Source organism: Mangifera indica, chromosome 17 (genome assembly GCF_011075055.1).
Source record: "Mangifera indica cultivar Alphonso chromosome 17, CATAS_Mindica_2.1, whole genome shotgun sequence".
Lineage (NCBI taxonomy): Eukaryota > Viridiplantae > Streptophyta > Magnoliopsida > Sapindales > Anacardiaceae > Mangifera > Mangifera indica.
In genome coordinates this window covers 10,851,007-10,922,195 of record NC_058153.1, presented here as the reverse complement: position 1 = coordinate 10,922,195, position 71,189 = coordinate 10,851,007, and the positions used below count along the sequence as shown (strand labels likewise).

The 71,189-nt window shown below is 32.1% G+C and overlaps 7 protein-coding genes across 9 annotated transcripts; 2 read left to right on the top strand and 5 right to left on the bottom strand.

Moving 5' to 3' along the window:
• Positions 1–12,318: 12,318 nt before the first annotated feature.
• On the bottom strand, positions 12,319–15,586 carry LOC123200365 (disease resistance protein RPM1-like). Its single transcript, XM_044615536.1, has one exon. It carries the CDS (start codon positions 15,305–15,307, stop codon positions 12,575–12,577), a length of 2,733 nt encoding a protein of 910 aa, XP_044471471.1. The 5' UTR covers positions 15,308–15,586; the 3' UTR covers positions 12,319–12,574.
• Positions 15,587–27,557: 11,971 nt separating this feature from the next.
• LOC123200347 (AFG1-like ATPase) lies at positions 27,558–32,047 on the top strand. 3 transcript variants are annotated; one of them, XM_044615513.1, is made up of 14 exons: positions 27,558–28,019; positions 28,562–28,644; positions 28,968–29,068; positions 29,189–29,305; positions 29,496–29,565; positions 29,669–29,755; positions 29,851–29,916; positions 30,038–30,130; positions 30,246–30,302; positions 30,423–30,551; positions 30,642–30,732; positions 31,000–31,088; positions 31,455–31,648; positions 31,737–32,047. In XM_044615513.1, the coding sequence occupies exons 1-14, from the start codon at positions 27,785–27,787 to the stop codon at positions 31,780–31,782; spliced, it is 1,458 nt and encodes a 485-aa protein (XP_044471448.1). In that variant the 5' UTR covers positions 27,558–27,784; the 3' UTR covers positions 31,783–32,047. The 3 variants fall into 3 exon arrangements, with proteins under 3 accessions (XP_044471448.1, XP_044471447.1, XP_044471449.1); XM_044615512.1 differs by having other exon boundaries at positions 29,183–29,305; XM_044615514.1 differs by lacking the exon at positions 30,038–30,130 and having other exon boundaries at positions 29,183–29,305.
• Positions 32,048–33,393: 1,346 nt separating this feature from the next.
• Positions 33,394–37,931, top strand: LOC123200674 (putative clathrin assembly protein At5g57200). The gene is made up of 15 exons (XM_044615996.1): positions 33,394–33,480; positions 33,831–33,930; positions 34,283–34,352; positions 34,546–34,643; positions 35,552–35,690; positions 35,786–35,886; positions 36,078–36,164; positions 36,238–36,288; positions 36,373–36,438; positions 36,530–36,595; positions 36,674–36,751; positions 36,835–36,912; positions 37,200–37,415; positions 37,508–37,565; positions 37,653–37,931. The coding sequence occupies exons 2-15, from the start codon at positions 33,832–33,834 to the stop codon at positions 37,658–37,660; spliced, it is 1,215 nt and encodes a 404-aa protein (XP_044471931.1). The 5' UTR covers positions 33,394–33,480; position 33,831; the 3' UTR covers positions 37,661–37,931.
• A 1,855-nt stretch (positions 37,932–39,786) lies between these two features.
• LOC123200675 (tetratricopeptide repeat protein 1-like) lies at positions 39,787–42,711 on the bottom strand. Its single transcript, XM_044615998.1, has 5 exons — positions 42,460–42,711; positions 42,190–42,378; positions 40,908–41,034; positions 40,657–40,770; positions 39,787–40,172 (listed from the first exon to the last, which is right to left on the bottom strand). The coding sequence occupies exons 1-5, from the start codon at positions 42,634–42,636 to the stop codon at positions 40,057–40,059; spliced, it is 723 nt and encodes a 240-aa protein (XP_044471933.1). The 5' UTR covers positions 42,637–42,711; the 3' UTR covers positions 39,787–40,056.
• A 427-nt stretch (positions 42,712–43,138) lies between these two features.
• On the bottom strand, positions 43,139–45,567 carry LOC123200673 (cinnamoyl-CoA reductase-like SNL6). Its single transcript, XM_044615995.1, has 6 exons — positions 45,406–45,567; positions 45,163–45,320; positions 44,885–45,073; positions 43,911–44,064; positions 43,628–43,820; positions 43,139–43,536 (listed from the first exon to the last, which is right to left on the bottom strand). The coding sequence occupies exons 1-6, from the start codon at positions 45,527–45,529 to the stop codon at positions 43,449–43,451; spliced, it is 906 nt and encodes a 301-aa protein (XP_044471930.1). The 5' UTR covers positions 45,530–45,567; the 3' UTR covers positions 43,139–43,448.
• Positions 45,568–55,013: 9,446 nt separating this feature from the next.
• On the bottom strand, positions 55,014–62,734 carry LOC123200942 (5'-nucleotidase domain-containing protein DDB_G0275467). The gene is made up of 14 exons (XM_044616342.1): positions 62,528–62,734; positions 62,372–62,402; positions 61,798–62,004; positions 61,562–61,698; positions 61,334–61,483; positions 60,614–60,715; positions 59,804–59,968; positions 59,367–59,477; positions 58,082–58,179; positions 57,467–57,590; positions 57,240–57,329; positions 56,662–56,706; positions 55,961–56,281; positions 55,014–55,413 (listed from the first exon to the last, which is right to left on the bottom strand). Exons 1-14 carry the CDS (start codon positions 62,570–62,572, stop codon positions 55,384–55,386), a joined length of 1,656 nt encoding a protein of 551 aa, XP_044472277.1. The 5' UTR covers positions 62,573–62,734; the 3' UTR covers positions 55,014–55,383.
• Positions 62,735–65,369: 2,635 nt separating this feature from the next.
• Positions 65,370–69,178, bottom strand: LOC123200055 (5'-deoxynucleotidase HDDC2-like). Its single transcript, XM_044615149.1, has 9 exons — positions 68,891–69,178; positions 68,155–68,279; positions 68,008–68,045; positions 67,350–67,460; positions 67,153–67,232; positions 66,494–66,530; positions 66,153–66,194; positions 65,621–65,708; positions 65,370–65,510 (listed from the first exon to the last, which is right to left on the bottom strand). Exons 1-8 carry the CDS (start codon positions 69,143–69,145, stop codon positions 65,638–65,640), a joined length of 759 nt encoding a protein of 252 aa, XP_044471084.1. The 5' UTR covers positions 69,146–69,178; the 3' UTR covers positions 65,370–65,510; positions 65,621–65,637.
• Between the last annotated feature and the right edge of the window lie 2,011 nt (positions 69,179–71,189).

Here is a 71,189-nt window from a genome sequence, read left to right as displayed (position 1 = left end):
AAACAATATGTCAATGAAAGTAAATAATAACATCAAAGAGTGAGAAGAATAGTAAGAAAAATAAAGATTCTCGAAGAAGAAGAAAAGGAATTTGTCAACATAGATTATGAGTTGAAATTGTTTCCATTCAAATTCGATTTGTTTGAAGATCAACAATCTAAACTCAGGCAAGTCAAATAGGTTTCATTCGTACTAGGAAGATTTGGCCTAACTAACTTAGAGGCGTTTAGTTTAGGAAATAATTTATTATCAATATTGAAAGATTCTCTACTATATTTGATAAAAATAGGTAGATATAAATCATTATTATATTTGGTTAGAAGTAATAAAAAAAATATTAGTATATTATTTTTCTTAAATACTCTCCAATATAATTATTCTAAAATATTTTTTTATATTATTTGTTATATTAATTGAAAATGTGATTATTTTTTGTTTTAAAAAATTAATAAATAAGAATATAATTATAAAAAAAATAAGATTACTTTAATAATCTTTTAATACTTAAAATGGAGATAGTAATCAGATTACTCTAATAAAAGCTTATTAGAATTTTTATTACTTATAAATCAAATAAAATAATATAAATATTAAAAGATAAATTATCAAAATAATCTTTCAACCCTTTTAATCGACTCTCTTTGGAGTAAAAATTTAACAACATGGTAGCTCTGTCAATAACATTTTGGTCTATGTCTATGAGACAAAAATTTCCTTGAAGGACTAAAGTGTTACAAAATAATAATAATATTACTCAATTAATTCGATTTGAAGGATTAAAAAGGAAATTTCTTCCCATAATAAACTCCATTAATGAAGATTATGGTAAGTCATAATCATAATAATAAGCAAGTGTCAAAATTTAAAAATTCTAATAAGTAAATATAATTAAACAAAGGTACAATTATATGCAATCTATAAAAGATTTTAAATTTAACTATAAAAATATAAAATATAATTATAATTTGAGTAAGAGTTTTAAAAAACACATCTATAATCAGATTAACCAAATCAAATTCTTATTATTTAATAATATGATTAATTATAATTATATAAAGATATAATTATATGTAATTTATTAAAGTAATTATTATCCAAAATATTTATGTCAGTTTGAGTCAGATTAACCCTAAATAAATTTTGTGTCTAAAAACTCAACTCTAACCTGATATTTTTTGTATCGTGTTGTATCAAATTAATGAGTTGTATTGAAAATTGTCAATTCTACATTGAACAACTAAGATTAATTCCTATTGGTCTCATAGATTTAGCTATAGAAAAAAAAAAGGGGTTGACCCTATGCTTTCATGCTTCAAACACTTGTTTCTTTACTTATCTTTGCTAATTTTCTTAGAGCTTTGTCTTCTATAGGTCAATCGAAGCGAAGAATATCTTCACTAGTTAGTAAGATGATAAATTACTCAATTTTGAGTCTTCCATTGTAGATGGTCCGGTGTGTTTTTCATTGCTTTTATGAAAGTGAAAGTTGAGGTATCACAATACAATTTTGTGTATGGTAGAAGAGAGAAGTTTGGAGAATAAGCTCTCACTAGAGGGAGCGGATACAATGGGTAGATGTTCTTGTGGCTTTCTAAATCAGTCGATAATGGTGTATGCTTTCTTAACATTGTAGCAAATAGAATTATGCACTCCATGTGGGTGCAAGGAGGTGTTTCATACCAAAATGGCTTTCCTGATATAGGTGTTCTAGACAACTCTTCTTGGGTTTGTTGCATCCTTAGACAAACTTGATGCTTGAGTCTTGCCTCATCTCACACCTTAAACTCTTGTCAATGAACATTGTTAGATAGTCACTTGTGTCTTTGATGTTGAGGTCAAGATTTAGTTGGAGAGCTTATTTGAAAGAGTTCTTGGGATGTTTCTCGTGGGCTCGACATTTTTATGGAACCTCACTTTTTCCTACGATTAAATTGTTGATGTAAGCTAATGCAGTTTTGAGTTTTTATTTGGTTATCTTTTATAGATGATTTCTAACATGTATTTGTGTTTTCAACTTTTAGATATGTTTTCTCTTTCTCTTTTGAGAGAATTCAATCCATACAAGAGGAATGCAGGGGAGTGTAGCTGTAATTGAAAATTGTAAGGAAGTACTTGTGTGGTCAAAACCATGACAGTTGGGTTGTACCTTAGAAATATGTTATGTCGTTATTAATAGCGTCTTCAATCATGTACATTAAATTTTATAACTTATTACAAGACAACATCTCATATTATGTGGTTGAAAGATTACATTTTTAAATTACTAGTTATTGATTCTATTTCTAGACATCTTATGATCTACTGTGATAATAATACAACTATGTTTTTCACTAAGAATTACAAGACTATTAGTTTATCAAGACACATGAAAAAAAATTATTTTACAGTAAAGAACCTCATAACAAGGAAACATTATAATATAATACATATATACAATTTAAGTCTCTAACTAGAGGATTAAGTTTTTAAACTCTTATTGAAAATATAAGGATGTTTAGGGTTTATTGATAAGGTCAATGCAAGTTTTATAATTTGTTAACTTAGTGACAGTTTTTTTTATGATTAAGTTAACAGTTTTTTTTTTAATCATGATCCTATAGACACACGCATTTATAGATGAACAAATGCACATTTGTATGTTTACAGTACAAAAATGTGATTTAAGACAAATTTTCTTTTTGAGTATAACAGTTATATGTGTATGTTTCGTGATATTTTGAGTAAAGTTAAAATATATACACTTAATTGGAAATACTAGTTTGATTAGAAGCGAATGAATTTTTCCCATTTCTTTTGAAATATAGAGGTTAAGAGAAATAATAAAGAAGATTGAGATCACTTGATTGATTGTTATTCATACAATAGTCTAAGATCGCTTATTCGTGTTGATTTAGTTATTATTAATCATGATAATGGACAATATTATATTGGTAGCTAACATTAGTAATTTCATGATTCGTTATTAATAATCATATTAATTAGATTGAAAATTGTAGTATTATTATTGAACTATATTGTTTTCTATATAAAAATGACCTTTAAAGTTAAAATGTTAGTTGCTCATGAGTTAAAATTGTTTTTTCCTTAAAAACAAAATAAACATAATTAATATTATCCAAGTTAAAGAATTATGTTAATTATAGTTTTAGTTTAATAACATAGTAATTGAATAGTTAAATAACAATTTATAAAAAAACTTAAGTGATTAATAAGCATAAATCTTAAATACTTTACCGATAATGATCTCATCAGATAACATTAATATTTTATTATTTACATTATTTTATAAGTAATAAAAGATTACTTTATTTGAAAGGATTCAGTAATATATCTTTTATTACTTACATTACTTTATTTGGTTTATAAGTAATAAAAGATTTTGATAATAATTTATTATCATTAGTGATATAGCAAGTAAACAAGTGGTAATCTTATTACCATTTCTATCTTAGGTATTAAAAAATTATCAAATAATCTTCATTTTATTATAATTATATTCTTATTTATTTATTTATTTTTTTGAACAGAAATAACCTTATTTTCAATTAATAGAATACATAACATAAAAAATATTTTAAAATAATTATACCAAAAGACATTTAAGTAAAATAATATACTAACATTATTTTATTACATATAACCAAATACAATGATTATTTATATATACGAAAATTCATCAAATTTTATTAAATATAATAATATTTTATCCTTATTAATTTTTTATATAATTTATATACAAGATAATTTTTTAATTTTAATAATAAAATATTATTTAAATCAAACACACGCTTCCAGTATTCTTATAACCCTACACTAATTTCACTCAATATTTTATAGTTCATAACAGGACCCTCTAGATTGATAGGTTTTGTTGTTCATCTAAATTAAATCTTACCTAAACTTCCCATCCCCCGTCTCTCCGGTTGGTTGAATTCACTTTAGGAATGTGTGCAACTCTCCTGTAATCTTCACATCCTTCATCTCGGCGAATCGTCTTCAGCAATTTATGTGGCAAGTCAAAAAAACTCTAGCATTTTCAACTGGTTCAGATGCTCAATTCCCAGCGGCACCTTCTGCAACGACTTACACCCCAGAATTCTAAGCTTTTCAATGCACGACATTGCTCCCTTTTGTATTTCCACAAATCTCAGCCCTTCAAACTTGTACAAACCTAGTTGCTTCAGCTTCTTGAACCCACCAGCCATGAAGCAGAGCATGTCTCCATCGTATACCTGAACCAGTTCGAGATGAACAAGATTTGGAAGATCTTGCAGAAACACCAGCGGATCCTCCTTCAATCTACTCCATCTTAGTTTAACTTTCACCAAGTTATTGACATAAGTTATCCAATGAGGTAAACTCTCCAACCGTCCTGCTAAGTAGATTCTTTGAAGGAGCTGAGGTTGATGGTGAAGGTGCTGAAGATCAATAATCTCGCTCTCTTCTGTTGAAGTTATCGATAATGCGCGAAGGTTTGTCAGATGTTCAATAGACGAAAACAACATTTTCCCGTCTTGTTTTCTCAACTTTATAATTCCGAGTCTTTTAAGTTGAGTTAATTTGCCAAGCTCTTGTAGTGTCCCAACATGGTTTGCCTCGATAAAACTGAGTTTCTGTAAAGATTGAAGAACACCAATCTTAGGTGAGTTTCTGTAAAACTTCACCGTTTTTCACAAGGTCGACCATTCACTTAAGTTACTGGATATCAATTCTTCAAGTTGACATCTGCTTCCAACTTGTTACTCATTTATTTATTTTAACTTTTATGTACGGTTTCTTTCAACTAGGCACCGAGGTTCTTATAAATGTATTTATTTAGGTATTCAAATAATATATTATTATACATGTAAGTATATGGCAAAAATCACAAATAAAAAATGCAACACTTCATTTTATGGATTTTTATAAGGCTTATGGGCAGTGTATATGTTCGTCCTTATTGATAATTAACTATATAAAACTATAATTATTATATATATAAATAATTATAGTGTTATAGGCATAAATAATGACGTTTCATTATGTAATAGGATAGTTAAAAATTAAAAATAAAACAATAGTTAAGCATATAGTAATACATTATTATTTATATATAAAATTATGTATATAATTTTATTGTATAAATACATCTTGGACTTTAATACAATATTTATCTGCTGTTATGTATCAATCAGAATTATTATAAAGAATTTTATAAATACATTTATACTAAATAAAACTTATTGATATAAATATATTGAATATATTTATTAAATCTTTTCACATATTTATTTGAAAAATTATCAATTATGATAGAGACTATTAGACACGCCAGTGGGTCATGTGGAGTTAGGTTGAACTAGCTTTTGTATGATCTATCATGTCTGTAGGTTATGTTGGGCCTAGGCCCACACAATAGTGGGTCTTTAGTGTTGGATGACCCATATAAAAGTAAAGGCTCATGACACAACCTTATATATATAGGGTTGTGTTGTGTTGGATGCTTAATGGACTGACCCGAGGGCCTCGTTACGGTTGGATCTTCTATGGAGCAACATTTTAACAGCTGAATCTCCTCATTTTTCTTTTCTCTTTGCAAAAACCATTCCAAGGTTTAGCATGATAATTACAAACATAAAAGCATGATAGTCACAAGAGGGATCAACGTTGCATAGGCCACCATACTTTTGCACCCAAAGTTTTAAAATACTAAACACCTTTAGGATCCCAAAATCATGCTCTGATACAAAAATTGTAACACCCCATATCTAGATCATACCCTTAAAAGTAATTTATTAGGATGACGTGTCATATATGCCATAAAATTCTCATAAATGCATTTACAACCAAAAAAAAAAAAAAACCTTATAAAAATACCTCAATGATTTTATTAAAATAAGAAACTTTGCCAAAGGTGTCATATAATGTCAAATATCTAACTAACACCTCAAATTGCTAGAAACATAATAATGTGCATGGAACAATGCTAAAATAGAATTAAAATAAATAAAAAAGACATTTACTATGGTGGTCGTGTTGTCAATGAGCTGATCTGCTAGCCTTCCCACCTGCCCCACTATCACATCTACCTGCAATCAACAAGAAATGCATGAGTGACCAGACACCTAGTAAGTACATAATTAATTGAACATTTTTTAAATATCCCTTGACAACCTAGTTGTCTCTATGTATATAATTCAACGTCCCAAACACTTGCCAAGTGGACATCCCAAACACCTCTTACAATCAACAACTCATTACTCATAATGTTCTTGAGTATGACATCCTAGGCGTCTCTTACACCTTAGCGAAGATCGGGATGGACGTCTTGGATGCCTCTTATAACCCATACACCGATGAAACAGACCTCTTGGATGCCTCTTAACTTTAACTCAATAGGAATAGACATCTTAGACGTTTCTTACATCTCTTAACATTGCATGGAGGACAAAACCATCATTTCCAGGCCCTCAGTACAACATGTCTTCCCACTCTGGGGGATGACCATTCTCCATTATAGGACAGATGTTCCTTTCATTTAAAAGGGACAACTATTCTAATATAAGAATGGATGACAATTCTCCTCTAACCTAATCCACACATACCTGAATTACCAAACTACCTATGTACATGTGTGTGAGTTGTCCTTTACCTCACGATGGGATGGTCATCCCTCTCCTAAGGGGACAGGTGTCCCTCGCCTTTGCATCTTTTAAAGCCTTGTCATTTCTGACAATGGCTCAACAATTTGAACCACCAAAAATGTCTTAGCCCTCCATTAATGTTCCCAATTCTATAAACCAACTTTCAATTACTAACATTAACCTATAATCTTGCAAAATCATATAATCACCTAAAGTATGCCACACACACGTATCATAATCTTATCAATTTATACCAATGCGTTAATCAACAACTAATCAAGGCCATAATAACAACCTAAACTACACATAAAATTATGAAATCATGTCCAAAACATGCTATAACTAAATTAACGAATAGGGAAGGGTGCTTGTTGAACTATTATTAAGTTAGAAATGAGTTTGGGTTTTGAAAAGTGTTTTTTAAATGGTTTATGAAATGAAATGGTTAATGGAATGGTTTTATGAATTGGTTTTTCTAAATAGTTAATGAAAAAAGTAAATGAAATTGATTAATTGCAAATGATTTTCTTAAAATTTAAATTCACATGAATCTTAAGTTTAAACTTATTATTACCATTTGATTAATGCCAAAAAAGGGGAGAAATGGTTTGAATATTGCATTTTTCAAGCATGAGCAAAATGTGCAAATTTGTGATAATGTTAGAGAGAGTTTTTTTTTAATTGCATATTTTTATTCAAACTTGGTTTTTATCATCAATAAAAAACGGAAAGATTGTTGAACCGTTAGATGTTTTGATGATGTTAAAAACATAAGTTTGAATATCTAACATTGTCCAAGAAATGTGTGAAAAACATTATCAAGTGGACACAAATTGAAAAATGCAGAAAGAAGACATACGCGCCCATGCATCATGACTACATGCTTGTGTATAAAGTCAACATACAAGAAAAAATGGTTGTGTATCCTTTTCGTGCAGCTTTAGGCAAAAGTCAACATACATACCCGTGTGCCTTAAACCACACGCTTGTGTATCAAGCCAACACACAAGGAATAATGGTCCTATATCCTACCCGTGCAGCTTTGGGCGAAAGTGAACATGGTCAAACAAACTCAAACCCATGTGCCTTAAAACACATGCCCGTGTATCAAGGATGCTCATCACTCTGTCTGCCCTTTTCCCTTTCTTTCATATCAAAAACATTTTGGAATTTTGAAGGCACAAGGTAAGACGTCTGTCCTTGAAATGGCGCAATCAAAAATTCGATCATTGGGAGCTTTGAATGAAGATTGACCAAGCGCAAAAAGGATAAAATTGAAGAACACACACCTATGTGTCTCACATATTTTTTTTTGTAGAAATTATTGGTTTCGATACCCTATAGATCTATTCTCCTAACCAACGATCATATGAGCTATTCAAACCATTAAAGACTATAAATTCAAGACTTTTTGATGGAGAATAGGTTAGAGAATATAATATAAAAATCTTAAACTCATTTTTTCTCTAATTTCTCACATAAGCTCATAATTCAAAATTCTTGAGAGATACATTTATGCTCATTTTCTTGTACTAGCCTTGTAGAGGGATTCATAAATATTATTTTTCTATATTCAAACACTTTATATTAATAAAATAATTATTAAAGTTTACTAATTTATATTTCCTTTACAATCAAGGATTGTAAATGACAAGTCGCTTCTCCAAATCACATTTTGTATATATTTTCAAATGATGCAAAATCATTTTCATTATTTATTGTCGTATGTCAATTAAAGAAAACTCTTTATTTTATTGGTGACATTGCATTGGGACTTGCTTTCTCTAACTATGTTTTATTGGCTTACCCAACATTTGAGCTGGGATAATTGTTGTTCACATGCTCCGCAAAGAACAAGAATGGAGTAACTCATGTACATGGTCGTCATATAGTGTGACCTCTCATATTTTTGCTTTATCTACTATTTTTACATTTCTTTGATGTCTAGTAACTTAATTTCCATTTTTTTTCCAATTTTGTTAATTATTATTTTTCTTTAACATACTTTGGAAATAAAAAAATTGAAACATATTCTAAACCAAAAATGTGTTTAAATGATTGAGATGACTTCACTTTTATAGACTCAATTAACCGTGAATTAGTGTAATGTAAATATTGTAAGAGAGACCTTATAAAACAAATAAAAACTCTTACTTATTCTTATGGCATCTCTCAAACAGTGTTTACACTAAATCCGTTCCTTGTCATTTGAGTCTACAAAAACAAAGTCGTCTCAATCGTTTGCACCCTTTTTCTAATTAGAACATATTAAGTTTTTCCGTTACCAAAATTTCTAAATTGTTACAATATTTTGATAATAAAAAAACTGGTAACAAAATTGGAAAACAAAATAGAAACTAAGTAATTAAACATCGAAAAAATGGTGGAAGTAACAGGTAAAACAAAAAAGCAAGTAATACTGTCTAAAGGCCATGCACATGAGTTTTTTTATTCTTCTTAATGGCGGAGCGTATGAACAACAACTGTCTTGAATCTCAAGTGTTGGGTAAGCTAGGAAGACATAGTTAGAGAAAGTAAATCCCAATATAACGTCACTGATAAAATGAGCAGTTTCCTTTAATTAGAATATGATAATAAATAATGGAAAATGCTTTTATATCATTTGAAAATATATCTAAAATGTGATTTGGAGGATTGACCTATCATTTACGACTCTCGATTTTATTAATTTGAAAAGAAATATAAATTAGTAAAATTTAATAATTATTTAAAAAAACTATTTTATTAATATAAATACTGAAAACAAAAAATAATTGAAAAATACAAAATTTTTAAACAAATGGAAATTTAGTTGCTAGATAGAATTAAAACTTGGTTAAGATTTAATAGACTTTGAGATTGAAATTGAATGACGAAAATGTAGAGAGAGATTGAGGAATTAGGTTTTGGATGTGATTTAGAGAGTAAAGAAGGGGGGCTTACACAAAAAATATAAATAAAATTTAAAAAATTTGAAAACCAACAAGTTCTATAGGTAGATGTCGTTTTGCACCTACAGAATCAATTTAAATTTTTTAAAATTCCCTTATACATTTGCGGGCCATGCTGGGCCGACTCATAGGCCTGAAGTTTAGGTCGTGACCTTTACATGACCCACTACAGTGATAGGCCATGCTAAGGAGAAGAGACCCGGATCCAAGGCCCAGCTCGACCCCTTTTTCTGCCTTTATTTCTCAAACACCCTATGTGTTTGTATGAAAAGCATATTGTGCTTCAATTCCTATTTAAACATGATCCTAGAAGTGTTTGTGGCCTAATGTAATGTGAATTATTTATTTGATTTTTAAATTATAATTTCCACTATACATGCATGTTTTATGTCGCTATAAACACTTTCACCTAGTTCTTGAAGTATATGAAGGATTTCAAGAACTTCTTTTGTTAACCATGCTACGTAAGAGATTACAAAATCTTACTGATAGGGATGTCTTAGCTATATAATTATAACTCTGTAAATTTCGATCCATGTATCAATCTTGTTGATCCATTTTCCCATAAAAGGTAATTGGATATGAATTGCTAATTTATATTACAAGACGGTTGAAACCTATCGAGGGATTACCTTAAATAGCTAAGATTGATTCCTATTGGTCTCTTAGACTTATCTATAAAGAAGAAAGGATAACTCTATGCTTTCATGCTTTAAACACTAGTTTTTGTACTTATCTTTGCTGATTTTCTTAGAGCTTGGTCTTCTGTTGGTCAATTGGAGCGAGGAATATCTTCACTAGTTAGTAAGATGGTAAATTACTCAATTTTGAAAGTCTTCTATTGTAGATGGTTCAGTGTGTTTTTCATTGTTTTTATGAAGGTGAGAGTTGAGGTATCACAATGCAATTTTGTGTAATGTAAAAGAGAGAAGTTTGGAGAATGAGCTCTCATTGGAGGGAATGGATATCATGGATTGACTTTCTTGTGGCCTTCTAGATCAGTCGATAAGGGTGTATACTTTCTTACCGTTGTAGCAAATAGGATTATGCACTCCATATAGGTGCAAGGAGGAGTTTCGTACCAAAATGGCTTTCCTAATGTAGGTGTTCTAGACAATCCTCCTTGGGCTTGTTGCACCCTTGGACAAACTTGATGCTTGAGTCCTGCCTCATCACATGCCTTAATCTCCAATTAATGAACATTGTTAGACAGTCACTTGTGTCTTTGGTGTTGAGGCAGAAGCTTCTTTGAAAGAGTTCTTGGGATATTTCTCATGGGCTCCACATTTTTATGGAACCTCACTTTTTCCTATGATTAAATTGTTGTTGTAAGCTAATGCAGTTTTGAGTTTTTTATTTGGTTATCTCTCACAGATGATTTTTGACATGTATTTGTGTTTATAACTTTCAGATGTGTTTTCTCTTTCTCTCTTGAGAGGATTCAATCCTTACAAGAGGAATGCGTGGAATTATGGTTATAGCTACCAATTGTAAGGAAGTATTTGGGTGATCAAAACCATGACAGTTGGGTTGTATATTAGAAATATGTTAAGTAGTTATTAGTAGCATCTTCAATCATGTACATTAAATTTTGTAACTTATTATAGGACGACATCTTAGATTGTGTGGTTGAAAGATTACATTTTTAAATTACTAGTTGTCGATTCTATTTATAGACACCTTATGATCTACTGTGATAATAGTACAGTTATGTTTTTTACTAAAAATTATAAGACTACTAGTTTATCAAGACATATGAAAAAGAATTATCTTACAGTTAAAAGTCTCATAAAAAGGAAACATTATGGTATAATACATATATACAATTCAAGTCTCTAACCAGAGGATTAAGACTTGTAGCTTTTAAAGTCTTGTTAAAAATATGAAAATGTTTAGGGTTTGTTCATATTTAAGGTTAGTGCGATTTTTATAATTTGTTGACTTAGTGGCAGTTTTTCTATGATTAAATTAACATTTTTTTTAATCATGATCCTATAGATACACTCATTTGTAGGTTAACAAACGCACATTTATATGTTTATAGTTAAAAAATGTGTTTTAAGACAAATTTTCTTTTTGAATATGACAGTTGTATATGTATGTTTCGTGATATTTTGAGTAAAGTTAAAATATATACACTTAATTGGAAGTACTAGTTTGATTAGAAGCAAATGAATTTTTCTCATTTTTTTTAAAATATAAAGGATAAGAAAAAAATATAAAGAAGACTGTGATCACTTGATTGATTGTTATTCATACCACACTCCGAGATTACTTATTCATGTTGATTTAGTTATTATTAATTATGATAATGGACAATATTATATCGGCAACTAACATTGGTAAAATTATGAATTGTTATTAGTAATTATATAAATTAAATTGAAAATTGTAATACTATTATTGAACTATCTTGTTTTCTATGTAAAAATGACCTTTAAAGTTAAAATGTTAGTTGCTAAGGAGTTAAAATTGTTTTTTTCCTTAGAAATAAAATAGAAATAATTAATATTACCCGAGTTAAAGAATGTTGAAATTTTTTGTAATAGTACTGGCTTATGTTAATTATAATTTTAGTTTAATAAAATATAATAATTGAATAGTTTAATGATGATTTATAAATGAACTTAACTGATTAATAAACATAAATCTGAAATATTTTACCGATAATGATTTCATCAGACAACATTAATGTAACTTTTAAGATTTATTCGTTTTATAATAAAGTCTAATAACTTATTATATATTAAACAAGTTCTCTCTTAGAACAATTTTATCATTTGAAAACTAACATTCAAGGAAGCTGAGAAGACCTATCACTCTAATACTAATAATTTTAAAAATTTTACGAATTCAAACAACATGACACTTCAAATATTCCTATAACCCTAAACTAATTTCTCTCATTATTTTATAACTCATAACTAAACCCTCTACGTTGATTGGTTTTAATTGCTCATCTTGATGAAATCTTACGTAAGCTTCCCATCTCCCGTCTCTTCAATAGGTTGAATTCACTTTAGGAATGTGTGCAACTCTCCAATAATCTTCACCTCCTTCATCTCGACGAATCGTCTTCAGCAATTTATGTGGCAAGTCAAAAAACTCTAGCATTTTCAACTGGCTCAGATGCTCAATTCCCAGTGGCACCTTCTGCAACGACTTACACCACTGAATTCTAAGCTTTTCAATGCACGGCATTGCCCCCTTTTGTATTTCCACAAATCTCAGCCCTTCAAACTTTTTCAAACCTAGTTGCTTCAGTTTCTTGAATCCACCAGCAATGAAGCAGAGCATGTCTCCATTGTATGCTTGAAGCAGATCGAGATGAACAAGATTTGGAAGATCTTGCAGAAACACCAGCGGATCCTCCTTCAATCTACTCCATCTTAGATAAACTTTCACCAAGCTGTGAACATAAGTTATCCAATGAGGAAAATTCTCCAACCGTCCTATCAAGTAGATTCTTTGAAGGAGCTGAGGTGGATGGTGAACGTGCTGAAGATCAATAATCTCGCTCTCTTCTGTTGAGGCTATCGCTAATGCGCGAAGGTTTGTCAGATGTTCAATAGACGAACACAGCATTTTCCCATCTTCTTGTCTCAACTTTATAACTCCGAGTCTTTTAAGTTGAGTTAATTTGCCAAGCTCTTGTAGTGTCCCAACATGGTTTGCCTCGATAAAACACAGTTTCTGTAAAGATTGAAGAACACCAATCTTCTCTAAACTTTTGAAGCCATATCCAGAAAGGGTATAAGTCCCATATTCATATCGGTAAACCATGAGATAACGTAGCTTTTTGAGGTTGAGTATCTCCGATGGCAATTCAGTGACATAGGCATGTTTAAGATCTAAAGTCTCCAGGTTCTGAAGCTTCCCTATGTATCTTGGAATCGTTTTCACCTTGGTGTCCCTCAAGCTCAGGTACTTCAAATAATACAAGTTTATAACCTCAATGGGAAATTTTGTGACTGGTGTGCCTCGCATGTCCAGGACGCCAAGAAGCTTGAACCCACTTGGAAAAAGTACGTGCAGGCGTGGCTTTTCATCTATTCCAAACATGAACAGAGAACGCAATTGAGAAGCGTTGACAAACCTGTTTTGCTGAACATTTTGCAGTGTATTGTGAACTGATAATCGTCGAACTTTGTCTGGCCATAGTGCGTTTTGATTCATGTGTTTAGCTATGGCTGCAATGTTGTGCTCTCTGGACTTTGTTTTAATGATTTCCCTCAGAAAGTCGTGGATTCTACAGGCCTTGACTCTTCCATCGCTCGTTGTTCCAGCCACTTGCATCAGGCTTCTGTTCAAGAGCTCGCTGAGGTACCCCTGCGCAACTTCTTCCACTGTCTTTCCTTCTTTCGCTTCAACAAATCCTTCCGCCGTCCACAACCGAACCAGTCTCATTGGTTCGATTAAATGATTCTCCGGAAAGATGCTCAAGTAAAGAAAACATGCTTTCAAATGGCATGGCAAATCACTGAGGCTGAGTGAAAGCACTTTCTTCAAATTCTGGAGTTTGTCATTGCCTTCAATCTCAGCACCAAGACTCCGATAAACTATTTCCCATTCATCAATCCTCCGCCTGTCTTTCGCAGCCAAAACCCCACCAATAGCCACTATTGCAAGAGGAAGTCCTTCACATTTCTTCAAAATACACCTACAAATTTCCTCCAGGTGTGGAGGACAAGCTTTTCCATGAAAGGTTTTGGTGCAAAAAAGAATCCAGGACTCTTCAAGAGGCAATGGCTGCAAATTATAGACCCAACCTTCGGATTCTAACCGAGAAGTGAAGGCTAAATCAACTTTACGCGTAGTGAGCATCACTCGGCTGCCACAATTGTTGGTGGGCAAAGCATATTTCACCGCATCCCAATCATTCATATGCCACACATCATCAAGAACAATCAAATACCTCCTTTCCTGAAGAAAATCCTTCATTATTTTCTTCAACCCATCACTACTCATCGTCTCCACAGCCTTCGGAACCGATTTCCTAATTGCTTGAAAAAGCTGCTTAAGCATATCTTTCAGAAGCTCCTCCATCTTGAAGCTTCTTGAAACAGTGATCCAAGCACGGATGGTGAAGTGTTTCTTAACTTGTCTATCATCGTAGACTTGTTTCGCCAGAGTTGTCTTTCCCATTCCTCCCATCCCCGCCAGAGAAACCACTTGACGGCCTAAGCTACCGCCCACTAGCAACTCAGCCACTTTATCTTTCGGCCCATCAATGCCAACCAAGTCAGTCTCGTCCAAAAGAAGAGCGTCCCCACGACGGTCATTCCATGAATTCGCCAAACTCGAACCAGCCTGTTCGGCTGCTCGGAATTTTTTACGGAGACTGAGGTGTCCCTCGTCAATACTTTTGATTCTTGAGTTGATGCCTTGGATTTCATACGCTATTCGATAACGAGCCTTCATGTTCTTGACACAACACGAAAGCTTGTGAAGAAAGCCGTAGAAACCATCGCCGTGGTTGTGCGTAAGAAGGAGAGTAAACTCGTCTAAAACATCTTCGATATCGTGAGCTACATCTCTGGTTTGCTTCACCCAAAGTTTGACTTCTTCGTCAGTTTCTTCTAAACAATCGGCGGTTCTCAAGAACACCTTCATGCGCTCCAGTTCTGTTCTCACGTAAACAACTTCTTCACGACCACCGTTCATCATATGCACTTCGTTTGAGAAGAATGGTGTAAGCTTATCGAGTACAAACTTCACGGCAGTTTCTGCCATGAGAAGTGGCAGTAAAAGTATCTGTAAATTGTTGTTTCAAAGAAGAAATACAAGACAAGTGGATGCAAATTAAGGTTTGCAAGAAGAAATACAACTAAAAGTAGCTGCAGTTTGTGGTTTCAAAGAAGAAAGAAATTGAACTAATCAAGGGGGGAGTTCTGGAGTTCTTTCAAGGATTTATATAATCGCTCATCCTGGCTTCTGAGGCTACTTTCGTGTCAATTCCGCCAGTAATGTCATGGTGATGTTACAACCAAGCGAAATTTAAACTAAATTATATAAGTCAAGAAAATAATTAAAGATTTTAATTGGCCAAAAGACTTATTCTCACTCAAGTTTTGGTCATTTTATGTAGGCCAAAGGACTTATACCCATATAAGGTATAATGAAATTTCAAACTCTTGATCTTGATGATATTCTTCATTGTGAAAGAAAATAAACTGGTTATTATAATGAAGATAGCAAAATATTCTTGATAAGCTTCCAACCAATATTATAATTTTATTTTCTTCTAAGACGTATTCTAATGGATGTCAGACTTTTCCATTATTAATACTTTTAATGGAAGAAACTTTAACAATAAATGACAACAACGAGACTTTTTTTGTTGATAAAACACTTTAATGATAGAAACCTATTTTTAAAAAAGTATGTTTTCTATACTTAACAAATACTGAAAATCTATTTTAAACTTATATCAACCAATTATATACTAAGATAGATAAGTCAAAAGTTTGATTTTAATATATTATTAAAAGACGCTTGAACCCAAACTCATAAAACCTCTCCGTTTGTCATTCAAACTATCATAGGGTGTTGTGATATATGTTTCCTGACATTTACTTTAGCATGGAGACGGAAATTTAATCAGAAGAGTATGATCAAATTAATCCTCTAATTAAATATGAGATGGGAAAATGACTTGAGAGGCTAATTAAAATGTAAAGAAATCGTCTTATATTGGCATCAAGTGTGTTGTTTTATTGGTTAAAGGCTCTGAACAAAGAATGAATCATACGTTAGCATCGTTGGCAAACAGCATGATTCCAGTTCTTGGAAAATGATACGCGTACTGACTTCTTAGCTTCTTGGTCGGGAAGAAACCAAATGCAGTGTTGTAGTGGATAGAACACGTAGATGACAAGGAAAAACTTCATCTTATAACCCGGCCCCCCGAAGAAGAGGGAAATTATGAAGATGGCGTTGCTCTGATTTCACTCAAGACACGGAAGGTGGTAGATAGACTTGGGAAAGTTCAACACAGTCAGCTAATCTGATATGATACAATACCGAAAAAAAAAAAGGTAAAATTAATTTTTTTTAACTAAATTTATTTTAGATGAACTTTACATAATTTAAAATTAAATTGGGTAGTGTTAAAATTTATACCGAATCAATTCGAATGTTTTTTATAAATGTTCTTTTAATAGAATTTATTATAGATAAATTATAAAAATGTTAAGACACAATATCAACAGTAATATATACAAAACTCAAATTTAAAAAATTTGAGTTATATCGAATCAATTCGACCATTAAAGAGTTAGGTTAAAATTTAAAAAATTTGATATGATTCTAATTTAAACCAGATCAAAGTTTAAAGTCTTTTATATAAAACTCAAATTAATACAATATTAATACGATATGATTATGATTTGGTGATATGAACTATCAATTGCAGTGACAGACACGGTGAGAAAATATCATATTTAACAATAATGTAGCGTAAACGTCGAGTCAGTCATCTTGGTGTCGTGTTTAGCCATGGATGACCGCAAGCGACAAAGATGCTTTTGGAAAATGTCAAGTTGCAGAACTTAAACATCAATAAGTTAACCTCACCGTTTTTCACAAGGTCGACCATTCAATTAAGTTACTGAATATCAATTCTTCAAGTTGGCATCTGCTTCCAACTTGTTACTTATTCAGTTATTCATTTATCGATTTTAACTTTTATGTACGGTTTCTTTTAACCAGACACGTAGGTTATTGTAAATGTATTTATTTAAGTATTCAAATAACGTATGTTTATACTTTTGTGGGTATATGGCAACACTCAGAAATAAAAAATGCAGCACTTCATTTTATGGATGTTTATAAGGCTTATGGGCAGTGTATATGTTTGTCCCTACTGATAATTAACCATATAAAACTATAATTATTATATATGTAAATAATAGTAGTGTTGTATGTTTAACTTTTATGTAAAAATAATGACGTATTATTATGTGAAATGATAATTAAAAATTAAATATAAAATAACATTCAATTATATAATAATATATTATTATTTATATATATAATTATACACATAGTTTTATTATACAAATATATCTTGGACTTCAATACAATATTTTTTTGTTATACAATATTAGATGTTATATATTAACGGTACAAATTATTATAGATAATTTTATAAATAAATTTCTACTAGATAAAACTTATTGATATAAATATATTGAATATATTTATTAAATTTTTTTACATATTTATTTGAAAAATTATCAATTAGGATAGAGACTATTAGACACGACAATGGGTTATGTCAAGTCAGGCTAAACCAGCTTTTGCATGATTTATCATGCCTACAGGTTATGTTAGGTCTAGGCCCGCACAATAATGGGTCTTTAGTATTGAACGACCCACATAAAAGTAAAGGCCCATGACATGAGTTTATTTATATAGGATTGTGTTGTGTTGAACACTTAACGGATCGACTCAAGAGCCTTGTCCCAATTAGATCTCCTCTTAAACAACATTTTAATGGTTGAATGTCCTCATTTTTGTTTTTTCTCTGCAAAAACCATTCCAAGGCTCAACATGATAATTATAAACATAAAAGCAGACATAATACTTATTATAGTCAGATCGCAGGAGGGATCAACATTACATAGGCCACCATACTTATGCACCCAAAGTTCTAAAATATTAAACACTTTTAAGGTCCCAAAATCATGTTCTAATATCAAAAATGTAATACCTCATCTCCAAATCATACATTTTAGAGTAATTTACTAAGATGACATGTTATGTACGTCATAAAATTCTCATAAATGCATTCGCCAAAAAAAAACTTTATGAAAGTACTTCAATGATTTTATTAAAATAAGAAACATCCAACTAACATCTCAAATCATTAAGAAACATAATAATATGTGTGGAATAACCTCAAAATAGAATTAAAATAAATAAAAAGACATTTACTATGGTGGTCATGTTGCCAGTGAGTTGATCCGCTAGCCTCCTCACTTGCCCCGCTATCATGTCTACCTACAATCAACAAGAAACACTTGAGTGACCAGGCACCCAGTAAGCACATAATTAATTAAGCGTTTTTGGAATATCCCTTTACAACCCAACTGTCTTTATGTATATAATTCAACGTCCTAGACACTTGCCAAGTGAACATCCTCTCGCCTCTTGCAATCAATAGCTCATCGTTCACAATATTCTCAAGCAAGATATCCCAAACGCCTCTTATACCTTATCGACGATCAGAAGATACCTCTTATAACCTGTACACCAATGAAATAGACGTCTTAGATGCTTCTTATCTTTAACTCAATAGGAATGGATGTCCTAGACATCTCTTACATCTTTTAACATCACAAAGAGCAAAGCCATCATTTCCAAGCCTTCAATATGACATGTCTTCCCACTCTAGGGGATAGTTGTTCTCCACTATGGGATGGTCGCTCCTTTCATTTAAGAGGGGCAACCATTCTAGTATAAGGAGGGACGTTAGTTTTTCTCTGACCTAATCCACACATACCCAAATTACCAACCTACCCCTATAACATGTCTACGAGTCATCTTCTAACTCATGATGGGACAGTCATCCCTCTCCTAAAGGGATGAGCATCCCTCGCCTCTACAATTTTTAAAGCCTTGTTGTTTTTTATGGCGGCTCAACAATCCAAACCACTAGAAACATCCTAGCCCTCCACTAGAGTTCCCAATTCTACAAACCAACTTTCAATTACCAATATTACCCTATAACCCCCCACACAAACTTATCATAATCTTATCAATTCATACCAATGTTTTAATCAACAACTAATCACGACAATAACAATAACCAAAACTACACATAAATTTATGAAATCGCACCCAAAACATGCTATAACTTAATTAATGAATAAGGAAGGGAGCCTACCTCTCCTCCGACATCGCGCAAGTCTTCACGTGGCAAGATTACGATCGTGATCCTCTCCTTCGGCAACTCCCAACGCTCTCAAGTCCTTGCCACGCTCTTTGATTAAATGGAAATTTGGGTTAATATGCATAACCCTAATCAAGGCACAAAAAAGGAGTTTTATAGTTGCTGGAAAACACGCCTGGGACAATTGTCCCTTCTAGTGGGATGAGCGTCCCTAGGATACGTATTGCAAAAATTACGTGAGCACAATTTGAATTTGTTAGCTCATATGGACAAGTGTCCTAGAGATAAGGGCAAACATCCCACAATTTGACTTTTTCTTTGACTTTGAAAATTAAATATAATAAAACCTCTTGAAAGACTCAGATTATACCAAAATGACTAAATTACCCTTGAGCATATATAAGGTTACTACAAGAATCATCAGAGTAGAAAAAAAGAATTGCAATGAGATGAGCTCCAATGCCAACACTAATCGGCAACTAAGCTATTTGTTTTAATTTGAATTTAACTCATTTGAGTCCAATAATACTCCAAACTTGAATGATTCATATTGAAACTACCCCTATTCCTTCAGTTGTACCTAATAAACTTGTTAAAATTTTTAGTAATATGTGTACCATTTAATTTGTCTTTGAGACAAAAATACCCTAAAAGGACTAAAATGTTTAAATGGTTCTGCTTAACAATGAATATCAATTTTCAGGAAAACTCTCCATAATGAACTCCATTAATGAAGATTAAGGTGAGCAGTTTTGGGCTTGTCTTCGGGAGAGATACCAAGTTGCCAAAATCCAGCTTTAAGATCAAATTTGGAGAGGACTGTAGCTTGGGCTAATCTTGCAAAGAAATGTTGCTTATTGGGTATTGGAAATTTGTCATCTTGTAGAAAACTGTTGAAAGGCTTATAATTGATAACAAGCCTTAGTTTTTCTCTGATCTGTTCTGCACGTTTGTTGACATAGAATGCTGCACAAGCCCAAGGAGATTGAGTAGGCTCAATAAGGCCTTCTTGTTTGAGTTGGGCTAATTCTTGTTCTGCTTGTTGAGCCAGGTCAAGATTGAGTCCATGATGACTTGCTTTAGTGAGGTTGATATCTTCATTCTTTTTGAAAGGGAGAGTAATAAAGTGCTCAGGATTTTTCCACAGAGGATGATTGCACTTAGTGAGAAAATCTGTATGAGAAGTTGCACATGATTCCAAAATGATTTGCTACTTCAGAGCTTCAAAAAGGGTAATAGTGAAGTAATTTGGAATTTTACTCCACGGAAGGAATTATTGAGTGTGCTGTAACCCATCAGAACGCAGGTGGACTCGTTTGTCTAGGAATTTTTGAATGAGGTCAAAGCCAATAATTACATCTTTGCCAGGAAGGTCAGAGGCAAGAAACTTGTGGCTGATATTGATGGAAGGAAAGGGTTGTATTGTGACAGTTTTGCTAATAGCCTCAGTAGCAAAGACTTCATTGTTTGCAGCACGAAAGTATTGTCTATGAGGTCGCCAATAACTGAGAGGGATGACAGAGGGCTTGAGAATTGAAGAAACTGCTCATGTGTCAATCAAGGCGATGATTTTTATGGGGCACTCATACTTATTTAACAAAAGCTTGAGTTCAGCCAGAGGTTGCTGATGTTGTGGATGATGAGCTTGTAACATGACTCATAAGAGGGAGGAACTTCTTCTTCTTCAGATGAGTTGTTAGAAGAATCATCAGTCTGGGAGTCATAAAGAATGAAATCCAGTTCTGAGTGTTCTGATTCTGTTTCAGAGTAAAGAGATTCCACATCATGATTGGCTAAATCTGTAATTTGAGAGATCTGTTGGATCATCTTCTTCTTTTTGGCAAGAGGGCATTCTTTAGAGAAATGTCCTTTCTTTTTGCAAATGAAACAACGATCGTTTTTTTTTTGAAAGATTTCTTTCTACGAAAGAAACGTCGTCTAGATCTTTGAGGCTTAAAGAATTGAGTCTTTCTTCTGTGCTTGGGATTGTATCTTCGATGATGTCGTTTCTTGGTGGTATGACAATCACAAGTTTTATCACTATAGGAGCATTTGATCTTGAGGTCAGGACGGTCACAGGTTCGTCCTAATGATTTTCCAAACTTATCCACATTGACAAGAAATTTGGATTTGTTGCAGAGCATTTGTAATTGGTTGAGCACCAATTGATAGAGATCACCAAGTGTGGTTTGGGCCAAGGTGGGGCCAAGGTGCGGCCTTGGAACTCAAGAAACCGAAGGGTTTCGTTGCCAAGAGGTTCGGGCAATTGGTTGAGGTAAGTCTGTTTCAAGTTTGGGTCATCAACACCTTTGAGAATATAAAAACGAGCACGGGTTTTCTTGAAATGCTTTTTCAGATCTTTGGGGTTGAAGGAATAACATTTGAGCTTAAAAAATTCTTCACGGGCCTGGTCTGCAATATGGGTCAGACTGCCTAAAAACTCTATATAAATATTGTACATGAATTGATCAATATCAGGAATTTGTAACAGTTGAGTCTGTCTATACTAAGCAAGAGCAATCCACCATTCTTTCAAGTCACCAGTAAAGTGAGAGGCAAAAGAGGTTAAAACCTGTACAAGATTGGCACCAGGTTTCAACATCTCAGTATTAAGCCAACCAGTCATTTCATGGATACGATTTCGATACTGAGACACTGGAATATCATCAAATGTAAAAGTCTGGAACTTGGAAGTAGTATTAGGCACATATTGGGATGTCCGAGAAGGTTGGTCTGAAGGTAGAGGTTCTTCCATGGTAGACTCAATTTCATCTTAGGGCTGTGAAGTTTGACCATATTCATAGGCCAAAACGGGTTGAGTATCAGAGAAAACAGAGGAAGTTTCTGAAATTGTGACTGAGGATGTAGTACTTGTTGCTGAGGATCCGGAGGTGGAGTTTTGAGTATGAGCCATGAGATAATCACTGATAGGATTAGGAAAGATAGCCTGTTGAGAGGGTAATGGATCAGTATGGCTAGTATCAATGGGTTCAGATATGACTATAGCTTTTCCATGAGAAGGGGGAGGGGGAGGAGCAGGTGTAGGAATATGTCTGGATGAGAAAAAAGTATGGCGAGGTTCAGGAGGTTTAGGTTTTGGATGGAGAATAGAGGAGTCTCCAAAAAGACTTTTATAATTTGCAAATCCTTGAAGGTAACGATCAGTGTAAATTTGTTATGGTTCTTTAGGTAAAAGGCTAGGCGAAGGTGCATCATAAGGGTGGAAAAGGAAAACAGGAGGAATAACAATGCGAGGGCCTTGTTAGACCATGGCTTCCAAATGGGCTAATTGGGCTTTAAGAGAATTCATCTCCTGTTGTTGGTAATGGAAAGGAATTTGTTGATCAATACAAGACATAATGTCAGTATGGACTTGTTGGATTTTGAGGCGAAGAGCATCAATGGGTTTCATCACCAAATGGGTCTAGAAGTCTATTTTCTTTTCAATTCATTGGGCCGTATGGTGTAAGTCTTATAGGACTTGGTTTTGGGCCAGAGCATTTTGAGACTGCCAGTTGAGAACGGTTTCGATTGGGCTGACTCGTTTTGGAGTGCCATCAGGTTTAATAGTCTAAGGGTCTTTGATTTTCCAGGCCTGAGTTGTTCTATGGACTGGATCAGAAACTAGTTCCAAAGAAGGAAATTCTGCAGGTTGAAACATCATACAAGGAAAAGGAGAGGAAACCAAAGATTGTACTTTTGGAATCCATTTCCATTGGGACTTAGATGTTTGGTGTAAGGGAAAATTTTGAGTAGGTGGGTTTTGGGGCTCATCGGAATCATCAGAATCATCTTTTGACTCATGCCAGCCAGTAGGAGGAATATAATCAATGGTATCAGCAAGTGGATTTCCACGACCATAATACACAACATAATCAAATTTGCCAAAAAGGTCCCCAAGGAGATCATATCCAAGTACACCAGCTTTATACCTTTGCCAAAAAAGGCGTTGAGTATCAAACTTTGGAGGTTTGGAGGAAGGTTGAGACCGAGCCAATCGACGACGATTAGAGGCAGAAAAAGGGTTTGCTTGTTCCGTGCAGGAAACACATTGACACTGAGGATTCTCAGGGTCATGAGGTTGAAGCAGGTAAATAGTTTCACCTCGAGGGGTGAATCCATAAATTTCTGCTTGGGGAGTATCATCAAGTGGTGCATAGGAAAACTGGGTAGGAAAACATTGAGGTTGTTTTGCTGATGAAGAAGGTCCATCATAAGAGATGGAGAGTCTGCCACTGGTAAATCTAGTTAACTGAGGATCTGTGTTTTGAAGTGGAGGAACTTCAGTTGTCTAGATCTGTTCATATGCAGTGTACCACTTTTTTGGAATTAGAGCTTCCAATTGATCCTTTGGCATCTGTTTTGGGACAAGGGTACAATAGGGCTTTCGATCTGTGTCAACTGTGAGGAAAATAGCATCATGCGTCTGATCTGGTGTAGCTATATCCAGTGAATGATTTTGGACTCTGTAAGCAATCTGGTAGTGGATGGTTGCCATTAACGTTTGACCTTGTGGAACAGCTCTTGTAACTTGAACTTGAAACTTTAAAGCTTGACAGACCAAGGGGTCTTGGAGTGACATACAAAAATTTGGAAAAAGAGTCACCATGACAGTACCATCATTCAAAGTTGTTTGGACAGTTCCAAGATTAGCATGTTCAAAATTGGGAAATCTGGTATCCAGGAGGGTGATCCTTGAAGTGGTTGGAAGACCTTTATGGCCATGAAAGGTGAGTGCAAATCGGATAGCACCGAAGTGCAAGTGAGTGTATCCTTTAGCAAGCCATTCATGAGTAAAATGAGCAGGATACTCAAGAGTAATGTATTGTTCAGCAGTTGTAACAGGAAGTTGATAACTACTGAAAGAAGTACTTTGAACGTACTCTTTGATTTTTACAGCTGAAGGGTGAATGATAGTGTTTAAGGTTCGACAAAGAGATTTGAGGGGTTTTAAGTAATTATGGTAAGGATTTAAGAAGGTAAGGTTTGTAGTAGGAAGACGAGATTCATTGTCGAGATACTTGATTTCATACAGACTATCCATCTTGTATGAAAAATGTCGGGTTAAGGTTGCAGTAGTGGGGGCAGGAATAATATGAGTATCACTTTGAGGAGTAGGAGTTTGACAAGCCATGGGAGAGAAATTAAGTCTGGGCAAAAATAATTAATACTCAAAGAGTAAAACTAACAGAGGATGGCTCTGATTCAAAACGACAAAAGCTGACGCGTACAGGTACAGCATTCTCCAAATACATTCGAGTCCCGAAAATCTCGAAGGCTTTCTCAGTTTATTTCTCAGATTCTCCTCCATTTCAATCCAATTCCGCCCCCATTTCTTCTTCTCCCAATTCAGGACCGTATCCCCTTTTCATAATTCTGAAACTTGCTGCGGGACTGTCGTTTGAATCTTGATTGATACGACGAGTTTCTGTGCCGTTTTGGAGGAAAGATGAGGAGGATAGTAGGATCTGTTCGCCACTGTCGTTCAGCTCTACAAATGCTTGATCAAGAAAAATCATAATGATTTTCAAAAAATTAATGGAAGTGTACGGTACTGGATTTGTTTTCTTTTAAGCTTTGATGTTTGGGATGCTTTTTCTATGAAGTGCCTCTACAGTGGAGGTTTCTTTTTTTTTTTTTTGGTTAAGAAGTGCTTTTGTAGAAAAATTCCTTATTTAATATTATTAAATATATATTTAATAAATTTATTTTGAATTTTATTTATTTATACTGACATCATCTAAGATAATTAATTATTTTAATATTTTGATTTGATTTATACAAATTAAACTACTTTTTTTGCTTAAAATATTATAGGCAAGTTTCTAAATTTTTAAGTGATTGGTCAAGTGATATATTAGTTAACCAATCACATTCTATATTTTTAAGTGGTTGATCAAATGTTATATCAGCCGACTAACCATTTTATTATAATTGTATAATAAAAAAAAAAAAGTTGTTTGATTTATATAAACAAGATAAAAATAACTAAACTAATTAATTATCTCATCATCTACATTCCAGACCGAGGTTAAGGTTTTGGTTAGGGATGACAATTTGGGTTTGACTTTAGGGGTCTCAACCCTCCCAAACTTTAATCGGAAGGGGATTCTCCAATAGAAACGGAGAAAAGGACAAGGACGAGGATGAAAAAAATGGCCGTAATCGGGGACGGGTCAGGGATGGGGATACATGTGTCCCCTCCCCGCCCCGCCCCGCCCCGCCCCTTCCCCTCTCTCTGCCCTCATCCTTATCCTTTTATATTAATATATTTATTTAAAATACTAATATATTTTTTATAGTTTTAAATTATTCATGTTTTTCAAATTTATTTATGTTTTTGTTGTATATATTAAAATAGTTAATATATTATATTTGTGATATTTGAAAGTGTGTTAATTTTAATTTTACTTAATTATGTTATTTAATATATTTATATTGTGTTTAGAAGGTAAAAAAAAGATTTTTTTTTTTACAGATACGGGGAGGGGATTTTTCCCCGTAGGGATGGAAAGAGGATAGGAAGAAGATTTTTCTTTACAAGAAGGAGACAAAGAATCATTTTCATCCCTGTAACAAAGACAGGCCGGGGACGAGATTGATATCCTCTACAAGGATGGGGATAGGGACTGAGATCCCCTCCCCGCCCCTCCTCATTGTCATTCCTAGTTTTGGTCCGTTTGTTAAAAAATGACCAAATAACTAATCCTCATCTAAGGTTTGATGAGGTCACAAATTTTCATCTTTAAAATTTGAAAAAATCAAATTCTCATTTATGATTTATTTTTATTAGTGAATTATGTTTAATTTTTTAAAAAATGATTGTTTTTTAATTAAAATTATAAAATTATTATTAACAATTAATATAAATGTTAATTTTTCAATCCTATTACACACACCTCTAAATTTTCAGACATATCATATATACTAAAAATTTGTGATTACTAACAAGAAGAAGGTAGATTGAAGCTGGGTTGAAAAGAGACAAGTGACAAGAAGTGATAATGAGAAGGGATGATGATGGGAAAAAAAGAGAAAATAGAAACCAAAGGGGCAAAAGGAAAAAAAAAAAGAATAACTATATAAAAAAGAAAATAAAAAATCTAATAAAAATGAATTATGATAAATAAATGAACGATAAGTGGGAAATTGCCTTTTAATAATCTAAAAAAGTGACCATTTTTATGTCTGTAAAACTTGAGTGGGAAATACTAGTTCTTGGGCCTCAAAATACTGTTGAAATTTAAGTAGCCAAGAGGTGTTGAAATGGATATGGAGTATGCGATCTGCAACTGTCATACTTATTCAACACCAAACGTCACCGTTCTCACACGCAACCACGTTGCACCTTGTGGACCCCATATTTTGTGGAAACGGAATCCTCACAGTAGCACGCTTCTTCTTTTTTGTTTATGTGATTTCACCTTAATCGAACTCTTGGGTACCCTTCAGATACACTATCTGATAAAATATTAAAATTAAATAATATATAAATAATTTTTATTATATTTGATAAATAAAATTATTTAATATAAATTATTATTATATTTAATAAAATTTAATAAAAATATATAAATACAAAATTATTATAAAATATTTTTTATATTATTTATTATATTAATTAAAAATAAAATTATTTTTATTTTTAAAAATTAATAAATAAAAATATAATTATAAAAAAATTAATTTGATAATTTTTTAATATATAAAATAAAGATGATAATATTATAAAAAATATATAATAAATTTTTTTTATTATTTATAAATTAAATTAAATAATATAAATATTAAAAGATAAATTCCCATAATAATTTCATCCCTTTTAAACCACCTAGATACGGAGTAATAGATTTAACAACATTGTAGGTTCTGTCCGTAACATTTTGGTCTATGTCTATGAGACGGAAATACCCTTGAAGGACTAAAATGTTAAACAAAAAATTCTGTTAATCAATTCTATTTGAAGGATTAAAAAGGAAATTTATTCCGATAATAAACTCCATTAATGACGAATAAGATGAGTCATAATCATAATAATAAGCAACTGTCAAAGTTTAAAAACTATTTTCAAAGCCAAAACGACAAAAGCTGACAGGTACGGCATCCTCCAGTCCAAATATATTTGAGACTTGAAAAGCCTACGCCTCTCTGTTTTATTTCTCAAATTCTCCTCCACTTCAATCCGATTCCTCCCGCATTTCTTCTTTCTCCCAATTCAGGATTGTATCCCCTTTTCATAATTCTGAAGCTTGTTGCGGGACTGTTGTTTGAATCGTGATTGAAACGACCAGTCTCTGTGCCGTTTTCGAGGAAAGATGGGGAGGATAGTGGGATCAGTTCGCCACTTTCGATCAGCTCTAAGAGGTCAAAATGGTGTTCTTAGGAGACCCAAATGCTTGATTGAGAACAATCATAATAATTTTCATGGTGGTTTTGTGGATAGAGTTATTAGTACTAATGTGGAAAAAATTAATGGAAGTGTACGGCAAAACGCATTTATGGTTTCCAGAGCTGTGTCTACTGAAACTGCTGCTAAAGAAACTGTTTCAGGTTGGTTTTTCATTCTCGGTATTGGTTTTTTTTTTTTTAAAGTTTTGATGTTTTGGATGCTTTTTTTATGAAGTGCTTATGTCGGAAGAGTGTTTTTTTTTTTTTTAAGAAGTGCTTTTTCTATGCTTATTGCTTGACTAGGTTCTGCGCAGTTATTTTTTAGAAGTGCTTTTTTAGGACGTGTTTCTACATTCTGACAGCTTGATCAGGATCTGGGAAGTGCTTTCGCATGGTGTCTGGTTACATAGGATCTGGGTTATTGTTTTTTAGCGGGCGTATTCTAGGGAGAAGTGCTTTTTCTTTTAAATTATTTTTTAACCCCAGAAAGTATTTTAATGGAATCTTACAAAGGTAGTTAGAGAAAATAGTTTACGGACTGCCCAGAGTACTTGCATGGGAACCCTGATGTTGTAGATATAGAAAAATTGAATTTAAAGATTGAACATTTAGGGTGGCAAAAACATTTTTAACTGCATCTTGTAATTTTAGATGTAGAAAGTGCATTAAGTTTTGTTGCTTTTTGGGTTTTTCTGTTTTGGAAGCAGAGTTGAATAAAGCAGGGCCTCTTGTGGAGTATGAACGAAGAATAGCTGCGAGTGAGCTTGCTGATGGTGATACTTGCCAGGTATAAAAATATTCAAAATCAACTTCACTGTGTTTACAATTGAGGGATAATGATAAGAGTGGGTCGTTTGCGTGAACATATCTGTATTTTTCTTTTATGTAATATTTTCCATTAGTTGATCTTGTAAAATTCTTGACCATCTGGTAATTGGGGTCTCAGTTGCTAGATGCTCTGTTTTTAAAGTTGTTCTCTTCAGCATTACAAACGGAATTGTAATTGATGTTAGGTGATCTGTGTTCGAGGGGTTGGACTGTGTACTAGTTGTGTACAGAAATTGCCTGGTTAGTCTTGTGGGAAGATGTCCTGATAATGTATTTTTGCAGCTAGGAACCTTAAGAGAACTTCAGAGACTATATGATCAGCTTGGTGAATCAGCTGATGCTGGCAAGTTAAATCTCTATTCATATTCTGAGAAGACGGGAAGGTGAATACTCTGTTTTCCACTCAGATTCAGCTTTTTTCTATTTCATCTTGATAAGCTTGTTTTTTCAGTTTACATAACACTTTTCCTTTCTGTCACCAATCTGTTTGTCTTCAGGAGTAGGTGGCTGTGGGCTCGCTTTATTCCACAATCTTCCTACTCATCTGTCAAAGGATTATATCTTTATGGGGGAGTTGGCACTGGGAAAACAATGTTGATGGACTTGTTCTATGATCAATTGTAGGTTTAATACTCTATTTTACTGAGTAGTTTATGCGTTACTATGCCATTAGGATTAATTGTGGAAAGAACTCAATTTATTTATAAGCGAAATGTGGAAATCAGATATAGGATTTATAGAAGTTTGTGATAGTTTAGGTCTATCAATATCAACATTGGTCCAGCTGATAACCAATGTTTATTTCCTCAGGCCTTGCAATTGGAGGAAGAAGAGAATTCATTTTCATGATTTCATGTTGAATGTCCATAGCCACTTGCAAGTAAAGAGACTAGAATAACAATTATTTTAATTCAGATTTATATTAATTTATTGAATCATGGTGTTTATTAACTAGTAAGAACTTGATTTTGGAATTATTTCAGAAGCACAAGGGTGTGGCAGATCCACTTGAAGTTGTTGCAGGAGAGATATCAGATGAGGCAATTTTATTATGTCTGGACGAGTTTATGGTATATTACTTATAACTCATTATTATACCTGAAAAGGGAAAAAATAGTGGCACAAGTATTTGTGTTGATTTTTGTTTTTTTGTGGTCTTTCATAGGTTACTGATGTTGCTGATGCATTGATATTGAATCGTCTTTTCGGACATCTGTTTAGCAATGGTCTTGTAAGTGATATGTAATCTATGAACTTCTTCTTATGTTCTTACCTTTATAGAATGATGTTATTGATTTTAGATGCAAACTGACGTGGATTATATTTGCACCCATGTTGGGAGGCAAGTGTAGATATTAGTAGCGACTTCAAACCGTGCTCCAGAAAATCTTTACGAAAATGGATTGCAGAGGGATCTTTTTTTACCCTTCATTGCCATCTTGAAGGTATTTTTGTAAATTGAGTTTTCTGTATACATGGTTGATCCCCATGAGCCTTAGAATACTTGTACAATTCTTTTATATTGTATGACAGTAATTAAATTGGAAAGTTGTGTTGTAGGAAAGATGTGTTGCCTATGAAATTGCCTCATCAGTAGATTATAGGAAACTGACATCGGTATGATTACAATTCTCTCTTTCATGATTCTGGAGAACTTCATTTCTGACTTTAAAATCTGATATATTTCATTTTATTGTGTTGGAGTTTATAATTGCTGTGTTTGTCATTGAACTGCAGGCTCAGCAAGGTTTTTACTTCATTGGCAAAGATTCTTTGGAGCTTCTTAAGCAAAAATTTCGGGAATTGATTGGTGAACATGAAGCTAGACCACGAGAGGTTGAGGTTGTAATGGGGAGGACACTGCAGGTGTGTTCTAAGAAATGCTTGGGCACAGAATGTGAACTGCAGAATACTTTAGACTGTATTTAAGCGCTTTCTTGGTTCCAATGCTGTTAGGTTCCATTGGGTGCTAAGGGATGTGCATATTTTGAATTTGATGAACTCTGCAATAGACCTCTGGGAGCTGCAGATTACCTCGGATTGTTCAGTGAGTGATGTCTCTGGCTGGATCATGTTTTCTGTAATAGGATCTGTTTATATACATATTCATGATGGGATGAAAGATATCTTTCCTCCTGCAAAGACACAATGACATTGAAATTTCTTCATACCTAAACTTTAAGTTGTTCATGGCACTTAACAAAAAACCTGCAAGTTGCTTCTCCTAGAAATGTTGCCAGCTTAAAATTAGTCACATTAATTTTTCATCTTAGTGATATATTCTTATACAGATTTGTTGCTTTTCTTCTTGCAGAGAATTTTCATACTCTAGCTTTGGAAGGTGTCCCAATATTTGGACTGCACAATAGAGCAGCTGCATATCGGTTTGTCACTTTAGTTGATGTATGTTCCCATTTCTTCTTATTAGTCTTTTTGGTTGTATTTAGATCTTATGACACTTAATTTTGATGCAGCCTGTCCGAATCCGCAAAAAAAAAAAAAAAAAAAAAAACCTTTATATGGATGAGCGAGTTGGTTTTTTTATATAAGAGCTGTTGAAATCTGAATGATTGCTTTCCTAGATGTCTTATACCTGTAATTTTTCTGCCACTGAAAGATCACAGGCCATAGCTTTGGAATATGATAAATATATCCTCCGATCCAACCTCTCTATCGAGTTCATCCAATGCCAAATTAGTTGTATAGTTCTCTTTTCATTTCTTGTCATGGCTATGAAGTGCCTTTTATAGTTTATTCTGGTGGTCTCAGGTAATGTATGAGAACAAGGCCCGATTGATGTGCACAGCCGAGGTTAGTCCTCTGCAACTTTTCAGCAAGGTAGTGACAATCGCAGATGCCCAGCATATTGCACCGAGAACTGCTTCAAGATCAAAGGGAGCCGATGAGTCTGATCTTTGTGTTGACAATGAACTGGGATTTGCAAAAGACCGCATCATTAGCAGGTACATTTCTGCTCATCTTACCTGTGACTTTCTGGTGTAGGAGCCTTTCAATTGTTATTGTTGATCATGAAATCAATGGCTAACACAGATTAACGGAGATGAACAGCAGAGAATACTTGGAGCATCATGCATGATACAAAAGGATCCCATATGTTAAAAACCCAGAAAGCCATTTTTTCTGAAGAATGTTAAACCTTAATCCCTGAACATTTCATGGCGTTTGGCTCAGCTGGTAGTTAGATCAGTGCCAAGAAAGATAATACACACAGGTTTCTGTAAGTCTGACTTTCAGTAAGATAAAATGTAATGTAACTTTTGTAAAGTTGATTATGTTCTAATTATTTTGACTGTAACCAAAATTATCATCAATAATGTTCAGCAGTTGAATACTTAATGCCAGAGTTTTTTTTTCCCTTTTAATAAGAAACATCAAATTTACCCGAAGTTGGTATTATACGGTAAAACTCTTCTCTGATTAAACTTATGTAACAGACATTCATGAAAAGATAAGTTACATAAACGAAGACTAGACACATTCGCAATGCACCTCCGTATGTAAATAAAATTCCTTTACCTAGAGACAATACCCTATTCGAGGGTTGATCATATAGTTCTAATAAAATTATTGCATTTATATATAATTCTTTTATTTTAGTTTATTTTCCTTAAAATGTTCTTATTATCACTGTAACCTTGGAAATGTTATTTTTTTTAAATATATTTATGGTTAAAATTTTAAAATTAGATGTTCAACTTAACATATTTTTATCAGGGTGAAGTACTCAATCAAAGAAATATAAATGTTAAATATTGATGAAAAATTATTATTCAAAATTGCATTAATGTTTTAGAAAATAGGTATATATAATATAAGTTTTACGGATAAAATTATCTAGAACTTATAATAAAATTATACGTCATATCTTTTAGTATAAAAATAGGTACACATATTATATAATTAAGTCATTTTGAATTAATGATAAAATAATATTCATTCATATAATGACAAATCATACCTCTACCCATTTATATGTATATATAATATAACTCATTTTATTAATCCTTAAAAAGGTAATCTTGGACCGCAAATATCAGTAGCTTTAGAAGGAAATACGCACTTGAATATATTCCTTTTGTACATTCAATTTTGAGTATTTAGAGAATATATTATTATATGATTTGATGTTATTTTATTTTAAATTTTAAATTATTTAATTAAATTATAACATATAATTTGAATATCCAATTAAGTATTTACGACTGAGTGCATATAATTTTATTATTTTAATCTCTATGTTTTAGTCTAAACAATTTCAGGTACAAATTCGGTTTTTGACTTTAGGGGTTAGTTTGAGTGGTTAGAGTTCAACTAGTATGATCTCCGTCTCATATGAAAAATTTAGACTGAACAATGAGATACTACAACAAAATAAAATATTAAATTATCTTATATAATAGTTATAAATTTAGTTACTATATCTTAAAATTTACCTATTCAACGAAACCAGGTGGTTCCAGGTCAAACTATCATCGTTTGAACTGCAGATGGGGTGGTAAATTTTCCAAATGAGTGGTATAATAATTTACAATGACTTTTGGATCTTGGTGATATTTTCCTTATTCCGAAACAAAATAGGATTAAAAAAAATGAAGAAATGATAAAACGACAGAGCGGTGATAATGACTTGCATGTCACCTGCAAACACGCAAATAAAACATCCCTAAAGACACGTGCAATTCAGATTAAATCTTACAGAGCTCGTCAACAAAACTTTCACATTCTCCTTCTCCGATCATCTCCTTCCTCCGCTACCTCTCGCCGGAAATAACATGTATGTATGTACGTATAAATATATATATATATATACACACGTATATATACCTTCATTTACAAACGTATATATAAATATATATGTATGCATGCATGTTCTTGTTGTCGTCGTCATTATTACTATTATTATTATTATTAATTATTGTTATTTCATTTTTATGTATAGCACTGTATCGTTTTTATTCTGATAATAATATTTCTTTTAGCACTTGATGTGAATAATTTTTAGGTTTCCATGTGAAAAAAAGAAATTTAATTTCTTTTAGCTCGATGAATATTGCTGTAATTGTAAAGGAATTAAGATGATTGCCTAGTTTGAGAATCTTGTTTTTTTCTTGTTTTTATGAATAGAATGGCTGCTAGCAGTCATCAAAGCCTGAGAAAAGCCATTGGGGCTATAAAAGATTCCACAAAAGTTGGACTGGTCAGCTGCTTAAACAGTGAAAACAAGGTATAAATTTTTTTAGGCTTCAAGAAATTAGATTATACATTATATTTTTCAAGAATTTGCCAGGTGTGGAAGTCAATATTTTGGTAAAATTTCAAACAATCAAACAGTATTAATTCATTTTAAATATATAAATGAAGATACACTTATATATGTTATAATTTTGAATTAAAGACTTTGATCACATTATGAGTATACTTATTTATGTATTTAAAGTGGGTATGAAAAATATTGCTTAATTTCAAATATAAGAGATATTGATAGAATTTTTCACATGAGAGATTAATTTTTATATTTAATGGATGCTTATTTTTGTTCAGTTTTGCTTAAAAGTGATGTTCATGTTGGTTTCCAGGATGTGGATGTTGCAATTGTCAAGGCCACAACCCATGATGAAGCATTGCCAAAAGAGAAACATATCAAGAGTAAGAGTTGATTTCTAACTGTTTTGCAACATTAACAGCTTAAAATTCTTTTATTTTTCTGGGTTTTAATCCGAATTCAGTTTGGTTCTAAGTTTGCATACAATTTTAAGGGAATTTTGATTAAAACTTTTTCCATCATTTTTTTGTGCTTTACTTTGGATACTGAGTATGCTAATTTTTTCATTTTTGTCAGCTATTCTTGATGCAGTTTCAGCTTCACGACCTCGCGCTGATGTTGCTTACTGCATTCAAGGTCTTTCCAAACGTCTTACTAAAACTCATAGTTGGATGGTATGTTCTTGATTGCCTTTCTATTTGTACTGTTTACTCTTGGTTGCATTGCTTTGAAAATATCATTTTTATCGCTTGTGTGGGAAAAGATGGGGCTTCAAGAAACAGTGAATGGTATTAACAATACCCAATGTATAACCCTTTAGAAACTTTAATGATTATTAAATTAATCGCTATAAGAACTGGGTTTAACCTTAACTTTGCCCTCTTCATTTGTTTCCGAATTGGTTTTCATGTGATTGAGTGTATTAAGTGGATTGAAGTTTTGGGCTTTGGCATGACAATGATTTAGCTGAATCTTATCTTGCAGTCCCTCCTTAACTCATATGCCTACTTTATCATAAACTATATATCAATAGCAAGGATAAGTCCTTCCTTGAGCTCCTGAACATGCTCAGGATTGCGGAACAGGACATTAATGATGCTAGTTGACGCAGTCTCTTGCAGGGGCCATTGAAACTGAATGTGTTTTCATATTTACACTTATATGCAAGACCTAAGACAAAGTAGGAAGCTCGCTAGAGGATGAGACATAAAGCTGAATTAGCAGTAGTATCTTATTGTTTGTCTTTGCCCTGGTGTTAACTTTACAATTTGAAAACTCAATGTCTATGAGAAAGGAGAAATGATATCCCACCCAGACCAAGATATAACTTTTACTTCTTCAAATATAACATTAAGGTGAAGCATAGTAAGGCTGAACAAATCTCTTTATCATTAACAATATATTTTTTTTTTGTAATTCAATTGCTTAAATGTTGTTTTTAAGTAGTAAATCATTCCTTTTAATTTTTTTAACTGTTAATGGTAGTTCATGTTCCTGTTTGAAATTCGGATTTTCATTTCTACTATATGGTTCCTTATGGTTAGTTAAATTTCAACTAGTTTCATAATTTTTATATGCTCAGGTTGCATTAAAGACTTTGATAGTTGTGCACCGTGCTTTGAGGGAAGTTGATACTTCATTTTGTCAAGAAGTGATAAATTTTAGCAGGAGAGGTCTTATGTTGAACCTCTCTCATTTCAGGGACGAATCAAGTCCAACTGGTACTCCATTTTCTCTCTTAATTACCTTGTCTTATTTTTTATTTTAAGGTTTCTGATATTGTGCCCTGACTGTATACAATCTTCTTAATCTGAAGCATGGGATTATTCAGCCTGGGTTCGTAAGTATGCCTTGTATCTTGAAGAGCGAGTTGAATGTTTTCGCTTATTGAAATATGATGTCGAGAAAAGCCAATTGGTATGCAGTTTGCAATTCAACTCTTTAATCTCTTTGTTGTATTTCTGTATATATTTGGGAATTTCTCTTTAATTCTGTGTATAGGAGTTTATACATTGAGAGTTTACATACTTGATAGCGTTGTGCATTTAGTTCTTCATATTAGCAACTTGGAAAGATCATTTTCTTTCTTTATGTGATGCTTTGCTCAGCAGAAAACTAAGGGACTGCAGACTGCGGACTTGCTGGAACAGTTACCTTTCCTGCAACAGCTTCTCTTTCGCCTTCTTGGTTGCAAGGTATGCCACTTTCCTCTTCTTTCCTGATTAAACATTCAAACATAATTTCTTATTCTTTCAATTATTTTTGCAGCCGGAAGGAGTGGCTATGCACAATGGTTTGATTCATTATGCCCTTTCAATTGTAAGGACAGTCTATAGCTCAATAATCTTACTGGATGCCATTTGGTTATATTCAATCCATTCCCTTATACTCTGCCTCTTTCAGGTATTAAGAGAGAGTATTAAAATTTATGTTACAATTACTGATGGGATTCTCAGTTTAGTTGACAAGGTGAGCTTTGGTTGTACTCTAGGAAGAGTTTTGAGTTCTTCCAATCTGCCAAAATGGAAAACGAGGGCAAATGACTTTTCATTTGTTGCAGTTTTTTGAGATGCAGTGCCATGATGCTGTTAGAGCACTGGAAATTTATCGAAAGTCAGGGTCTCAGGTACATTAAATCATGTTGCACATGCATTTCCAGTTAAAAGCTCCATATTTTATACATAAAACTTGTAGGTTGATGCAGGCAGAGAGCTTGAATGAGTTGTATGAGATCTGCAGGGGGCTTGGTTTCGTGAAGGAGGAGTACAAAAAAATTGAACAGGTATATGCTGTATTATCTTTGATTGTGCTTGAAAATTGATCTTTTAGCGGCTTGTATTAACTTGTTTGACATTTTTGCTGCAGCCCCCTCCATCTTTTTTGGCTTCCATGGAAGAGTATGTGCAGCAGGCTCCACATTCTATAGCGTTAGAAAGTGCAGAAGTATGATGTGTCAATTGGCTTTACTGCTAGAATATGTATTGTACTATGAACATAGCTATGAACATAGAAGTAAGGTTCTAGGTGACTACTGTCAAGTTTAGAATCATTGCTCAAGTTTCAAACCGGGATACAATGAATTCTGAATCACAGACTAGCAAAATCTGATTGTGTTATTACTACAAAATAGTGAAATTCTTCTACTTCTACAAACTGAAGAAAGTCCAATTTATGCTTGTTCTCTTGGCTTTGTTTATGTCTAAAACTACAGTCTGATTAGTGTTTATCAGGGTGTTCCTGTTATAGAAGCTCGGAAAGTAGTTGCTGATGCTCCTGAAAGTGATACAAATATTACAGAAGCCGACCAATCTGTGTCTCCTGAACCAAGGAGTGACCAAGGTGGAGCTAATCTACTAGATCTTGATGTTGGAAAATCTACGACAACCCCTGAACTGAGGAGCAACCACATTGAGCTTGCAGCCAAGCATCAGATTTTTGACCTTCTGGTGAGTAATGGCTTGAGCTAAATCACAATTTATCAATAGGGTATTGTTTTCTGTTCTGCCTTCTTGACTTGCCAATACTATTGTTCTTTAAGGGCTTGGATGAACAAAACCCGGAAGCATCTCAATTGGAGGAGAGGAAGACATCACCAGGTGGATTAATTTACCCCTGATCAGCTCTTTATCACTTCTCTAAAGTAATCATTTTAGTGATGGTTCTTCTTCTATGTATGCTGGAAGGGGACTGAGGCGTACCTGGGTATTTTGTCAACTGGAAACTTCCCTCAGACTATTCTGCACTTCACAATTCCCTTCAGAACAAGGTATTCGGCAGCGTACAGACAGCATGCAATTGCTCCAGCCAACAGTCACCACAACAAGAAACAAGCAATCAATTTCCCAATGATAAATTGTATATAAATGGGAATATTTCCAGTGAATGTATTTCCTGTATTAAATATCCTGTAATGCAACACAAATTCTCAAGTGTAGTTCAATACAAATCTCAAGTTCACAATACACTGTTCAATACAAATTACGCCTGTGTTCCCTAAGACTCAAACTAAATCAGATTACAAAGTCTGAATGATAGATGCAAGGCATTGGAGAGGCCTTCTACTCTCCCTTAGGCTTGATTCTTCTCCGCCCATCCCTGCTCTTCCTCTGCCTCCCCTTTATATTCTGCCACTCTTTCCTCTTCCCTTGGTCTGCCACGTGTGGACTTTTGTTATTGGTGGATCAAACACTTGAGGCACTGCCACCTCTCCAACTACCTGACTGTCAGTTGTCTTGAAATTGCTTCTCTTTCTTCGAGTCTTTTTCCTGCGGGCCACATAAATATGAGTCCTAACAGGGACACATCAAATTCTGGAAATGACCCCAATGGAACTTTGATTCATGGAGGGTCCAGTCCCAGAGCTTCCGTCGAGTGGCCTTGCGTTGCAGAGAGTAAATTGGTTAGTTTTCATGTCATATGGATGCATTGTTTCATAGTCATTCTGTTCATTTCTTCTCTTCTCATCATTATGCAAAAATCTCAATGTGCATATATCACCTAAATTCACTGCAAGATCATATTTAACATATAAAATCTACATTTATACATATCTAGGCTAAGTGCTAGTGTCATAGTAACTGATATGCGCTTCTCAGAAACAAGCATACAATGTAGATTTCACCAAATGAATCTCTAATCTTGATTCTGTATAAGTTTCATTATTTATTTTGTTTCGAATGGCTTCTGTCGTCTGAAATTTTGTTTGAACCGGATGGAAATCGATATTCATATGTTTATTAGACGTATAATGAACATGGAAATCCAAATGATTGCAAACAAAAGTGGTCGATTTTCTAATGCGTTTGATATGTTTAGGAGGGTTCTATAGGCTTAGGCACAATAACAGGGGGATCATGGCTAATCACATAACTTCAAATGCAGGCTATACAATTAGAGTGAATCCAGACGCAACATTGAATCCTTTTGAGTCTGCTAGCTACAATTAACTGGACTGAATGAAACAAACCTTATCGGTAATCTGTTTCTTGATCAGAGTTTGCCATTCCAGATTCCTGAGAATCCACACTCTGATCAGATGCCATCCCAGATTCCTGAGAACCAAAACTGACTGATGCCATCCCAGACAACACAGAATCTCTTCTCTGGTTAGACTTAGAAGTCTCAGTACAGGAAATTTAATTATTATTTTAAGTTCCAGGGAGTTTTAAGTGAATATTGCCAAAGTTGTATTTGTCGAATTGTTCCTTCTCCCAGGTTGTCTTTCTTTCTTCTAAGCCACTTGCTGGCCAGTAGATATTGTTAAAAACTAAAAACTAGCAATACTCATTTCTTCAGCCTGCTTTTGCCCAAAGCTGATTTATGGGTGTTTGTTAAATACATGTAATCTGATAGATGTAAATGTGTAACCCACAGCATTTGCTTGAAAGTTTATATCTTCAAATAGTATAATTTAAATTAGCCAAAATAGACCAAATTTGAACCAAACCAACTACGCTTAATGTTCGACTTAATTCAAACCAAATTTAAATTAGAGTTTCAACTCAACAACGTAGAATTCAACTTAAATCTCCTTTCGATAACATTATTTGTCTTATTGATAATATTATTTATTTCATCAATGATACTAATCATCCAGCCAGGGATCCTTTGACATCTTTAGCCAAATCAAATAAGCTTAAACTCAAACTGACCATTATAGTTTTAAACTAAACTTGAGCCGACCCATATTTGAGTTTGCTCTGTATAAATCCAGCCAATCCATGAGTATCACCCTCCCTTTTTCACCACAACAAAGAAGCCATTTTTACAATCAAAATCTAAATTTTCCGGAATCCTATTATTATATAGGCAATAAACTTGTCAAATAAAGTTGTATATATATAAGAATGGAACACAAACATGAATTATATAGATCTTCGATTTACAACATAAGTTCGGGAAAAAAGGTTTTAAAAAAAGAGCAAAAAAACAGTTAGAATCTTTAAGATGAATGGAGATTGTTTAACACCTCGTGATCATCCAATCCTGTACGAAAAGGTCCAAGATGGTATCTCTTACCATTCTGTAGAATGGTAGCATTCTTCTCACTCTTATTCTCCAATAAAGTTATATTCGGAACCAAACCAGCTAACGTTGGAATTGTATAGAATAGGAACCAGTTTTTGGATCTTGAACGGCCTTAAAGTTGTCTGTGCTCATTCCAAATCGGCCAAGGATAGAGTTGCCCATTTCCTTCAGTTTTCCTGCTCACAAAGATGCAATTCCACATTACAAATACCAGGATTAATGAAGTATACCAACAGAAGCATGAGAAAAAACTGTCCACACTTAGCCTAAAATTCAGTCAATTAAAAGTCTGGTATTCAAGTACTCATGATGACAGTAACTAATCCTCCCTGAAGACAATGTAACCTGTTAGTTCACCTAAATGCGTACTTATGGTAGCACTACAGCTGAAGCCTATGCAGTAGAAATGACCTCTTAGATTCATCTAAAGAGCTGATAATGGCCGAAGGTTTTCTGTTTTAACCCCAAAAATTATTCATTCATGCATACGTCACAGTCACCGATAAAAGGAAACAAAATTTGATTACCAACATTGTTGGCTTTTTACTCATAAAGCATGACTAGATTTAAGTTTAAACTCATCTATCCAACAAGATCTCCATTGACATGAAAAGATCACAATGTATAAAACAAGAAAATCACTCATTCAGTACAGCTTACCAATCATCTCCTCCTTCATCTTTTCTCGTTTTTCTGCCGCCAGTGGCTCTAAGCGGATAATGGTTTTCCTGGCTTGGTTGTTGGCTGGATCCAGTTCCAAGATCTTTTTCAAATCTGATTTGGCAAAAATGAAGAAAAAATCGAGAAGGAAGTAAACATCAATTATGAAAGCAGTTACATAAACTCCAATCCTACTAGATCCAGTAAAGAGAGAAAAGGAAATTGAACACAGATTATCAGCCCTAGCTTACCAGTAATGGCCTCTTCAAAGTGTTCAAGCTTTTCATGAGTCTCTGCTCTTCTTGCAAGAGCTTTCATGTATGTAGGATTTAGCTCCAATGCCTTCGTGCACTCCTTAATAGTGTTCTCATATTTTTCCTGACAATATATTAGTGCCAATGTAGAGTCAGGGAATCCACAGGATTTTTTTTTTACATAATGAGACAAAATGAGAGAAAGAAAATGAAAAAAGTTGTAAATTTCAAACTTAGGAGAAATAATATCCATAAAACTCCCATAACTCAACATATTTATATCTTCAAATTAGAGCTAAAACACATGTCCAAGTACTTGATCACTATAAACATACAGAACAGCTGGACTAAAGGAACAGATCAAAGTAACAGAATAATCCAAGCATAATTTGAAAAGGACAGGCCACTATAGCAAAATTGTAGTACATTAAAAGAAAATAAGAAACCAGACAGATCGAATCATGCAAGGCAGGCATACAGAAAAGGCCACAAGCACAGCTATATGGAATGCATACAAAAACAGATATATTGGAAAAAGATATCAAACTCCTCATGCTTTAAGTAATTTTTCCATCTGATTTCTCTTTAAAAGTACAAAACTATTAAGAATGAAGAAGCTGTCTCAACAACAGAAAGCATATTCTAACCATTAAAAATCCCTTGTAACTCCCACCAGCTCTAATAATCATGGAAATTTTAAATACAGTAGCTTTAATGTCGTAGGCACTGCATTCGAATATTAAAATCCTTTTCTACTTTAGCAGTCCCTAACAGCAGCAAGCTTATACTTTGTTACTTTCCCAACCATATTGGAAAACAGATTGCTTCACATTGTGAAAACCGTACAAAAAGATAATTCTCCCTAGATCCTATAGTCTCAAGGTTTGCATTCGGATGTTAATCTAGAGATTTGATCTGATATACCACTATACATAAAAAAAATTCAGTAAAACAAAATAACCACAAAATCCATTAAGACTGAAAGCTCCTTTAGCCTCATTCAATAAGAAAATGAAAAAGAAACAAATAGAAGACAACCCACCTAGGGTTTACTCCCTAGGCTCATCTCAACATGCTCACCAACCAAGATTTCAACTTGTACGATAGATTTTAATGCCACCCATTAACAAATTATTAACATTTAGAAAAAGTAAACATATTAACAATGAATAAAAATTTGATGAACCCATAACAAGTCTGTTACTCTATTAAAAAAAAATGCACATTGTTCTACTAATATCTTTACTTGCAGCACTAAAAGTTTCTATGAATCACTTACAAGTTTCAAAAAACAAACGGCACGATTTGAGTGGCAAATTGAACGCAATTCATTCAACTCTTCAGGCACTGGTGCCGATTCAGCCGCATTTAAAGCGAATTCGTATTGCAATAACGCCTCTTCATACTTGGCTTCTCCGAAAAGCTTGTTCCCTTCTAATTTCGTCTCATTTGCCTCAGTCACCGCTTTCTAAATCATCCATCCATTCATTTAATTAACCAAAATAAAGAAAAAATAAAATCGAAAATGAAATTCACAAACCAAAATCACCCGCTGTTTCAATGCCTGGTCCTTTAGACGACCTTGAGCGTCGTTCGTTTCGTTGTCACCAACATCACGTTCGCTAGCAGTTTCGAATCCGTCAGAGGCATCGGCGGTGGCGGCGGTGCCGCGATCTTTGGTAGTTGAAACGGACGACGGTCGTGGTTCTTGTTCAATCAACACCATTTTGAACTAAAACCAAAGCTGGACTTAGGGGGTATTCTCTGGCTCTTTTTGCCTCAGCTTTAAACGTGGAAATCTTTTAATTTCCAGAAACCCCTTTTAATTTTTATAATATTTTATAATATTTATTGGGCCTCGAAGCCCAATAATCACAACATTGAAGGCCCATCAAGTCTCTAGTTTATAATGACCATCCAAAAAATTTTATGTTCAATTTTAATTATTTAATTAATATTAATATTAATATTTTATTTTTATATATTTTCTAAATATTTTCATTAGTAAATTCTTAAAGATGGCTTGTTAATTGATAGATCCTTTGAATTTAGAAAATTTGTTGAATCGAATGGGAGTAAAACTATAATTAAAAAAATAAGGAGCATCAATTCATTTCTTCGAAAACCCTATTTTCATTTCAAAAAACTCGAGATCAACAAGTTAAGAGTTAAATTCAATTCGCAAAACAATATTACTTGGGATTAATATGAAAAACACAACACAACAGTGAAAAATATTTCACAAATTTATCATTGATTTTATTTTTTTCAAATTACATCCTCAACATGACGTAAATCAACTCAAACTTAAATGTTTGGATCAGCACATTTTACAAAAACGAGTTCAATTTTTTGTTCGAACTCGATTCGTTCAATCCAAATCTAAATTTGAGCTTGAACAACTCGGATGGAATCCAATCATAGCCTCGAGACTTACACTATGTTTATGGGAATTACTTCTCAAATTAAACCAAATAATTAAAAACAAAATATACACAAGATAATATTTTTTAAAAAGAGAAATTAATAAAATTCTGTTTAGCAGCAGGCAGCATCCTCAACCAGTTTGTTCAGTTTTTTGGTTTTCAGTCTCTCAGGATACACTTCACTTCCTTTACATTCATACCTGCAAAATTTAAGAACCCTAAAATTCAGTCAAATAAATAGCATTTTATTTATTTTTTTCCCATTTTACTTGTGGAAAATTTTAATTTTACCTTGGAGGTAAAGGAATCAAAGGACTCAAGCTTTGTGCAAGCTTAAAAGCTTGTTCCTCAGTGCTCACAATCTGATTGAAGCAGAAATATCGCCCACACGTTGATCGATCCTCGAAGACACGAATATGTACATCCGCTAAGAAGTTTACATTGACAAATGCTAGGACTCCGTTCTCGTACATTTCAGCAGCACCTAATGAAATATAAAATAAACAATTAGATTATTCAATCACAATATGATACGTTAATTTTGTATGCATGAATTAGTAAGACTATACGCTACCTTTGAGGTAGAACATTGTTGAGCCCGGGTTTTGTTGGGTGACACTTGGTCCTACAACTAGCCCGGCGTTTATGGAAACCATGCAGAGCATTCTATCCATGGCTAGAGCCCAGGCAGCCTGTTCAGAGAGGGTCTTTGCTAGAGCATACCATAACTGTAAAATTGAAGAAGAAAATCAAGAACATTGATAATCATAACATGAACCAAGTCAATAGGAAGAAATTTTTGTGGACAAACAAATAATCAACAATGTTGTTGTATTTAACAGCCGTTCGAATCTAAAAACCTTAGCACAAATATTGTCAGGTCATCACAAAAACAAAGTAGAATACCCACTTTTTTCTTTTTTTAATGGGGTCATCTGCCCCACTAATCTCATAATAAGTTTATCTTGATTTATACTATATGTCAATAATGTATTCAAATCGACTTAAACTTGAATAAGAGTTAGTTCAAATATAATTTAAATTCCAAACGATTGGTTTGAACTTAAACTTGACTCATTTGAGTTAGTGAATAACGAGACTGTAAAAAAAAAAACCAAAAACAAAATTGAAAGAAGAAAAGAATTACAAACAAGATGAGCTCCACCCTTGATGTCAATTGTGGGTTGAGCTCAAGTTCAATAAACTAAAATTACAATTTATTCTAATTGAACAATAAATTGAGCCTAAACGATTTTGTACAAAGTTTACTACCAAAAATAAAGAAATAGTGACGAACTGAATTTGACTAGCAAAAAAATTAAAGAGATAGTCATTTTCATGCCACACAGCTAATAAATAATGGCTCATCCAAGATAAGGATTTCTTGCTAGGAAAGTTTTTGACTATCATAAATTATAGTTCATAGAATAGAAAGCTTTTCCTACAAGTAAAAAAGAGAGATTAAGAGCTTAATTTTAGTTTTCTGAATTTACTTTCATCCTATTTTTCATCAGAATGAAGAAGACTGAGTCCAGATTCAATTCAAACCTTCATTTTTCTGCAGAATTCATGGTCACTCCAAGACCTTTCATCAACATCTGTCTCTGAACCAATATCTTCTTTCCAAATTGCAGCTGTTAAAGAAGAAGTGAACACAATCTTCTCTATGGTTTCAGTTTGAGCACAAGCTTCAACTACATTTATCACCCCTCTCACTTCCATATCCACCATTAAATCCTGCAACTCAATTCAAACCTCCATTAATGAGCATCACTTTTCAGGAGAACATTTCTGTAAAAAAATGAAATTTTTTTCAATGAACTTACATCATATCCTTCTGGGCTATCTAAACAGCAAAACAAAGCACTGCAATCCTTCAAAGAAACAAGAATACTTTGGTAATCAAAAACATCAACTTCAAACACACACAATTTCTCATTCACTTTCTCCATCTCCTTTATCTCCTTCTGTATCTCCTTCTCTCCTGGAAAGAAAAATAGAAAACTCCATTAATGGAGCTTTTCGCAACAAAGATGAACAAATAAATTTTCATATAATTTTAAACTTGCCATTTGGTTGGATAGCCGCATGAACTGTGTACCCTTTATTCAGGAGACCTTTAAGAATCCAAAAACCAACGTAGTTGGAGGCATCAAGCACACAAACGGGAGGCTTTTCATGGTGATCTTCCATGGCTAAAAGTGTTTTTATTTTATTTTATTTTATTTTTCTCTTCTTTATGTGTATATATATATATATATATATAGCGAGAGGAAGATGTTGGTGGGGAAGAAGAAGATTTGGTAAACTATTATTGGCTACACGTTCTCACCTACTCAAATTGAAAGGTCAATTTTGCTTCTGTTCACTAAAATTTTAGCGTTATGTTTTTTAAGTAGAAGCCCCAGAAATCAGCAAGCCTGCGTCAAGAGTGTGTTCATTTGGAAATCAATTTTCAAAAGAAAACACTCTTTGTCCTGTTGAAGCCAGCAGCCCGTAAATTATACTATAAAATTACACGTACATATTTTAGTATATAAATAATATATTATTATATAATTAAATAATTTTAAATTAAAGATAAAATAACACTCAATTATAAGATGACAAATAATTTATATATCTAAATTATATATATATATATATATATATATATATATATATAGAGTATTGCCCTAAATAATGACCCTTTCTTTCGCATCATAAATTATTGGAAGGAATATAGAGAACGAGTCAATGAAATGCCTTTTTTTATTTGGGTTAAGAATTTATCAAACACGGCGAGGGTTGAATGGGTGGTATTATATGCCATTATTGACTACAAATTTTTTTTTTTTGGGTATATGTGATATAAAGATTATTGTATAATCGTGATCCAAATTTTTATTTTGGATCGGTGTTATCTGAATTCAAAAAGTGGAGATTCGAGAAATAGATTTTTAAGACGATGATTCAATATATAAACTTCTAATTACATTTGAGTAAATGCGGCAAAGAGAATAGCAATGATTTACGGTAAGGATAGAATATGTGCTACTTGTTATGGATATGTGACCTGTGGGTACACTTTTCAAATATCAATCCCTTTGCATTATCATTTTTTTCTAAAAAGAATGCATCGATTTATATCAATAATATTTATAGTATCGTAAGATATGTATTATATTTTTATTTGATTTGAGACTTCGAGTATAATACCAAGAGGATTTAAGATCATACCTACCAAGCAATAAATAAATGTAGACTTTATAGTATACAAATCTCTAACAACCATATTGGGATACATTAAACTTTAAATAATTATATAACAACCAAGGTTTATAAATTAAGAATTTTTATGTTCTAAGGTGAACGTTTCTCTCAATAAGGGGCTAAAAGAATCTAAAACCAATGATTTTGAGTTCACATTGTGCCTTGACCCAGTGAAAAGGCTAGTTTGGACATTTTTCAGTCTGACCAATTAGATTGAATTTATATAGGGAAATTGAAATTTTTACCCTTATTGTAATTCGTATATACATAAATATCACTCATTATAAAGCTTAAACAAATATACTTCAACAATAATCTACTTTCTTAAAATGCCCCTCTTTTTACTTTTATGTAGAGATTCTTTTTTTTCTTTGTAACTTTTTCTCTCTTCTTCTTCATCTTTCAAGTGATAAAAGAATCATGCAGAAAATAAAATAAGTGCTTCAAAAACAAAAGAAAAAAAAGAAAAAACTGAAAAAGGAAATGGATTTCAGATTAAGAATTTTTCAAAGTAAAGATATAAAAAAAAAAAAACAATCCACTAAAACTCAATCACATTCACTTTATACCCTGAAAGAAATGACAATCAAAGAAGATCATTTAGTAGGATTTAACTGAAAAAAATAAAAGGTTAGCATTTAATTGAAAAAAAAAACTAAGACACCCACCCTTGACGTTAACATGCCAACCCTCAAAATAACTAAAAAGGCTAAGGGTTACGCTAACCCTTAGCATTTAATGACGCCAACCTTTTTTTATATAAATATAATTATATTTTAATTATAATATAATTATATTATATAATATAATATATTGATTATATATTATATTTTAATTATACTATATAATATAATTAATATATTATATTATAATAAAAATATAATATAATAAAAATGATTGGCGTCAACGCCAACCATTTTTATTCGACCAACCTTTTTAACTTTTTTTTTTTCAGTTAAGAATTTTTAATCTGGAATCTATTTCCTTTTTCAGTTTTTTCTTTCTTCTTTTATTTTTGAAGCATTTATTCTATTTTCTACATGATTCTTTTATCACTTGAAAGATGAAGAAGAAGAGAGAAAAAGTTACAAAGAAAAAGAGAGAATCTCTGCATAAAAGTAGAAGGATGGGTATTTTGGAAAAGTAGATTACTGTTGTGATATATTTGTTTAAGCTTTAGAATTTGGGCATTTATGTATAAACGGATTACAATAAGGATAAAAATTTCAATTTCTCATATATATAAACACACACTCATGTGGTACTGTGATCTTGTAGTGCATTGTAAGTCTTAGCAGCATTGTCAATTGTTGCAATTGTTTAAAAAAAAAAAAAATCAACGAACCTATTGATGTTGACCTTGAAGATTAGTGAAATTAGTAGAGTTTTAAATTTTTTAAAAAGAAGGTTTGAATTCAAGTTTCTATTATGTTTGTAAAACTTTGACTTAGCTAGTGTCCATTTAACTAATATGAGCGGGTTTTCGATTATAGAAAAAAAAAAAGACCTATTGTTGTCAACATAACATGAACAAGCCTGTAAAAATGAGATTAAACCAATTGTTAAATCGCGATGCAATACATTTTACTTAGTTCAATATTGGTTGAACAATCTAATGACTACACTTTTAAAACTTCACTTCGACTGAATTGTTTATCAAATTCTGGACTTCACTTCGACGGAACTGTTTATCAAATTCCGGTCAAACTAGCCAATCCAGTGGAGGTTTCTAACCTTTGCTAAATATTTGATAGTAATTAGGTGGAGAAAGTGGAAAAAGTGGTAGGCAAATGAAGGAGAATTGTGGGGACAATACAAAGACTAGTTTGATGAATTGATTCAATTCACGCAACGACAAATCAATTGACGTTGGTATGATAATGCCTCCGTAATTAAAGATAATGACATGTTCGCCATCGTGTTTTAGGTTACACACCAAAACATCTATAGACTTTTGAAAGAGATAAATACGGTACCCAATAAATAAAAATACTATTTTGTTCTTCTTATTAAAGTTAATCCAAAAAAAGGACTCAGAATTTTAATTTATTGATTTTTTTATCATTAGTAAATAAAAGGTGTGGGTAAAAGAGTTTATAAGTGAACATTCTATATCCAGAGTTAATTTTCGTAGACATTTGTTATAATATCTAGATATGAATTCAAACTAAATCAATTCTAAATAAAAAATAGTTTGAATCTAACTTAAATATGAAATGATTAGTTTGAGTTTAAATTTAAATCAAATAGAATAATAAACAATAACATAAAAAAAAAATTATCAATGAAAAAAAAAAAATAATAGTTAGAAAAGAAATGTCTCAGTGCAATGACATCGATAAACCCCCAAGTCAAGCTGTAGTGCTAGAGCATCAATTCGAGTTTGAATTATTCAAATTGAATATGAATTCGAATCCAAGTTAACTCAACTTGAATGCACTCTTATTGGGTGTATTTGTCACTTTTAAAAACTTTGGAGGCAATGTTAACCGAGTAATAATGGATGAAAATTACGTTTTCTTTACTACTGTAGATGCATCAAAAGCCAGCAGAAAGAGCTGAATTGAAATGGTCCACATAGAATTCTATTTTATATATATTTAAAATGGTCGATTACAATAATGGCCCTATATATAATTAAACGTCAAAATTTCTCTACTACTAGGATTTGTGCAATAAAAAACAAGTCCAAACATTTCTTATTAACTTATTCATATAAACTAACATGAGAAAATACGAATAATAATTTTGAAATAAAAAAATAATTAAATTACTTAATCACATATTATTACATTAGTTTGTATAAATAGAAAAAATATAAACTAATATTAATTTTTTTTCTATCAAATAACCTTACTCGGTAGAATTTGACCACCAAATTAATAAACTTTGAAGAGATTAGCCTAATGCCCTACCACCAAAGTTTTAAAATTAGACTTATTGTCTTAATGGTTCATAGTTCAATCGAGGAATCTGTTGGTTCAATTTATTATCAAATTATAATAAATTTTTTAAATAATATCATATTAACCAACAAATTTTAATTAAAAATTTGTAAAAAAAAAAAAATCAATCAGGATATTCAAACTTATAATGATTAGAACATATAGTTTCTAAGCAATGACAATTATTCACTTAATTTCAATGAAACAATTAAATAAAAAAATATCTTTATCTCATGATACAAAAAAAAAGTATAATTTTGTAAAGTATTGTCTATAAAAAACATTTCAATTGATATAAGATATCTTTTTTTCTTCTTTTTTATTTTATTTTTAATATTATGTTTTCTTTACAAACCTTTAAAAATTCATCTATTCTAATTTAAAATAATTAAAATATTCAAAAATAATTAATTTTTTTAGAAATATTCTAAATTTTGATTAAATCCGATTCTGTTGGTTTTAACTAGTTTTATTAGTTTTGATCAGTTCATTCGGTTTATCGGTTTTAACTTGGTTTAATCGAGTTAACAAATAAATTGATTTTAATATTAATCAGATCGAATTAAAAGATAATTTTTTATTCAATCGGTCAAACCAATCGATCTACTTTGACATTTACAATAATGGAACATATCAAAAGATATTTATATGTAAATTTAAGATATATTTATGAGAACTCTATGGACAAAAGAGATCGTGAAAATGAATACATAGCTTCATGAAACTAATAACAACTTTCGTAAAGAAAAATTATTTGACAATAATGTGTTTATCAATAGTATTGCAAAATGAAGAAAAGTAGATGTTGATAAGCATTTTAAGATTTGGTACCAACATTGCACGAGGCTGGTAGATTTGTTCTGACTACTAATATTTTTAATAAAGGTTTTGGCGTCTTGACTACATTACCCAAATTTTATAATAATAATTTAATGGATTGCCAAAAACTTGATTTCCTTCATGATTAAAGTAAGTTTATAGTCAATAATCAATCTCCAAGTCAAACTTAAATCTGAAAAAATTGTCCATTCATGACATTTGGTATGATATCAGAAGCCAAAAAGTTCTCTCTTTGTGTAACGTAAACGAGTTAAACTCGAATCAAATGATCTAATTTGAATTCAAAAGTTTGCCAATGATTATTCAATAATGTTTCTTTTTTTTTAATTTTTTTCTTTTTTTCTTTTTCAAATAGCTCATCTTATTTTTTAATGTTACTATTTATCATTCGAGTCAAGTTCAAATTGTCTATTCTTTGAACTTAACTCGATTCAGACTTATCCCTAATCAAATATCTATAGTTAATTTTTTCTCTTATCTATTTTTAAAATTCATAAAAATAATTAAAATGAGACACAAAATTTAAAAAAAGAAACAAAGGAAGCTGGCTAATATAAAACTATTTCACTCCAAAAAATTGCTATGAAAATAAATTTATATGATTAAACTATAAAAAAAAAATTATTTATTTTTTGTAAAACTAAACATTATACGTCTCTCATCGTTGTTTTTAAAAAATTTATGTTTTTTCAGATAACAAAGAAACCATTTAGCATAACATGATCACTTATCTGGGCAAAGTCCAACCACCAGTCGGGTTAACCTGCAGAAGATTATTAGTTTAGAAACCTTTCACTTAAATGTAGGTATTTCAGAAGGCAGTAACATGTGTACGCAAATTCATTTGCAAGAGTGTAAATTCATGGCAAATGTAAAGGAGGTAGGTGAGAAGAGGGTCAAGGAAGAGTAGCCAACAATGTTTGAGCATGTAGGAGCAACTTGGGAGGAGATTTCAAATTAGCCTTTAATAAAAAAAAAATACAGAAGAAGAATAAATGACCGGGGAAATGTATACACATATAAGGTAGAAAATATAATAGAATAATATTATGTATTCAGAGTTTTAAGTATTTGATTAAGTATTTAAATAATGTATTATTATATAAATTATATAATCGCATGATGTTACACCGTATAAATACTCAATTAAAAACTTAAAACGGTGATATAGATAGTTTTATTGAATATGAGTGTCATTGCGATTACCAACAAGGGAGCTTTATATTATTTGACATGAGTAGATAGGCAATCTATTATTGATTTATTTTAAGGCTTTCGACTTCATCCATTTTGTCATCCCATGATTGGATTTAGGATTAGATTCGAATCGAATTGGTTTAGGTTTAAAAATCGATTCAGCTTAGTTTGAATTCGTTTATTTCGAATATGAACCGAATTCAAATTTAGAGTTTCGACTCATTTTAAAACGACATTAGAGAGAGTTCGACTCAATTTAACTTGTAAGTTAGATAGATAGTTCAATTCAATTGGAACTTGGCTTGTGACTCGATTCGAATTATGTTAAATGTTATTGTTTTGTCAATAAGTTATAAATTTAAATTACAAATCTAAATTACATATTCAAACCATAAATTTTAACTGTAAATTCGAGTCAAACTTGAATTAAACCATTTTCATTTAAATCATCTTTAATGTTGATTTAATAAATCCAAATCGAATTATTTTTATTCGAATTAAACTCGAATAAAAAGGAATTGGAGATCAACTCAAATAGTATCCACCTCTAATTGGATTTCATCCAAAGTATCAAATGACAAATGTTTGTTAGACTCATATAATAATAGTTTAACAATCTTGAACACAAAGAATAAGATTCTCAAAACTTGGAAACCGTAAAAATCCTTTCATACTATATTCTTACAACATCTTTTTCATATTTGGTGTGCTCTCAAGTTGCAAAGCTATATAATTTATCTTTTTTTAATAAATAAATAAAAAGACTAAAATGAATGAATGACCAAGTAATACACATATTTCAAGACAAAACAAAGAATAAAAAAGAAAAGGGTAGGTAAAGATTTGAATATTATTATAAAATAATTAGTTATATTTTATGAAAAAGATATTTATCATTTATACTCAACAACATTATTTAAAATGTATACATTATTATTTTGCCCTTGATCCAACTCAAGTTTAGTTTGGCGTTTAACTTGCATGAACTAAACTCTAATTGGGAATTTCAAATCAAGCCAACTAAAATATGGAAAATAGTGAATAATTTAAATTCTCTAATTATTTTTTTCATTATCTTCGATAACCCTTATTCTACTTTTTTAACATTTTTTAAAACTTCTTTAACAATTTTATCATCAGTTCAAACTTAAATTAAACTTTCTGAATTAGAGTTGAGTTTAAATTTACCTCTATCTGGGTTTAGTTTGATTCGAATCCACTCGACCCTAAATCTTACCAAGTCATAAAAAGGCATTCTTGATGGTCAAATAATGAATTCAATGGTGACTTTTGAGAGCCAATGACATAAGATTATAAATAATCCGATGCCGAATGAACACATACTATGACTAATTTTGTTGTTGAAAAGTATCTCAAATGAGATGAGCTTTAACATTTTATAAATAATAATATGTTGAAAATTCTCAAGGTATGTTATAGTTTCTAAATGAAAGTCAGTTTCAGATTCTAACTAACATAATATAAGCTTTTAAAATATTGAAAATGGAATTAAATATCATCTGGAAATTGACAGGAGAAGAAGAGCAGAAAAAGACCAACGGCCGGAAAGAGTGAAAAAAAATTGCAGTTGAAAAAACCTGGAAAATTCGTGAATTGGACAAAAAACTAACGCTGATTATGACAAAGGCAACCAAAGGCAGACAAGTTCATTGAATATACATATACATATGAATACAAAGGAGAAAAGTCAATGAGTAGGGTTAGATGAGAAGCTTTGATTTTAATTTAATAATTTGAATTTTGTTGATCTTTATGTTTGTGGGTGTTTCACTATCATTTATCATTGATTCGATGGGTTGCTTTTGAGATTGAGAGGAGAGAAATTAGATTAAGTCTCGTCTTTATTATTCATTATGAAGTAAAATTATAAAACATTTATGTTTAATGTAATCTTATAAAGATATAAAAGATTATTAAATAGAAATACACTCCTCATATCATAGAGATTGTAACATAAGCTTTAGGAATTTTTTTTTTTGTTGACAAATTCAAAGGATTCATTTAATTTCCTAGAATATGCAACCTACACTACGTTTAGGCTATGGTACACGTGCCTTACTAACCCAAAACCAGGGCTACGGAAGAGCCTGACTCAGGTCGTTTTGAGCAAACTCAGCTCTACTATGATTTACTTAACGATCTCGTGAAATCACAACTCAGTTAGAATAAAATACCAATAACCATTAAAAGTTAAAATCTTATACTTACCCTTAAAACCTTATTTCTCATCTTTGAATATAAAATTGTAATTAATAAAATATATGTTATGACAGTTTAAATGTAATTTTACAAAAACAAAGGTTAAAACATTATTTTTTCAAACCGAGCTTGGGCCAACCAAATTTGCATCAAACTCGAGCTCTATATACATATATACAATAAAGTCAAACTCAAGTCAAACATTATTCAAACACAATTTTACTTGCTTGTAACCCCAACCAAAACCATCATTTATGTTAGAAGTAGTATGGTCTAAATTTGTTTGTGTTTTAATTCGATTTATTAGTTAGAAAATTTCATTCCTCATTTTTTAGAGGTTTAACTTCATAAGTCAATTATATAAATGTAATATTATATATACCTACTTTGAATAAACAGATATACATAAACTTATATATGTCATAACATAATTAAATAATATTTTATCGTTAATTCAAAATTACTCAATCATGCAATGACACATATAAAAACGTACATATTTATGTATTTAAAATGGGTACACATAATTTTATTGATTACATTATTCCAATAATTGGGTCGATTAATCTCTATGAGATCGATATTTGAACTTTTGTTCACTGCATGATTAATATATCCAAATCTGTCCTTGATGGCAACATGTAAGAAAGTTTCAGAAATAAACATATGAAAACAGATATAAATTCAGTGGGATGAAAAGGGGAGTAATACTAGGTAGATAAATGCGTATGAAAAATCAGCTCAATAAATGTCTAACAAATTTAGATGAATAATGTGTAAGTGAAAATTAGTATCATTATTCATATCAGTTTGCACATGTCGCACCACAAAAAAATATTCTCTTGTGCACACATAATATGCAAATAATGGAGGAAAACTGAAGTCCATTAAGACAAGGGCAACATGAAGGAAGTTTAAGAATAAACATCTAGGGGCTAACCTTTAAAGGATTTCAGTTGACAGTGCCACAGCTGGGATGGATTTCGCCAGGTATTGGTTTGGCTAATACATGTTGTAGTCCGGAGAATGTGACTGCAAAAAGTAAAGCTTACCTATGGTTCATACGTAATTGATACAAGATCAAAGAGATCAGATTTAGAGAAAAAGCACTTTGGAATATCAATGAACTTGAATTTTCCATTCTGTATCCACAGTCAGCCCAAACCACAAAGGCAGTCAACTCACAGACATGACAATTATCAACTGATAGTTCAGAACCTAAATGAAGTAAAATAGCAGAACCGAGTGCGGATTTCATATAATAATATAATTGAGTTTAAACTCGACAGCAGGTTGAGGCCTTAAATAGAAGTTTAAAGAATGATAAATACACATTTAGTTTTACTTACAAAGTGAGCAATATGCCAACCTTGTTGTCTGTTCTCAAAATTTTTTCCCAGCTGCCCAGCCTGTTTCCACCGAAATGATGAAACAGGAGCATACTACCATTGTCCTCCTTATCATTAAATAATAAATGAACGAGCAGTATCAATTGTCGCATTTAACAATGAATACATTGCGGAACAAAGGCACAATTACCCCATTGATGGGACAAGCTTGATATGTTAAGGATTTCAGGACAAGCTTGATATGTTAAGGATTTCGGAACAAGCTTGATGGGACCTGAAAGTAGAATCATGTCATTAGAAAAGCTGTAAAGATAAAATGTCACCAATAAAACACTGATTAAACGTGCAGTTGACTATCTAATGAAGGTCTGAGAAGAAAATTTAAAACAGAAGAACGAAAAAAGGACACTTTATTCCTATATGTTGTCCTATTTGGTTAACATTTCTTGTTTTTCTTTTCTCTTTAATTTCAAACTTCCAGGGACACAGATATGACCACGATTTAAGAGGTTTTAGAACCTGAATTCATAAAACATAGAAGCTCAAAAAGAATTCAGGTTTCAAATAACTGCCTCCAAACATAAGTGAACGTCCTGGCTGATCTAAACAGAAAACAAATTGGCTTCATTCATTGTTCAGAATAGGAAACCCAGCAAATAATGCATCAAAAATTGTAGGATAAATGAAGTTCCAGAAGGATACTGCAAGCAATTTAGAATTTGAGGCAGCCAACAAGCTGGAAGATGGAACATGAATATTCACAAAATTTTACTATTTAAAGGATCTATTTTTTTTTTTTTAAAATATAAAAGTTTGCCCACCTTAACATGATGCGGCATGATCTTTATATCGTATGGAACATGAAGCCATGCCTCTGACGGATATAACAAAAAGTTCTCCGGCTTACTAGTGTACACATCTGCATATTGATAAATATGATAGGCAAAAGCAGATTCTTGGCCAGTGTCAGTCATGAAAGTGGCTCCAAAAGATCTATTGAACATTTCCTTCATCACATGGCGTACCCTCTTCCTCTCATCATTAAGCTCATCCAAAAGAGATTGGCATGCTTCAGTTTTCTGACTATTAGCCACAGTTGCATGCAATTTGCCAAGCAATTCTTGTATTATATGAAATTTTGCCTGCACCAACAAGAACAAAGAATTAAAAAGATGAGTCCAAATTCATCTTCAATAAAAACAGAGAATTTGTTGATAAGATATTTGAAAAAAAACTATTCTCATCGCTTTCCAGGTCTCCCTGGTGGAAAACCAAGAATCAATTAAACTTGAAATCTTTGCATCTCCAACTAATAAATCACGTTGTCTATGAGATACTATACTTATAACCAATAAATCTTGGAACATTCTTTTAATGATAATGAAATTTTATCATTGGACTGAAGAAAGAAATTGACATTTGACTTTTGATTTGTTCAGCAAACCATCTTATCATACTAAATTTATAATATGAGACAATGCCACAAATTCTCAAGAAGGTGAATAGAAGGGCTGAACCATACCTGCTCAAATCGATAGTTGTCCTCATTTTGTATATGTATTTCATTCTGCATCCATTAAATCAACCACAAAGATCTTAATTTATAAAAGTATGGATGGTCATAAAATTACGTAACAAAAAGGCAGACATCTGACAGGGAATTTACCATAGTAAAGCATTTCACAGGCTTTTTTATAAAAACATCATTATTCACACAGTCACCAAGTCAAGAAGCTTTTAATATAATTTATCTAAATAAATAAATAACCTTTTGCCAAGAAAAAGGATTTCAAAATTGCTAATTTGAAGTTTTTTTTGTTAAATCTTCCTCTCTTCTGACATGAATTCACTGCAAGTACTAGGGACTTAACAATGGTCACAGCTGAAAGACAATTTTCTATCTATCAAGATGCAGACAGCAATTAATTTTTGATGCAAAATGCAAAAGACCGTTAAAATTCAGATATGACTTACACCAGGTAACATGCACCAAGATCAAATACATATAGGTAGTTGCTTAATAGTGCTAACAATCAAAAATAAAATTCAAGACACAACTGATAAGCTAACAAATTAGAAAAAATCTGAGAAGAGACATACTTCAAGCTCATGGATGATTGCAGCTGTGCGCCAACCAGCCTTTGAAGGCCCTCTTAGGTCACTAAATAGGTGATCACCAAAGTATATTACCTAACAGGGAAAAAGAAGATTAACAAAAGAAAGAAGCGACTATGTGCTAGATTAAAGCCATTCAAATTTCAACTTTTTCAACAAGTAAAAAAAAATGTGTCATTTAAATTGTTTATTGAAACTAATATATGGCATACCTCAGGGCCCTTCCACTTGGTAATTTCAAGAAATTGCTTAAGGCATCCATGGTAATAGATTTTATCAGGGAGAAACACATCCACCTTTGAAAAGGCTAAGTTGTCCTTCTCTGTATCATAGCAGCTACATGGAAGTTCCGGACCAAAGATCAAACAACATTTTAGCAAACAATGCAGTGAGATAACTCATAACACAAAACATAGAAAACATAAAAAATATGACAACTTAGAAGTTTTTTATTCAAATTAAACTAAAGTGATAGAACTTTAATTTTTGCAATATGAAGACAGCATTATTACTAATTTTGGGAAGCAATTAATGTGTCCTCTTTAGCAGCAATAAGTGAATCCTGACTTATGAGGTATCAAATTCCATTATCTTTCTCAAATAGCATTCTCTTTTGTTCTCCTTCCTATGTGCACAGTTTTTCTCCCTGATTTAACTGTGAAGTATACCCAGATTTTTTCCTGTCAATCACACACCCTGCCATATATCCTTCTAAACACTTCAAAGAAAGTCAAAAAATAAAATACTAAACACAATCCAATATCAGTGGTAAAGCAAAAGACCTGCAAGAAAAATAAGAAACTAACTAACAAGTTGAAGATACAAACCGGAATGGATGATCAGATGTGTAAAAATCTGGCTTATTAGCTTTGGCAATAACGACATCAAAAAGCTCCCTCCATGAATCTCTATGACCCATAGAATCCTGATGATAATGCAAGATCAGTGAGTCTACTATCAACCAGTACAGAAAAGATGACAACAAACAAGACTATTATAAAAATATATGCAAGAGAGAGAACGATCTCTGATTTGGCCTTCATATCTGGTTTATTTTATCTTCATCCAAATATACATTAGTTGGTAGGAATGAGATTATATTATTTATTAGATTCTAAATAGCAGACCTATGAAATCAATACACACTGAAGATCTGACAAAAGTCCTCCAAAGAGGATCAGAAATATCAAACAACAGGGAAGTTGTTCTGAGAATTAAAATAACTTAACATATAATTTACAGTCACAACCACAATTTTGAAAGTTTGAAATGGAAACCCAATAACCACACTGACAATAAAACATGCCTGTTTGTTTTTTCACATGCAAGTAACCATCAAACCAATAAATTCAAGCCAACAAATAAGAACTAAACATTATAATTGATGTTCATATTGCCTCTTACGCGTAAGATGCATAAATCAACACAATTATGAACACAACTACATCCTATTGTAACTCAATTTCTGCTAGTACAGGGATTGAACACAAGACAACCACACCAACTTAGCTCTAATACCATGTTAATTTATAGCTTAACCCCAAAAAAATTAACAGATAGGTAATAAGTCAATAGAAGAATTTAAGACCAAACATCATAAAAAGTGAATAAATAAAATTTATGATACGAATCTTAGAAAACCACACCTCAAAAACTAACTATTGAGATGGGAGAAGCCAAGGTCATATAAACCCCACACTAGTTGCTCATACTTTCCAATGTAGGATCCAAGTCTCATACCTTGCACTTGGAATCCTAACATACTACCATACTCCGCAGCCTCGGCGCCCACGCGGGCTGGCTGTGCGCTAGCTCCCTACTAGCCCCGGGCGAATACTGCAATGTCGGCGTCACCACCCGCGCCGCACGATTGCAACTGGGAGACATGATGATAGCTCTGATACCAAATAATACGAACCTTAGGAAAACCACACCTCAAAAACTAGCTATTGAGATAGGAGAGTCCAAGGTCATATAAACCCTACACTAGTTGCCCATACTTTCCAATGTGGGATCCAAGTCTCATACCTTACACTTGAGATCCTAACAATTTACCAAATCAACTTCTTCAATGTCCTTTTCAAGGTTTTTAATGGAATTAAATGTAAGTACCTCCAACATAAAATGCATCCCTCCATCCACAAAATAGTAAGGAGAGTTTGTCAGCAAGAAGAGTTTCTTTCCCTTCTCCCTCAGCATCTTGAGAAAATGAAGCACCTTACCCTAAAACACGGACCATAAAAGCATGAATACAAATTCCAATTGTAGAAAATGCAACATTTAATAGCATAATAGATTCTAGAGTAGTGTTTCCTTCAAGTCATAGAACAGCCAATCCTATTATAAAAAGAGATTTGAAATTTTAAGACTAAATATAATCAGTATAATATTTTGTTGCAGCAAAAAAATATAGCACGCATGAAATGTGGTGATATAATTTACTGAATCTATTGAAGTTGAAAATGGTGGCAAAATAACCCATTTGACATCTCTAATTATAAGTTAGACTATCACATAACAGACAAAATACGTAAATAATTATGACTTACATTTTTTACAAGATATCTATGAGGGTCAGAAAGTATTCCTCTATGAACCAAGCCACTCCGATGGACATGCTGAATTGCACGGTTTACATCTTGATAGATGTAGGATGCATCAAATTCTAGTCTCGCATCAACAAAATGTTGCACAATATCTGCAATCAGGCATGCCTACACAGTAATGATGAAGCGACATTTAGGGATTTCAAAGAAATAAAGGAAAAGAATAAAAAATATGCGAGATTCATAAAAATCTATGGGGTCAGTAGGAGCCGATATAAAAAAAAAAAAAAGCTACTTTTTTTCAATCTCAAATTTGCAAAACCAAAGAACTCCAAGAAAACATTAGATGTGCTAGAATAAGTTGCAATTATCATAGAATAATGCAATTTATGAGAATTATTTTAGACTCTTAGTGTGTACTTGGGTTTTTTATCTCAATATCTATATTAGTGTTCCTCTCTGTGTTGTTGTATACATGTGTTTGTGTATCTCTATAGCAAGTGTCGTCACAATTTTATAAAGCAAATTATTCCTTTGAGCTTTAGAAAAAAGAACCAAGGTATATTCCAATGTTGTGCTTGTGCCCAAACATATCCATCATTGAACTCAATGTATTTACCCTGCATTCAAAAGATATTACATATGGCTTGCATTTGTCATTGAACACCACCAATCCCATTTAATACAGTACACTCAAACAACTTATCCACTCAATACAGCCATGCCTAATCCCCACGCTGACACAACACCTCCAAGTGTGATACAAGATTTTCATTGCATAACTGTAGAATATAGCATTACAGTAGCACTAACCTCACTAAAGCAAAAGAAATCCATCAATCCAACAAGCCCATGTGCTTGATCACGGCCAATACGTCTTGTGCCATATCTCTCTGCTATCTCCTCCTTATTCAACTGTACAGAAATTAAACAATAAGAAACAGTAAAAGAAAAACACAGTCTCAATATTACAATTCAAACACTTCTTCCATCTACATTTTTGTCTAGTTTCATCATATTTCTTATCTTATCAAAGAAGAAACTAATTTGGTTGAACAGTTATACATCTTGAGATCTTGACCTTTTTGTCAGGTTGGATCTATCTTCAAGATAGTAGACTAAGTTCTTCGCCAAGAATCATTGGTTGTTAAAGATATGGTGACAATTTAAATATCATAGCTTTGCAGAGGGCAGTAAGAACTTGGTATTTTTCCTTTTGAAATTGTTCACAAGAATAATAAGCTCTTAATTTCTTCAAATTTAAGTTGTACCTCTTAACAGGAACACAGATCGACTAACACATCTCAGTTTACTCTTTACACTATCCTAATAGTAATTTCTCTATGTTCAAAACACAACTGATAATAGGAATTAATATTGGCAAACCTTAGCAACGAATGAATTATGAACTTCTTACAAGACTTAAGTCTGAAATCTTAGGCAAGAATCCCTAAACAAGCAACATTATACAAAAATATGGGACTCATTAACTAAAGGGATAAATTCATGTCGAAAAAGTTAACCATGAAATACCTTGCGACGGCCAAAGTAGCATCCATCTGGCTCAATTGACCCAAAAAAATCCAATTTTAAGAGACACCCGTTTTTCTTATCATAGTAGAGGCCTCTAATTGGGAAGGTTGGATCATATTTGAAAGTCATGCAACCCTCAGGATACCTAAACTGCAAGAATTAAGCCACAACAACATCAAATACACTTTTTCATAAACTACAACATTATATCAACAGGCCTAAACTAACCTCATTAACCATATGCTCCTTTGCAAGATCGTATATTAGACTCTGCAGGTAAGATGAGTAATGTGCCAAAGTATAGTCATAGTCAAATCCATAAACTTGTATATTATCCAGCCTCAGGTTCTTGTTAACATATATACCTACAGCATTACATAATAACAGGACTCAACAGAAAGATCCAAGAACGAAAAATTTGATACAACAAGATTTAGCTTAAACATAACAGAACAACATCAAACCTTTAGGATTCATCTTTGGCATTTCCTTCAACACCTCGGGAATCTTAAGAAAATTCAGCTTTGCAGCTTCAAATTCATGCCGTATCTGAGCTATTTCATTATCAATAGCCAAATTATCAACAACTCGCGTAACTTCCCTCTTGATTTTAACAACCGTTTGGTCAGAAGACGCAATTGAATTGTAGCACAAAAAGTTTCCTCTAAAACCTAAAAATTGAAGAAATAGAGTGTGTTTGAGATCTAAAAGCACTTAATAGATATACTTTCTTAAAAAAAAAAAAAACTTTCTGAAAGAAATTAAAAAAAAAAAAAAAAGCATTTGAAGTAATTTTAAACAAAAATATGACTTTTTTTTTCCATAAATTAAGTTATGTTTCAGAAAACAGTTTTAAATAGTCCAGTAGAACACTGATTAAGTGAAAAAAAAAAACCCTCAGCAACTCAAAATCACTTTCAACAAAAACAATTCCAAAAAACACTTAATCAAGATTCTAAGTCGTCAATTAAGTAACTGTATCAACACACACCACTACACCTAAAGTCAAACTAAAAAGTAAAACAAAACAGAACAAACCTGCTGGAGCTCCATGAGAAACGCCCTTCCTCTGAAATTAGAACAAAACTAAAATTAAATAAATATATGCAGTAGTCTCTCTCATTCGAAACCTAGTTAAACTCAACGTAGGTTTACATAATAATAATAATAATAATAATAAAAGAAAAAGATTACGTGAAAGGAAGAGCGGAGACGAAGAAGGCTTCGAAGAAAGGGCATAGCGACCAGAGCCGAAATCAGTTGTGCATTTGAATTTTTTTTTTTTTCTTTTTTCTTTTGCAGCAAACTTGTCAAGAGCTTGTTGTTAAGAGCGACAACGCTGTCGAAGTCTTTATTAGGGTTATTTTTGTTTTCCTTCTTGATCAGATTTGAATGAAGGGAGTTTTTTTTTTTTTTTAAATTTATGGTAGCCGTCATTTTTGAGATACTCCCTCATCTAATTTGTCGTACATGGACTGACGTTCAGATTTCTGTAGGCCAAATGACTGTTTCTCGCGCTCCGCTGGGCGCCAACCCTTTTTTTTTATAATTAATTATTAAAAATTAAAATATTTATTTATCTATTAAATTTTATTATTATTAATCAAAATAAAATTATTATTTAATTAAAATATTTAAAAAACTAAAATTTTATCATTTTTTCTATCTAAATTTAAAAATCTAACATTTATTCATCACCTAAAATTTAAAAAATGAATATTTTTTACTAGAGTTTTTTCAATTACTATTGCCGACGTCCAATAGCCATGACAATCGTGTTCTCTCTCCTTCCCATTCTATTCCCACCATCATCGACTCAGAAAAACAATCAATAAAAATATGTTTTCGTCTCCGGACGAATATGTGATTTGTCTTTCTCAAGAACATAAACGATGACGAGTCATCATCTTTGTCAAGAGATGAACAAATTCATCTTTATCGATTAATTTCTTTAATCAATAATGGTTAAAAATAAAATTTGAGTAAGAAAAAAGTAGAGAAAGAGAGAATACTATCTTCTCTAACCACCAGTAATGTATTAAAAAATTTCTAAGGGGGAAACAAAATTTATCAAACATTGAATGAGAAAAAATTATTAATTTTTAACCTTATGGGTAGAAATATAATAAATTTTTAATTTTTTAAATATTTTTATTAAATTTAACAAACGAATAAATATTTAAATTTTTTATAATTGACATATGGACAATCCAATTTACACCAAACCTTTGGTGGGATATAGTGAATTGGCCTTTATTCAATTGCTCCTTTTGGCATGACAATTCGTTTATTGGACAACACAACACCGTAACTTTTAATACAAATTTAATTTAGCATTTCCAATAATTTTTTCTTTTTAAATACAAATATAATTTATGTGTACTAGCAGAAAGTATACTTAAAATAGGCTAAAGGACTTAAATTGCATTCTTGAGTATTCACATTTTAATTTTGAAAATTTTGTTTACTTATTTATAGACAGTTAGTTAACGAAACTCTAACCCTTTAAAATTTTATCTTATTTTTTCCTCTAAACCCTAAAAACTAACAATTTTCCCTCTAAACAGAGTTTTAAAAAATTATATTTCTCTCCTAAGGTTTTCTTCAATATCTGACCATTCTCTCCAATATCATTGTCTATTGTCTCTCCCTTCCAACGGTTTCCCTTTCTTCAATGATTTGCCTCAACAAAATTTTAACTATCTAATGTCGTGCGATGTTAGAGAAAGACAAGATTGACGATCAATCTCATCTTAGTGATCTAAAAAGACAATTTGTCTTCCTAGATGATGTCACACGACACTGAAGAGGTTAAAGTTTCATTGAGACAAATCTCCAAAGAAAGGAAAACGATCAAGAGGAAGAGACAGCTAGCAACAACGTCAAAGAGAGTGATCCGATATCAAAATTAAACCCTAGAGGAGGAAATGTGATTTTTTTTAACTTTGCTTAAGGGAAAAAATTATTAGTTTTTAAAATTTAGGAGAGAAAAAGAAGATAAAATTTTAATTTATTTTTAATATTATATATAAAATGACAATTTTGCCATTAAACTAACAGAGTTAATAGCCAATAGCTGGTTAAATGAAAATTTCAAAATTAAAAGATAAAAACTTAAGAATACAACATACTTTGAATAAAAATAAGTCCTTTGGGCTTTAGAATAATACTAACTATAAACAAATCTTCCTTATTTATATAATAATATATAATTAAATAATTTAAAAATGAAAAAAAAATTATAATTATATCACTAAATTATATATTATCATTTTAACTTTTATGAACAAATATTTTTCAATATAATTTTGACCGTGAAAATGACACTTTTAACTTCATTTCTCAATTGGTAACACTTTTCTAATTAACCATGGTTTTGAACAAAGATACTCATGATGGTAAAATAACCATATTCCGCATCTTTTCCAACTACAAGTTTATACCGCACAAAAGTTTATTAATATATCTATACAAACTATATATTAGATTATATAATTGTGTAATTTTTCTTTTACTTCAAAATCACCTATTATATATTGTCATTTGAGATTATACATATAAATTATTAAAATTTGTTTATACATGTAATATTACTCATCAAGTAAATATGTAGTCGATAGACTCCATTACATTTTTGAGCAAAAGTCAAGATATTGGAACTAAATCAATCATTTATAAACTTAGAAAAGTGAATCAATTTTTACTTAAAACCAAAATTGAAAACTTATATTTAGACAATAACTTAGAGACAAAAAATTATTATAACAAATATTAGAAAAGTTGATGCATTGGTGAGGCCGCTTTAGGTTCCAAGCATATATCACACAAACTTGTCCACTGTCTTATAGTCACTTTGGTATCTCTAAAATTGCTACATTGCCTCTTGTTCAATCTTGGTTGTTTCAGAACTTATGATGAAATTCAAAAAAGTAATGCTACATGTACAAAACTAATACAAATACGATACATACTCTAACACGTTATCATATAATTGAATATTACTTTATCTCTAATTTAAAATCATTAAATCATATGATGACATATTAATATTTATATTCATTATCTATTATTAGTGAATGAAGTATTATTGACAACAAAAATACAAGCATGAGACAACAACCATCCGAAGTGAAAAAGAAACACAGAGAGATTCCAAGAAGCTAACTGCTGCAACATTCTGGGTATGAGACAAGTTATATATTTAGCCAACTTATGTGATTAACAAACAGATAAGGTTATAACATTACGTCAGTATTAAAGCGGAGAGTAACAAGAGTGTTTCCTAACCTCAGTTAAAGTGTCAGTTAGTTAGCTTTTTTCCTCCTTGATGCAATTTCTTTGGCCCAAGTTTTCCTAAGCTTGGTCTGAAACTTTCCTGCAAAGAGTGGCAAGCAGCAGTAAGTGGGCAATTGGCATGATAGATCGATATGCTCTAAGGAACGTGAACATCATGCTTTGAATGATGAAACGCACATTGAAAGTAATTTTGCCAATGTTTCTTAACAGCAAAAGACTCAAATTTCTGACTAATAACTACAGCAAAAATAAGAAATGAAATGCATTTTTTCTTGGTTTCCCCCTTCCTTGTTCTAACTAACTGGACTATAGTTGAGGACAGAATATCTAAAATATTCAGAAAGCCAAACTTTTATATGGTGTTGATTTTCAAATTCTCTAGTGCTAAGAACAGAATCTCACCTCCAATCAACACCTAACAAATAAAAAGCCATTTGTGCAGGGTTCTTTTAATTGTCATGACTCACGAGAGAAGTATAAAATCAGCAAGAGGAAAAATAACAAGATGGTTCAGACATTATACCAGCAGTTGACTGGAAAAATTCATCCAAATCCTTCCCTTGCTCTGCATTAAGCCAGAAAAAATTTTAGTTTCCAGAGTAAATTCTCTAACAAGTTGACACAAGAAAAATTATTTAATGTTTAAATTAAACATGGAACAATTTTACACAAGTAACGAGCAGACCATATTCATTTTAACTTATGATAATCTGTTATCAAACAAAAATTTAAAAAAATGCAAATGAGAAATCCATTTTCTCACCAGCGGCACACAATGGTAAGAAAATATCCATATTTCTTGCAATCCGAACTAAAAACAAGCAAGTACAAAGTGGTGAAATAAAAAACAACAGTAGGCTTTACCATTTTCATATTCTAAAGCTTGAAGTATCATCTCCGCCTAGACAAACAGATATTACCAAAATTAGATTATCCTGTGAGCAAATCAGCTAATAAAAAATATATATATCAATTCAAGAAAAAAACATGATATAACAATCAACTCTGTATATATTATCAATATCACTTTAATTTTTGCCAGACTGTTGGCAATTTGCTGAATCTTAATCTACGTTTGCTTTGCTATTGGAACCATATTATTTTCACAATCATCCAAATCCTTCCAACCTCTGTCTCAACTTTCAAAAACAAAAGGCAACAGAAAAAAAAACCCTAAAAGATTTCAAATCAGCACATAAGTCATTATTAACTCAAATAAAATATATTTTACTCTCAAAACAAAATTTTTTAAACAGCCAAAAGCTTTAAAACAGGGTAGTTGCAACTGATTTTAAATTGTTCTAAATTTAAAAAAACAATCATGACCATATTTGATTGCATACGTTTAGTAAACACTATACTATAGATATAATGATTGACATACTAAATCCTTTCCTTTCTGAGAGGATCAGAAGAAACAAAACCTTGTGGATATTAGAATACAATGCAAATACAGGACCCAGAAATCAGTAGATCACCAAACTTAAATTGCAAAACAAAAGAGGCATAAATTCATAATGTACCTTGTCAAAGTCCTTGACAATTTTGGCTTCTGCTGAAGAATTTTCCTCATACTCCATCCATAATTCACGTATTTCCTGAGCTGCAATTTGCAAGTTTAGATTAAGCATCCAAGAAAATGAAATTATGAACCATTTTCAGGTACCAGAAAAAGATCAGCCTGTTAACATCAGAGATGTATAAACACAAAGCAAAGTACCTCTTGCCTCTCCACCAAGTAGTTTGCACATGTGGTCTAATGCTTCTCGCTCTCGCTGACTCTTCTCTGCCTTTGAAATCCCATCTGAAGGAGTAATGTCACCAACAATTGCTATATAGCAATTACAAAGTGAGAAACCAACACAAAACTCTACTTTAGAAAAATTATAGCAAAATAATATCCAACATAAATAGAATCTATATATTCTAACAAATTATTAATTTAATAAGCTTAAGACCAAATTTTGCATTATTATAGATGGGCTATTAAACAGATTAAATTGAACAAATTTCTATATAAATAAATCCAATCTACTAGCACTGTCCTGGAATTAAGACATTAATTCCAGGCTTGTGAGTATTACTGTTATGAAAAGATATATCAACAAATCTAAAACTCCCATCTAAGTGCAATGACTAGCTTAAAAAATTTACAATGTCGTCTTCAGTAAATTTTACAACAGTAGATATATTCATGGGAAGGGAAAAAAATCAAAACCTTGAAAGTGGCATGGATTGAACCATCAGAAATGACTAGAAATCAAATATAATCAATCAAATTGCAAAATGTCATAACAAAACCGGATATTTTTTTTCGTACACAAATTTGTTTCACAGGAAATTTAATTAGAAAAGGGAGGGAGAGAACACTTTTTCACCTTCTGCAATGTCATGAACTATTGCCATCTTAATGCACCTGAAAGTTGAGAGACCAAAAATCTAAATTATATGTCTCATTACATCTTTCAATCAATTTTTAAGTAAACCGAAAAATGAACATAAGTAAAAACAAATGATCCCCTAACTTGTCTCGGTCAACACCAGGAATTTCAGCCATTATCAGACCCATCAATCCCATTCTGTACATATGATCAGCAATAGATTCCGGATCCTTAACATCTCTCCGGATCCATCCAGCTCTTTTTGTTGTCTAATCCAAAAATTAAATAAATAAATATATAAAAAATAAAAACACATCAACCACTAGAAAATTCAACAATCCTTAAAAAAAAGAAAATAATTAAAAGCAAATTTATATGTATCAATGGAACAAATTCTAGAGTAGCATATTAGCTTCATACAATTTAAAAAATAATTACTACAGGCAACGAGCTTTACTCTCTTATAAACAGCTAACAAATCCAGGAAATTTACAATTCTTCTCACGCGATTATCTAAGAATAAGTTTAGAAGTGCTTTTACACAAAAGCAGCTTCCTATAGAAGCACTAAAAATGTACCTCAACCAAAAGCTAAGCTATAAAAACACTCTCTAAAAAGCTAAGCAATTACAGAAAAACGCCGAAAAACAGCATTCTTTAAAAAAGAGCTTTTCTTATCGAAATGTACCTCAACCAAAAGCTTAGCTATAAAAACACTCCTGTTCTAAGCTTTCTCAACATCCAAAAATCAAATGAAAAACTATATAACAGTATTCATATACCTTTACTTTTCTTTTCTTTTCACTTAGTTTCTCACCAACCAAACAGAAAGTAAACACTTTAAATACTAATAATAAATTTTATTATAATTTAAAAAACACCTTGAGGCTGTGACATAGGGAAAGAAAGTCGATAGCGGAGGAAGCAGAGGGAGCCGCGCCTTTATTGACCGAGGAGTTGACTGTGTCACCGCCAGTGACAGAAGCGGACGACGACGAAGCCCCCGTAGCCATCCGATAAGAGTTGGAGTTGGTGATTGATTTGTTGAATCTGAGATGAGACGAAGTGAAAGAAGAAGGTATTAGAAAGGCAAGCGAGGATTTGCATAGCAACGCCCCTCGGCACCCGCTTCCCATTTTCTCTGATCTTTTTTGTTTTTTATTTTTTTGGGTTCGGTTATGGATATTAAAAGGTCTGTCAAGTGACGTCCTTAATCTTTGGAACCGTACCTCGGAGAACTTATTCTTTTGAAAATTCATATCACATCCCCTAATAATTAGAATATAATAATATGTAAATATATATGATTTTATAGAGGGATATTAATTAAAATAAGCAAAAAAATTTTCACTTAAACCTTTTTAGACAAACGTACAGTCATTTTACTTTTATAAGCAAATTTATTTGTAATTCTAAAAATATTATCTCGGCCTTGTAGGTGTCATACAGGGTGCGTAGGCGCGGGAAGGAATGCTTGAGTGCATGCAGGGTGCGTGCGGAGTGCACAGTGAGTGCGGAGTGCGGAGTGCGCGCGGTGCGTAACTGCATAACTAAAAAATTGATTATAATATAATATATTTAATATTTAATATAATATATATAAATAATAACAATAATTTTTAAATATATAATAATATAATATATATTTAAAAATTATTATTATTATTTATATATATTATATTATAATCAATTTTTTAGTTATGCAGTTCACGCACCGCGCACTATATATATGAAGGTGCGTATACACCTGCACACACTCACGCACTCCGTACGCACTCAGATATCCCGCACGCACCCACACATCTTGTACGCACTTCGCACGCACCCACATACTTCGTAAGCACCTGCACGCACACATGCACCCTGCGCACACCTACGCATTCACGCACCCTGTACGACCCTTGACATCTCACACACGGAATAGTTGAAAATGACGTGTAATAAGCCAGAGGGTATTTTTGGAGTTACAAAAAAATTTGCCTATAAAAGTAAAACTACTGTACGTTTGCATAAAAACGTTTACGCGGAAAAAATTTTATCGATTTTAATTAATATCTTTTTTATAGGAGTTGATACCAACAAAAAATGGAATTAATATAGTAATTTTATCTTCATTATCTGAGATCGTGAGTGGAAATATCGATACGTAAACGTCTATATGTAAAAGAATTAACTTTATGTGAAAAATTAAGTATAAAAGAATTTTTGAAATAGTTCAATTTGTTATTTGAGAGTCTATACATAATTATTTAATTTATGTTTCTATCAACTATGACAAAGTATCGTTAAATAATACTTAAAGTTTCTCATAAATGATTTAATATGTTTTTGCATATCTCTTATAATACTTTATAGTTATATTTATAGAACAAACAATTAGAGTTATATCTCTTACACATTACATCTATTAAAAATAAATTTAATTTTCCTTTTTGTTTGATATAAAAATTAAATAATTAGATAATCTCAATTTGATCGGAAGTTATTATTTTTAAATAATAGAGAGAGTAAGAATAATACATATTTTAGTATGTCGTTACCTTTAAGTGAGAAGTTTCTACTCGCATATTAAGTTGATATATGTGTAGAAGATGTATTTTATCATAATTCATCTAGCTTACCACTTTAGAGTGGCTCATCAGTTTATGACCTGTCCTCTTTTAGATATCAATTTGTGAGTTTGGTCATAAACCCATAAAATATATATGGGAAAAGGCATTTAAAAGATGACGCTAAAGGAAACGCTTTTGTCAATAGACATCGACATTTATCTATAATGTCTTATAGTCTTTCTTAACGATTTGATCACACTGCATGCAATTTAGAGTAGTCTTAGAAGCCAAAATGTTTACTTGTATTATTTAAGCAATGAGCAAACTATATTTTCAATAAATTGAATCTTAAATTCTTACCTATGGCACAATAATTAAACTCTTCTTTTAGTGGGAGTTTCTATTGCAAATGAGTTGTGCTAATTACAAGCTGCTCGTGACTCAACTCATGTTAAGTTGGGTCTCATTCATTTATTATCAAGTCGAGTTTAAACTCAATTATTAGTTAGTTTGATAAGCTTACAAAATTATAATATCGACAAACCTTAAAATTTTTGTATCTTACACCTTAAACATCTTAATCTTTGATTTTGAATATGAGATTATTTTCTGAACATTTAACTTACAA

What these genes read in the sequence shown, in the direction of transcription:
- LOC123200365 (XM_044615536.1), bottom strand. Translation starts at nt 15,307, where the DNA reads ATGGCAGAAACTGCCGTGAAGTTTGTACTCGATAAGCTTACACCATTC.
- LOC123200347 (XM_044615512.1), top strand. Translation starts at nt 27,785, where the DNA reads ATGGGGAGGATAGTGGGATCAGTTCGCCACTTTCGATCAGCTCTAAGA. An exon ending in TGCTAAAGAAACTGTTTCAG is followed by an intron (nt 28,020 to 28,561) that starts GTTGGTTTTTCA and finishes CTGTTTTGGAAG; the next exon opens with CAGAGTTGAATAAAGCAGGG. An exon ending in ATCTGTTTAGCAATGGTCTT is followed by an intron (nt 29,917 to 30,037) that starts GTAAGTGATATG and finishes AGGCAAGTGTAG; the next exon opens with ATATTAGTAGCGACTTCAAA.
- LOC123200674 (XM_044615996.1), top strand. Translation starts at nt 33,832, where the DNA reads ATGGCTGCTAGCAGTCATCAAAGCCTGAGAAAAGCCATTGGGGCTATA. An exon ending in ATCGAAAGTCAGGGTCTCAG is followed by an intron (nt 36,596 to 36,673) that starts GTACATTAAATC and finishes AGGTTGATGCAG; the next exon opens with GCAGAGAGCTTGAATGAGTT. An exon ending in ATCAGATTTTTGACCTTCTG is followed by an intron (nt 37,416 to 37,507) that starts GTGAGTAATGGC and finishes TTGTTCTTTAAG; the next exon opens with GGCTTGGATGAACAAAACCC.
- LOC123200675 (XM_044615998.1), bottom strand. Translation starts at nt 42,636, where the DNA reads ATGGTGTTGATTGAACAAGAACCACGACCGTCGTCCGTTTCAACTACC. An exon ending in ACCAGGCATTGAAACAGCGG is followed by an intron (nt 42,379 to 42,459) that starts GTGATTTTGGTT and finishes TGGATGATTTAG; the next exon opens with AAAGCGGTGACTGAGGCAAA. An exon ending in CTTTGAAGAGGCCATTACTG is followed by an intron (nt 40,771 to 40,907) that starts GTAAGCTAGGGC and finishes TTGCCAAATCAG; the next exon opens with ATTTGAAAAAGATCTTGGAA.
- LOC123200673 (XM_044615995.1), bottom strand. Translation starts at nt 45,529, where the DNA reads ATGGAAGATCACCATGAAAAGCCTCCCGTTTGTGTGCTTGATGCCTCC. An exon ending in AATTCTGCAGAAAAATGAAG is followed by an intron (nt 44,065 to 44,884) that starts GTTTGAATTGAA and finishes TCAATTTTACAG; the next exon opens with TTATGGTATGCTCTAGCAAA. An exon ending in AACAATGTTCTACCTCAAAG is followed by an intron (nt 43,821 to 43,910) that starts GTAGCGTATAGT and finishes ATATTTCATTAG; the next exon opens with GTGCTGCTGAAATGTACGAG.
- LOC123200942 (XM_044616342.1), bottom strand. Translation starts at nt 62,572, where the DNA reads ATGCCCTTTCTTCGAAGCCTTCTTCGTCTCCGCTCTTCCTTTCAC. An exon ending in GCCAAAGATGAATCCTAAAG is followed by an intron (nt 61,699 to 61,797) that starts GTTTGATGTTGT and finishes GTAATGCTGTAG; the next exon opens with GTATATATGTTAACAAGAAC. An exon ending in CCAAGTGGAAGGGCCCTGAG is followed by an intron (nt 57,330 to 57,466) that starts GTATGCCATATA and finishes TTTCCCTGTTAG; the next exon opens with GTAATATACTTTGGTGATCA.
- LOC123200055 (XM_044615149.1), bottom strand. Translation starts at nt 69,145, where the DNA reads ATGGGAAGCGGGTGCCGAGGGGCGTTGCTATGCAAATCCTCGCTTGCC. An exon ending in ACTTGGTGGAGAGGCAAGAG is followed by an intron (nt 67,233 to 67,349) that starts GTACTTTGCTTT and finishes TGCAAATTGCAG; the next exon opens with CTCAGGAAATACGTGAATTA. An exon ending in AGCTTTAGAATATGAAAATG is followed by an intron (nt 66,195 to 66,493) that starts GTAAAGCCTACT and finishes GGCTTAATGCAG; the next exon opens with AGCAAGGGAAGGATTTGGAT.